The sequence below is a fragment of the Notamacropus eugenii genome, chromosome 1 (genome assembly GCF_028372415.1).
Source record: "Notamacropus eugenii isolate mMacEug1 chromosome 1, mMacEug1.pri_v2, whole genome shotgun sequence".
NCBI classification, from domain to species: domain Eukaryota; kingdom Metazoa; phylum Chordata; class Mammalia; order Diprotodontia; family Macropodidae; genus Notamacropus; species Notamacropus eugenii.
Window position 1 is genome coordinate 62,775,290 of NC_092872.1, and position 72,089 is coordinate 62,847,378.

The 72,089-nt window shown below is 37.6% G+C and overlaps 5 protein-coding genes and 1 pseudogene across 5 annotated transcripts; all 6 read left to right on the forward strand.

Annotated features, from left to right (window-relative positions):
• Positions 1 to 418: 418 nt before the first annotated feature.
• Positions 419 to 1,127, forward strand: LOC140503235 (olfactory receptor 13D1-like; annotated as a pseudogene).
• An 18,021-nt stretch (positions 1,128 to 19,148) lies between these two features.
• On the forward strand, positions 19,149 to 20,093 carry LOC140523125 (olfactory receptor 13C9-like). Its single transcript, XM_072638169.1, has one exon. The coding sequence runs from the start codon at positions 19,149 to 19,151 to the stop codon at positions 20,091 to 20,093; it is 945 nt and encodes a 314-aa protein (XP_072494270.1).
• Positions 20,094 to 26,804: 6,711 nt separating this feature from the next.
• LOC140523135 (olfactory receptor 13C9-like) lies at positions 26,805 to 27,749 on the forward strand. Its single transcript, XM_072638170.1, has one exon. It carries the CDS (start codon positions 26,805 to 26,807, stop codon positions 27,747 to 27,749), a length of 945 nt encoding a protein of 314 aa, XP_072494271.1.
• A 7,466-nt stretch (positions 27,750 to 35,215) lies between these two features.
• LOC140523146 (olfactory receptor 13C2-like) lies at positions 35,216 to 36,160 on the forward strand. Its single transcript, XM_072638176.1, has one exon. The coding sequence runs from the start codon at positions 35,216 to 35,218 to the stop codon at positions 36,158 to 36,160; it is 945 nt and encodes a 314-aa protein (XP_072494277.1).
• Positions 36,161 to 43,716: 7,556 nt separating this feature from the next.
• Positions 43,717 to 44,676, forward strand: LOC140523157 (olfactory receptor 13C3). Its single transcript, XM_072638180.1, has one exon. The coding sequence runs from the start codon at positions 43,723 to 43,725 to the stop codon at positions 44,674 to 44,676; it is 954 nt and encodes a 317-aa protein (XP_072494281.1). The 5' UTR covers positions 43,717 to 43,722.
• Positions 44,677 to 66,347: 21,671 nt separating this feature from the next.
• On the forward strand, positions 66,348 to 67,310 carry LOC140523168 (olfactory receptor 13C7-like). The gene has a single exon (XM_072638181.1). The coding sequence runs from the start codon at positions 66,348 to 66,350 to the stop codon at positions 67,308 to 67,310; it is 963 nt and encodes a 320-aa protein (XP_072494282.1).
• Positions 67,311 to 72,089: the final 4,779 nt, after the last annotated feature.

Here is a 72,089-nt window from a genome sequence, read left to right on the forward strand (position 1 = left end):
TTTGGAAGTAAGGCAACATCCGGCAAAACACAGGAATCATCTTGAGGGTGAAATTGTAGCCTAGAACATATCTTCAAATTTCTGATAAAAATTATTTGTAGAACTTTAAATGAAGATATGAAATGCAACCCGAAGGTTCATCCCTGTTTTACACAGCTGCTTAATAGAGCAAGGAGCTTTGAGTATTTGGATTTACCCTGTGCTTCTCAAAGTAACTAATACTAAAAAATAAAAGAGAAAAGAGAATGAATGGGAAAATCAGACAGTTGTGCTGGAATTCATTCAGCTGGGCCTTTCTAAACATCATAATGTTGAGATTGTTCTCTTTGTGTTATGCCTGGGGATATATTTGATCATTTTGCTGGGGAACTCCTCTCTCATTATATTCAGTATTCTGGATTCCAACCTTCACACCCCCATGTATTTCTTCATTAGTAACCTCTCCTTCATGGACATCTTTGGTACATCCTCTTCTGTTCCCCTAATATTGGTCATTTCCTATCAGTCAAGAAAACCATCTCTTTCCTAGGATGTGCATCACAAATGTATCTAACTCTTGCCCTAGGAAAACCAAAGTGTGTTCTGCTGGCCATGATGGCCTATGACTGGTATGTAGTCATATGTAATCCCCTGAGATATACAATCATCATGAATATGAGAGTCTGTATACTGTTGGCAGCCATGAACTGGATAGCTGGGAGTATAACTTCATTTTTGCAAACAATCCCCACATTCAGACTTTCCTTCTGTGGAAATACAATCAATGATCTTTTTTTTTTTTTTTTGTGAAATCCTGGCTGTCCTGAAACTGACCTGTGTGGACATTTCCCTCAATGCTTTTGTCCTGATGGTAGTACTTGTGTTTTCATCTCATATATGTTTATCCTTGCCACCATTCTGAGAGTCAACTCAGCTGAAGGAAGAAAGCCTTCTCCACCTGTTCAGCCCATCTGGCTGTGGTCATCAGATTCTATGTCACCATTCTCTTCATGTACTCAAAACCCAAGGCAAAGGACCCAGATTCAGACAAATTGATTGCCTTATTCTATGGTGCTAAATCCCATTATCTGCAGTCTGAGGAACAAGGAGGTGAAGGCATCAGTGAAAAAGGAGGTGTTCTCCAATAGAACATGAAGCATGTACCATTGTTTTCATTATAGACGCTAAATACAAGGAAATTGCAAAATACGTATTTGGGCATCAGTGACGTAATTACCTAGTAACCTTCATTTTGTCCACCTGTGAACTCAAAAATTTGGTTTTTAAAATATTTTTACTTTGAACTCTGTGATCTTCAGTTCACAGGTGTAGATTGTATATTTCCACATAAATGGAGTTGCACAATGAGCTAGAAATCTGCTTCTTGGTGTGTGTTTGTGTGTGTGTACACAGATATGCATATGTATGGAAGTGCATATATACACGTATATATGTGTATGTGTGTGTATCTATGTGTGTAATGTTCAATCATATCTGACTCTTCATGATCCCGTTTGGTTTTCTTGGCAAAGATACAGGAGTAGTTTGCATTTTCTTCTCCAGCTCAATTTGCAGATGAGGAAACTGAGGCAAACAGGTTTAAATGACTTGCCCAAGGGAACACAGCTAGAAAGTATCTGAGGGCCAGATCTGAACTCACAAACATGAGTCTTTGTGATTGCAGGTCCAGGGCTCTGTCTCCTGCCCCACCTAACTGCCCCACATATGTAAGTACAGATACTGATATAGATATAAATATGTGTGTATAGATACACAAAATATACATACATATATACATACTTATCAGGGGTCCCACTATACCAATATGTTGTTTTAGTCTCACAAATATTTGAAGAGTTGTGATAGAAAAGAGAATCAAGAATAGTTTTGCTTGGCCCCAAGGGCAGAAACAAGAAGGCAGAGGTAGCCAAGACATAAACTGTCACTCAGTATAAGGAAAAATTCCCTCATTACTGGAGCTATCCAAAAATCAATAGGCTGAACTGGGAGGTAATGAGTTCTTCTTCTTTACATGCCTTTTAGCACCAGATGAACACTTTTGGGGGAGGTTGTAGAGAATTTTGGTGAGGCAAAGACAAGTTAGATGACAGTTAAAAGAACTTCTAATTTGTAGATTTTGTGGTTTTCTTATACACAGGGATGTGCTGGTAAATGTTTATCAACAAACTCAAAAATAATGGTAAACACAACAAACATTTAGGTTTAATCTATATTACTAACCTTTGATCATCACTTTCTTAAGCCTAGACAACTAACAAAACTACAAACTAACCCCTGATTTGTAGTATTTTTCTGATTTCCCAGGTGTAAATGCTCACACTAAAAATGTTACTATCAAGTCTTGTAAGCACACCCCTGCTTATACTTTACATGCCCACTTCCTCTTCTGGTCAGATATGACCTCAGTGGTATCCTTTATATCAAATTTTTCATGTAAGTCGTCATATACTTCAACTGCTTATGAACATCATGCTCAATTTTCATTGACCCTTGGGCCATTTATAACTTGATTCTTCCAAGAGTGTGGTGCTCCAGAAATTGCACAGGGCCAGTGTCACTAATTTTGCCTTTGAACATCAAGTACTTAAAGATACATATCACACATGTCTGCAAAGAAAGGCAGGAGCTTATGGGTCCCTTATCTTTTCTACCTGAAAACTGGTTAAACTTGTGTCCACTATCTGCCATCAAGTTTTATATTCTTATCCCAGCACTTCTGCCCACAGGTTGTGAGCTTCTATAATTTAAGACCATCTCCTCCAGACAAATGGAGTCACAGAATCATAGAAATTAAGGGTGAGAAATGACCTGAGTAATCATATAATCCAAAACTTATCTTAAAAAAATTCCCACAAAAACATTCTGTACCTGAGAAGTAGTCATCTGCAAAATGATTTTGAGAGAATTTCTTTCACAGTAGCTTTAGATTATAAGACGCTACTGAGACCTTTTCAAAAACATACTGTACTTGAGAAGTAGGTATTCATCAAGGGGCTGCTAGGGCGCACAAAGGATAGAACATCGGATCTGAAGTCAGGAAGACACATCTTCCTGATTTCAAAACTAACCTCAGACACTTACTAGCTGTGTCACCCTGAGCAAGTCACTTAACCTGTTTGCCTCAGTTTCCTCATCTATAAAATGAGCTGGAGGAGGAAATGTCAAACCATTCCAGTGTTTTTGCCTTGAAATCCTCAAATGGAGTCATAAAGAGTCTAGAACAACTCAGCCCCAGCAATAGTCATCTATCTTCTACTTAAGACCTACAATAAGAAGGAAAACACTGCCTCTTCTACCTCTTGAGTTAGTCAATTCCACTTCTTTACATCTCATTAATTCTTGAAAGGGATGCACCCTGCCACCACAACCACTCTATCTCTCTTCACAGCTTGGCCCTAGCCTATCCTTCCAGTCTCACTGAACATGATTCCCCTCCTGCACTCTGCAGTTCAGCTAAGCTGATCTTCTCTCTTCTCTTCCCATACAACTCTCCATCCCCAAATCTTTGCTCGGGCAGTTGTACACAACTGAAATGAACTTCTTCATTATTTCCACTTCTGAGTCCCTTTCTTCTTTTAAGATACAGCCAAAGTACCAACTTCTACATGAGTCCTTTCCTGAGTCCTCTCAATTACTAGTATCTTCCTTCCCAAAATATCTTGTTTTTAACTGCTTTGTATATACATGTATTTACACACTTTATATTTCTCTTTTACATATTTATATATACATTTGCTTTCTTCTCCATTTGGATGCCTGCCTTGCAAATAGATACTCTTCTTTTGACAAAGGCGTATAACAAAAGCTTTTTGAATGATCAAGTCTACTTGATGATCTGTTAATGTGAGTCCCACAGAGCTCATCTATCATTAAATACTAATAGCCTTGGAGCATATGGGACATTACTATTAGGCAATAAAAGAAGTATCTTTGGAAGAAAAACATGTTAAAGGAGATCTTCTTTATTTCCAGTTTCTCCAGTATTATTACCACCACCACCACCTGTATGTTTGATTTCCAACAACCCAGACCAAAGGCATAATTTGAAATTAAGCAAGAAGGAAAATATTCTCCATAGGCTTACAGGAAACATTTTAAAGAATGAAGGTATTGAGCATTCCCCTATAAACCTACACCTCAGAAGATCTCCCTATACCTATAACTACTCTAAGATAACTTCAATTCAAAAATTCTTCATCCATCCTGCAGTCTTCCATTTAAAGATCACTTTATTATCTCATCTGGTACACTGAAAAGAGCACAGAACTTAGAATCACAGTACCAGAGTTTAAAATTCAGATGTACTTACTATCTATGTTACCTTGGAGAAGTCACTCAACGCTTCTGGGCCTCAATTGTTTTTCCCAATTCATTTATTTATTTTTAGTTTTCAACATTCATCTCCAAAAAATTTTGAGGTCCAAATTTTCTCCCTATCTTTCCCCTCCCCCACCCCAAAAGGCTATGCATTCTGATTACTCCTTCCCCCAATATACCCTCCCTTCTATCACACCCCTCCCTTCCCTTATGCCATCTTCTCTCTTTTCTTGTAGGGCAAGATAGATTTTTATACCTCATTACCTGTATTTCTTATTTCTCAGTAACATGCAAAAACTTCCCAACATACATTTCTAAAATTTTGAGTTCCAGCTTCTCTCCTTTCCTCCCTCCTCACCGATCCCCATTAAGAAGACAGGCAATTCAGTATAGGCTATATATGTGTAGTTTTGTTAAAGACTTCCATAATAGTCATGTTGTAAAAGACTGCCTATATTTCCCTCCATCCTATCCTGCCCCTCCATTTATTCTATTCTCTCTTTTGACCTCATTCCTCCCCAAAAGTGTTTACTTCTAATTAACCCCCTCTTCTCATTTGCCCTCCCTTCTATCGTTCCCCCGCACCCCACTTATCTCCTTCTCCCCTACTTTCCTGTAGTGTAATATAGATTTTCATTCCAAATTGAGTGTGCATGTTATTCCCTCCTTAAGCCAAATGGGATGCGACTAAGCTTCACTTTTTCCCTCTCACTTTCCCTTTTTTCCCTCCATTGAAAAAGCTTTTTCTTGTCTTTTTTGATGAGAGATAATTTGCCCCATTCCATTCCTCCCTATCTCCTACCAATATATTCCTCTCTCTCCCCTTTATTTTACTTATTTATATATCATTTCTTTCTATTCAACTCACCCTGTGCTCTCTGTGTATATGTGCGTGTGTGTGTAATCCCTCCAACTACCCAAATACTGAGAAAAGTTTCAAGAATTACAAATATTATCTTTCCATGTAAGAATGTAAACATTTCAGTTTTAGTAAGTCCCTTATGATTTCTCTTTCCTGCTTACCTTTTCATGCTTCCCTTTACCCTTCTGTTTGAAAGTCAGATTTTCTATTCAGCTCTACTCTTTTGATCAAGAATGCTTGAAAGTCCTCTATTTCATTGAATTACCATATTTTCCCTTAAAGTATTATGCACAGTTTTACTGGGTAGGTGATTCTTCTTTTTAATCCTAGTTCCTTCGACATATGGAATATCATAGTCCAAGTCCTTTGATCCCTTCATGTAGAAGCTGCCAGATAATGGGTTATCCTGATTGTATTTCCACAATACTCAAATTGTTTCTTTCTGGCTGCTTGCAATATTTTCTCCTTGACCTGGGAACTCTGGAATTTGACTACAATATTCCTAGCTTTTCTTTTCAGATCTCTTTCAAGAGGTGGTTGATGAATTCTTTTCATATTTATTTTACCCTCTGGTTCCAGAATATCAGGGCAGTTTTCCTTCGTAATTTCATGAAAGATTCTGTCTAGGCTCTTTTCTTAGCATGATTTTCAGGTAGTCCCATACTTTTTAAATTTTCTCTCCTGTATCTATTTTCCAGGTCAGATGTTTTTCCAATGAGGTATTACACATTGTCTTCCATTTCTTTTCATTCTTTTGGTATTATTTTGTAATTTCTTGGTTTCTCATAAAGTCATTAGCTTCCGTCTGCTCCATTCTAATTTTTAAAAAACTATTGTCTTTTGTGATTTTGGATCTCCTTTTCCATTTGGCTAATTCTACTCTTTAAAGCATCCTTCTTCTCATTGGCCTTTTGGGTCATTTTCTGCCATTTGAGTTAGTCTGTTTTTAAAGGTGTTAATTTCTTCAGCATTGTTTTGGGTCTCCTTTAGCAAGCTGTTGACTTGCTTTTAATGAGTTTCCTGCGTTGCTCTCATTTCTCTTCCCAATTATTCCTCCACCTCTCTTACTTGATGTTCAAAATGCTTTTTGAACTCTTCCATGGCCTGTGACCATTGCAAATTTATTTTGGAAGTTTTGCATGCAGAAGCCTTGACTTTTAGGTCTTCCTCTGAAGACCTAAATTGTTCCTCCTCATCTGAAACGATGGAAGAAAATACCTGCTCACCAAGAAAGTAACTATCTATTGTCTTATTCTTTTTTCCCTTTTTTGAGCATTTTTCCAGTCAGTAACTTGACTTTTGAGTTCTTTTTCAAGGGGAGAGTATTCTCTGGGGACCTGTAAGTTCTCAGTTATTCCATGGTGGCACAATCAAGGGAGAGGAATTTATTCCTCTCCTGGCCTATGCTCTGGTCTATGAGCAGGATTCCCTCTCCAGAGCCTCCACGAGCTCCACCATGCCAGCCAGCACTCCTCCTTATGCCAAGGCCCCCACTCAGGGTTGAGATTCAGATCAGCTACTCAATTCACCCAGGGGCTTCAGGCCAGGGTGCCAACAATGGAAGCTGTTGCTGGGTGGAGCCAGGGCTAGACTGCTCAGTTCCTGTCTCGCGCAAGTGAAAGAGCTTTCTCACTGACCTTTGAAGCTGTCTTTGGCATTTGTGATTTGAGGAATCTGAGACCCACGGCTGCTGCTGGTGGCCTGGCACCTTGAAGCCTGCTCCAGCCCTATCCTTTCCACAGTGCTCTGCTCTGTGCCTATGCTGGGCTGTGCTGCCTCAGTTTTTTGATCTGCAAGAGGAATGTGTTGGACTAGATGGCCTTCAAAGTACCTTCCAGTTTTACATCCATGATCCTATGTTATTTTTTTTTTTACGTTGGATGTGAATCTTTGATACTCAGTGGCCCCATCTAAGAATAATAAGAGATTTCTTATGAATATGCTCATATACTGAAGGTTCTTATAAAGCCCAGAAACATTTTATTACCTTCTCATCTTACTCATTCAGATGAATAGGGTATAGACTCTTATGAAATAGCAGAAACTAAGAATTAAGTTCATAATATTGCAAGGTATATGCTCATCATTGATGGATATGAAAAATTTGGAATTTTGACAAATTTGAGACCATGTCATGCATGTTCTGGTGAAAGGAAATGAGAATCTTTAGCTTGAAGAATGAAATTAGAGGGACATGACAGCTACCAACTCTTGGAAGAGCCATCATGGTAAAGTGGTATTAGGCTCATTCTGATTGTCCCATGGGTTCAATATAAAGAAAAACGTCCCAACAATTAGTGCAATCAAAAAAAAAAAAAGTAAAGGACTATTTTTGAGGTAATGAGTTATCCCTCACTAGAGGTATTCAAGCAAAAACTGTATGGTCACTTTTCACTACTACTAGAGGGAGAAATTCTCTTCAAGTATGATTTGAACTGGGGAGTCTTTGAGTTCCTTGGAGTTCTGAGATTTGGGGATCCCAAGGAAAACAAAAAACAAATAAGTCTCCACCTTCAGGTTTACAATATAACAAACCAGTAGAGCATTTTGTCCAGGGATGTCTACATATATGACAAGGTTGATACATGCATTGTCAGAGCTAGTAAAGTATTTGAGAGGCTCCAAAAGAAAGTGGGAGAGAAGAAGTATTAGGCTGCCTACCAAACTGAAGTTCTACACAGACATTATGCAGATTTCATTATTATATGCCTGTGAAACCTGGACAGTCTACCAGTGCCATGCCAGAAAACTTGACTACCTCTATTTGAATTCTCTTCAGAAGATTCTGAACACCTGGCAAGATTAAATAGCAATCGGGGCAGAGCCAAGATGGTGGAGTAGAAAGATGCACATACACATAGCTCCGAACCCACAACCCATGGAACATCTGCAAAAAAGTAACTCACGGCTAATTCTCCACCCAGAGGCCACAGAACATTGGAGCAAGGGAGATTTCTGTTCCAGAGAGACCAGCAAACCTCTCGCAAAAGGTCCTTCGTGCCGCGGACTGGGTGCTGGGACTGGGAGCTGAGTACAGCCCTGCCGCGGCTGCGGCACCGAGAGGAAAAGATCCGAGCAGGCTTCAGTGACGGAATCTCCAGCGGCCACGCGGGTCCCTCCACCCACAGGTGATGGGGGTTGGTGAGAGGGTCTCTTTGACAGGTCAAGAGGGGAGTGGGGTGCCCCCATAACTCAGGCCCCCTCGGGAGGCAACAGCAGAGACAGGAGCAGACTGGGGCTCCCCAAGCAGGCAGGAGCCCGGATCCATTGTTGAAGGTCTCTGCATAAACCCGCTGAGGGAAATGAGCCCGTGAGGTGGCCCTGCCCCGACCTGAGCACCTGAATTTAATCTCACACTGAATAGCAGCCCTGCCCCCGCCAAAAGCCCTGAGTCTGGCAAGCAGCATCTGAATCTCAAACCCCAAGCACTGGCTGGGAGGATCCGGAGGCGAAGTGGGTGTGAAGAGAATATTCAGAAGTCAGATCACTGGCTGGGAAAATGCCCAGAAAAGGGAAAAGAAATAAGACTATAAAAGGTTACTTTCTTGGTGAACAGGCATCTCCTCCCTTCCCTTCTGATGAGGAAGAACAATGCTTACCATCAGGCAAAGACACAGAAGTCAAGGCCTCTATATCCTAGCCCACTCAGTGGACTCAGGCCATAGAAGAGCTCATAGAAAATCAAGTTAGAGACGTGGAAGAAAAGCTGGGAAGAGAAATGAGAGACATGCAGTCAAAGCATGAACAGCAGATCAGCTCGCTGCTAAAGGAGACCCAAAAAAATGCTGAAGAAAATAACACCTTGAAAAATAGGCTAACTCAGTTGGCAAAAGAGGTTCAAGAAGCCAATGAGGAGAAGAATGCTTTCAAAAGCAGAATTAGCCAAATGGAAAAGGAGATTCAAAAGCTCACTGAAGAAAATAATTCTTTCAAAATTAGAATGGAACAGATGGAGGCTAATGACTTTATGAGAAACCAAGAAATCACAAAACAAAACCAAAAGAATGAAAAAATGGAAGATAATGTGAAATAGCTCATTGGAAGATTAAATAGCAATCACTGAGGTCCTCTCTAGAGCTGAACTGCCAAGCATTACAACTCTACTACAGACAGCACAATTCTTAGTGATTAACCTTGTAACCTTAATGCCAAACATACATCTACCTAAAAGACTATTTTATGGAGAACTCACACAAGGCAAGAACTCACACAGAGGTCAGAAGAAGCAGTACAAGGGCACTCTTAAGACCTCTCTGAAAAACTTTAGTATCACTTGTGAGTCATGGAAGACACTGGCACAGGACCTGTCAGCATGGCATGCTTGCATCAAAGAAAGCACTGCACTCTACAAGCAAAGCAAAAGCACAGTAGCACAAAGGAAATGAGATGCACAAATCTAGAGATATCTCTATCCCAAATGTTCAAATGGACTATTTGTGCCCAAACTATTGTAGTACCTTCTGAGATCCTATTGGACTGATCAGCCACAGTTGAACACACTATACCGTGACCCCAACATCATGATATCATTGGTCTTCTTTGTGTAGGAAGGAAGAACAATGACAATACATGTAAACAGTAACTTCAAATAATTGTGAAAAGTTTTCCAGGTAGAAGGACTTACTTAAATGAAAAAGTAAAACTAATTGGTAATTACAAGGATCAATTTCCATGTAAATGGTTCTTGCGCTACAATTTTTAAAATTATTTTCAATCAAGCATGTTAAATAGGTAGGAATTCCCATAATCTTGTTTATAGTACTAATTCATTTAATAAGCTTTTGGATAATACTGTGGAATTAATCTTCATTTCACCCCAACTGATAGTTTAAGAGCAATGAGACAGGGAAAATGATATTCACTGCTAGCACTACAAGACAGCCCATGTTTTCGCGTTTTTTGTTGTTGTTTCATGAGTCATTCCAGAATAATGTCATATCTTTTTCCTACAATAAGTTTAGGTTACTACTCAGAGGAAATACCACAGATATTCCGTACAAGGATTTCAGCAAATCATCTGACAGAATCTCAAAAAATATTTTGTGGAAGCAAGATGGAAAGAAATGGATTGGTTCGTACAATACTTAGGTGCACTGAGAAACAGTTGAATGACCACATCCAAAGAGTGTGGATTAATGGATAAATAGCAAAATGGAGGGAAGTACCTAGTGGAGGGCTATATAGTTCTATGCTTGGTCCTATTTTGTTCAACATTTTGTCAGTGATTACACAAAGGCATACATGACACATTTTCACATTTATAATAACATAAACCTGGAGATAATAGTCAATACATTGGGTAAGACTATCAGAATTGTCTTTTAAATCTCAACAGGATAGAATTTTTCAGCTCCCAAATGAGTTTCAAATTTAGCATACCTCTACTAAGTACCCTAGGAACTACACTAGGTATTGAGAATACAAAACCAAAAAATTAATACCTATCCTCATGGAATGAACAGTTAACTGAACAGTTACAATATGTATGCAGTAAAGGCAAAGTAATTCCAGGAGAGAGACAGAACTAATAACTAGGGACCCAGAAAAGTCTACTAGTAGGTAAAGACACATGAGCTGAGCCTTGACAGGAACAGGATTTCTAAGAGACAAGTTTAAGGAGGGATTCTTTCAGGCACAAGGCATATCTTATTGCAAAAGCATGGAGGAATGAGATAGAATGTTGGTTTTAGGCAGTAGTTTAGTGGGAACATAAGTGAGAGCAATAAGAATAAACAATATGAAATAAGTTTGAAAAGATAAGCAGACTCAAGTTTGAAAAGGGTTTTAAATGAGATCGTATTGTACTTTGAGGGTTGTACACAGGGTAAATTGTACAACATGGAGACCTTCCGAAGCAGGGAGACTAATTAGAAAGGCATTGGTCCAGGTGAGAGATAATAAGAGCCTGAACTAAGGTAGCAGCCATCTGAGATAAAAGAAGGGTAGACCTGAGAATGATATTGTGCTCATAAAGTCATTAAGACAAATGATTGAATATGAAAGGTGAGAATAAGGGAATAGTGAAGTATGACAGCTGGGTTGCATAGTGGATAGAGCACCAGGCCTGGAGTCAAAAAGACTCATCTTCCTGAGTTCAAATGTAGCCTCAGACAGCTGTGTGACCCTGGGCAACTCACTTAACCCTGCTTGCCTCACTTTCCTCATCTGTAAAATGAACTAGAGAATGAAATGGCAAACTACTCCAGTATCTTTGCCAAGAAAACCCCAAAGGGAGTCACAAAGAGCCATGCATGACTGAACTGAAAAACCACAACTCCAAGGTTGCAAACCTGAGTGACTAGAAGTATGAGGGCATCTTCAACAAAAACAGGGTTTTACTCAAGAAGACCTTTCATCTCATGGATGTGATTGCTCCATCTCATGATCATGATTGCAACCCATTCAAGCTTGCCTATCTTGCATGACTCTTGCCCTTGGCCTTCCATAAGTTTATCACAGAAGGAGTCCACCCAAAGAGCTAGAAGCCTTCCATCTTTTCGTTGTATACTCCACTGATATCGCCAATACAATGAAAAGTTGGAAGACTTGGCCTTGGAATTTCAAGAACACCAGTGGAGGAGACAAACAGACCATTGGCTTCCCTTCCCATCACACAATGTGACTAGTCCATGAGAACAATAATACTAATAATTGATATTTATTTAGTGCTTTTAAGTTTGCTTTACACTCACTCCCTTATTAGAATCTCATAGCAAGTCTTTGAAATAGGTACTCCTGGCGTTTCTTTATTGAGTTAAGTACTTGTTCACAGCTGTATAACTAGTAAGTGACAAAGACGGGGCTTGAATTCACATCTTCTCAAAATAAATCCCATTCTCTGCATTGTACCATACAGTCTCTCTTGAAATTCTCCTCTCAAGATTCAGCTTAGATTGTGTCCTGAACTTCTGACCTTCAACAATTAAAAAAACTAAGCATTTCCATTTCTTTCTTAAGATTTCATCACCTCAAACATCAATTTTCCCATGGGATTAACTAAAGGCCTTCCCTGTATTCCAGAGGTAAACACAATGTTCTTTTTTCTAAACATCCATTATCTCCTATTTTGAACACATTCTGTATCTATTAATTTTTTCCTGAGTAGGCTAGGAGAAAACCCTCAGAAGAGTTTAGTAGAGAATACTCCTGCACTGGTAAGAAATTTCTCTCTATATATTCTCCAAGGGAAGAGGTTTGTTTGTGTGTATGCGTGGTTAAATTTTTTTGGTCCATGAAATTCTATATTAATTAAAGTTTATTACTAAGTTCCATATAATTGGATATTGGGGATATGATCCCTTAAGCATTCTTTTGCATTTCTTCACTTCTGAACACTCACACTTCACAACTTTAAATTGCTGCTAGGATTTTTAAAAAGTCTCTTAAAGAGACAAGAGATTTAAATTATCTGCTGGCCCTAGTGCCTGATCTTTTAGAAATTCTCTTTTCACGTAAATTACAATTGGAGGTTGTGGACCAACTAGAATTCCCATCATGTGGTTTGCATATGAGACAATTCGATACCTAAGAACTTAGTTTTGGAAATTCACAAAATCTCAGAACATCAGAGCTGGAAGAAGATCAAATATCTAATCCAAGCCTCTTGTTGGGAAATAGTCTCAAACAGGGCAAATGAGTACATTAAGGTGACATGAGCATTCAGTGGTGGAGCCAGGAGCCAGGTCTCCTGACTCTCAGCTGCCTCTTAAGCTGAACCTTTTAACTCATTAAAAGGCACTAGATTTTATTTCATCATTGCTAGGTAAGTACCAGAAAATTTCTTTTCCAATATCTCTCTTTATTAAGGGAATTTGTTCTGTGAAGTTTGGATTCAGTCCAAGAGCCACATCTGAGGACCTAGAGGGCCACTTGTGGCCCTGAGGCTGTAGGTTCCCCACCTCTGCAACAGAATGACCAGGAAAGAAACCATTTAATTCTGATCTAAAAGAAATATGTACAAATAAATTAAAATTGCGATTCAATGTTTTGTAAATTAAAGTTCAGTGTTGATGGTTTCATTCTAGCATTATTAGCATTTTATGAATTTTATATGTTATGTATTTGTTTCAACTGGAGCTACTCTCTAGTGACATCTCAGTGATCTCCTTGCTTCTTAATGGTTACTGGTGTTGCTCACCAAAGTTGCTGAGGCTAGAACATGACATTGGAGGTTAATTATAAAATCTCAGATTGAAAGGCATTTCATCAGTTTACCTAGTCCAATCCTTTCTGAAGGCATACGTCTTCTATACAACATCCTCAAAAAATTACTATCTAGCCTTTGAATGGATATTTCCAAAGACAGGATGCTCACTGCTTCACCAGGCAGCCATTGGCAGCCAGTGTTTCCATCCAAGGAACATCCTAATTAAATCTGGAAAGTGTCATGGCACAGGGCAATAAATTATTTGGCCACAGAAGTTATTGTGGGGCATCAGGTGCTATAGTGGGTTATTCATCTATATTGGTGGAAAGAGTGTTCACACTAATGAAATCAAAGATATTTGAACTATGTAAGGACTGAATGGATCAGGTTTAATATTTTGAGTTAGGTAAGGAGAAATCTCTAACCACATTGAGCACACATAATCTACAGCTGATTCTCAGTAGTGTAATATCTTAAGATATTAAGAAACGAGATTCTGTCAGTATATACCACCTGGTTTGACCATTGGACTTAGCTAAATTGCTCAGTTCATGCCTCCTGGGTCATCTCCAGTCATACTGATGAATATCAGGTCACTGGATTCAGATGGCTCTGGAGGAGAAGTGAGGCTGGTGACCTGCACAGCCCTCCCTCACTCAAAACAAAGTCAAGTGCAAGTCATGTCATCATACCTCTGATGGCATGGTCTTCTTCAGCAACAAAAGACAAACACAATAATTTTAAATGTAGGTATAAAACAGCAATGGTATTACAGTGAAATTTCATGATTTTATGAATATTTGGTTATTATTTATTAATGAAAGGTGATATGATACAGTGTAAAATGCTCAGTTTTGGAAAGTTATCAGTTCAAGTTCTATCTCTTACATATTTTAGCAGTGTAACTGTAGGCAGGTCACATCATTATCAACATCATCAGCATTGTTTCTATTAGTATTATCACTATTTAGAAAAAATACCTTTCATTTTTGAGAAAATATGGGACCAAAGGGCAACGTTTACAAAAAGAAGGGTTTCATTTTCAATGTAAGAGTGGAACGCTCTGACTTTTGTATTGGTGAGTCATTCTCTAAGTGTCCTTCAGGTAACTATAAGTTATAGTCCAGTGGCTGATCTGTTTTAATGGAAGGATTTTCTACATCAGAGTTCCCTACACCATTGAAATCACAAATATGAGACCACCTTACACACACACACACACACACACACACACACACACACACACACACAGACATACACACACTGTTATAAAACTCTAGAGCTGCCATGTACAGAGCATTTGGATTTATTTTCCAAATGGAAAATCTTTAATGCTACAAAAATTTAAATTGTGCTTTAATTATATATTAATGATGGAAATTATTTAGTTTTAATAAAAGGATTATAAAGCAAAGTTGCATACTCCACAGAAGAAAATCTTATGAGCTAGGATACATGAGTAGTGACCAGTATTGTCAGAATCATTCACTGAGTCATTGTGCCTAAGTCACTAAAACAAGAAACATTCCACAGGATCACAGGATCTAGAGATGAAAGGACCATAGATTTAGAACTAAATGTGATCTGGGAGGTCATCTAGTCCAACCCCCTCATTTTACAGATGAGGAAACTGAGGTCCAGGAGATTAAGTGTCTGAATCAAGATTATACAGGTAGTAAGTAGGAGAGCTAGAATGGCAACTCAGGTTCTTTGACTTCAAATCCATTGTGCTTTTCACAGCACCATGATTCCTCCCTTCCCTTAGCTTCAAGCTGATAGATATTGACTTTTTCATTATCTGAGCTTCTTCAGCTCCAAAACCCGCCCTCCTTTCCATAATGTCAAGAGATCTGAAGCAGAGGTGTCCAATACACAACCTACAGGCTGAGTGAGGCTCACAGCGCTCCAGATTGTGACCTGAACCAAGTTAAAAATGTTCTTCAGATATATGTAACAAAATGAACAAAAATATAATAGAATAAAGATAATATTAATATATTGCTTTTTAAGTCAATATACCCACAGGCTATGTACACTTTAGTGGCTCCCATTTCTATTTGAGTTTGACACCACTGTCTTCAAATTCAGTCCCCTTGTGTTACAGATGAATATTGGGCTTCTCTATCTCAAGCTTTTCAAGCTGTGAACGTTGACTTTTCCCTTGACCTGAGTTAAATAGCCTCCTGCTACCACTGCAATTCCATTTATACTTCTCAATGGCTGTCGCTGCTCTCATTACTCACAAAAGGTCTTAAAGCCTGACGTTGACCCTCAGTGTTGAAAAGTAACACAGCGGTCAGCTAGCCAAGCTCTTATACAAAAAATCATGAAACCTTTTTTACAACAGCCTCAATAAGTGATTGGCCAAGCTCTTCCTGAAAAACTCCCGAGAAAACCATTCATAAATCCGTAAGGCAAGCCATTTTATTTTCTTAAAACTTTAATTAATAGAAGGTCTTTCTTAAATTGAACTGAAACTCTCCTTTTTTAAAAAAAAATCCTACCTTTGATCCAAAATCTTCCCTCTAGAGTCATTTAAGAGTTTTATCCATCTTCTGTAATAATAATGGTAAAAATAGCTAGCATTTATATAATATATTAAGGTTTGTGCAGCACTTTATGTAATTACTTTACTTACTACTATTAGCCCCATTTTATATATGTGAAAACTGGGGCAGAGAGATGTTAAGTGTCTTGCCTAGTATCACACAGCTAGGTCTGAGATAGCACTTAAACTCAAGTCTTCCTGACTCCAGGTTCAGCAATCTATTCACTCAAATACTTAACGATAACTATCATCCTCCCTCTCCCAACACATACCCCTAAATTCTTTTCTTCTTCACATTGTACATTCCTTTCACCTCATTCAGAATTTTTAGTGCATAAATCTTTCAAGTGTCATGATAATCCAAAGCATTCCCCTGCTTTGATGGAAAGAAAGAAGAGGAAGGAAGGAAAGAAGGGAGGGAGGGAGAGAGAAAAAGGAGGGAGGAAGGAAGGAAAGACAGAAGGAAGGAAGAAACTGAAGAAGGGCTGCTAAACCTCTGTTCACACTTTCTCAGATACAAAATAGCGCTTTGGCCCTGGGCAGATCACAGAATTTCTCTTTACCTCAATTTCCTCATCTGGAAAATGAAGAATGTTGGACCCAATGACCTTTAAGATACTTTCTCAATCTAAATCTATGATCCCATGGATGGTAATACAGAGCAGGAGCACTAGCCAAAATATGTATTCAGGCAGAAACTTTTCTACATTGATGAACACAAGAGAAAAATCACACCTGATTCTAACCTTGGTTTTATTCCCCTTACCTGACCTAGAAAGCTCCCCTTTAACTTACCCTGAATCCTTTTCTTAGAGTTCTCTCTCTCCTCTAAAAGGTAAAGGACTCAGATTTGAGGTTTCATTGTATTCATTCATTTTTTTGGATGTTCCATCCATAAACTAAATGATTTCTAAGGTTCCTTCCAGTTCTGAATGTAACATTGCTCATTTTTACATACCAGTAAACTGATTCCCACAGGACAGGTAATTGGTGCAGTAGATAAAGTAGATGTAGTAAATTGTAGATAAGCCTGGAGTCAGGGAGACTCATTGTACTGAGTTCAAATCTAGCTTCTGACACTTACTAGCTGTGTGATCCTGGAAAAGTCACTTAACCTTGTTTGTCTCACTTCTTCTTCTGTAAAAATGAGCTGGCAAAGGAAGTGGCAAGTCACTCTAGTATCTTTGCCAAAAAAAAACCCAAATGAGGTCACAGAGTCAGACACTACTGAAAAATAACTGATGACTCCCAGAGAAGCAGAGTGATAATATTCAAGGTCTTATACCTAACAACCACACCAACAACAACAACCCTATGAGGGAGGTGATTTTGTTATCCCCTTTTTATAACTGAGTGAGTGAAAAAAGCATGTATTAAATTCTTACTATGTTTGAAGCACAAATAAAAATAAAATGTTTCATGATAAATACTTCAATAAAGAGTCTAACTCAAACTTATCTCCAATTTCACACAGTAACAACAGGAAAGAGGAAAGCCAGATGAACAATATGGCTATCATGAACCCACACAGAATTGCCAAGTCCTGTGGAGAAAATTAGTTCTTCCTTGTCAGAAAAAAAAGGAGGTAAGTAACTTTATTTGTTTTCTTATCAACCTAAGTTTCCTGACTATTTCCTTATTTTATTTCTTAAAAACAAGTGATTGATAGATTGTGAGTCCTTCAATAAATATTTATATTGTTCTATACTGATTCATATTCTCTCCGACCCCAATTCATTGTTTCATGGATTGATTCTAAACCATTTAAATGGTCTAGAGACAGACAGACACACAGACAGACAGACAAAGAGACAGGTAGAGAGAGAGAGAGAGAGATAGGAAAAAGAGAGAAAGAGAGAGAAAGAAAGGAAGGAGGAAAGAAGAAAGGAAGAAAGGAAGGAAGGAAGGAAGGAAGGAAGGAAGGAAGGAAGGAAGGAAGGAAGGAAGGAAGGAAGGAAGGAAGGAAGGAAGGAAAGGAAGGAAGGAAGGAAGGAAGGAAGGAAGGAAGGAAGGAAGGAAGGAAGGAAGGAAGGAAGGAAGGAGGGAAAGAAGGAAAGGCAAAGGAAGAGTTCTTGATGTGGAAACAGTGACCTTGGTTTTTTTAATATTTTGATAACTATGTTTCAGTATAATTAGCTTCTTTTGTAATCCTATGAATTTTAATTTATTATTTTAAAAGCATTATTCTGAGAACAGGTCTTTAGGCTTCACCAGACTGCCAAAGGACTCCATGACAGAGAAAAAGTTGAGAATTTCCTAGAGAAAAGAATAACTTAGGTCCTATCCAGCTTTGATTATATTATATGAATCTGTAAGAGATAACCAGAAATATCAGAAAAGCAAACTAATTTTCTTTGGCATATGTGAAAATGGAATAAAAAAGTTTATTGAGTATTATTTAATAATACTTACTTTCATTAATACAGCTACCATCTTAGATTTCCTAGAAAGAAACAACAATTTAAAAGACATTTAGAAGCATACACATGCAAACTTTTTTTTAAATTTCACATTGATTGAATTTCTTCTGAACACCCTTGCTTCTATGTAAAGTGAGTCTAACTTGTAACACACCCGAGTGGGTTTAGTTGGAGGTATCTCTCCAAAAATAGCTTATTCTAAAAGCAATCTTACAGAGGTAAGATTCCTAACTCCATACATAACTCTGAATTATAAAACAATAGTACTTAAAGTTTTGCAAAGTTTTCTACATATGTATGTTTTTCTCTCTGTGTGCGATTACTTTTGACTTTGATTAAACATAGAAATCAAGTTACTGAGATTCTAAATTCATCTAAGATTGGTTTTAGCAATTATTTCTGCTATTGATAGGCTAGAATATGGACATTAGAGTCAGTGACTTCATATGAATAGTTTTCTGGAGAAAGAATACATAATTTTGAAGGAAACAATGACTTCATCTGGATGGCATATGGAGAAAAGACTATAGAATTTTGAATGGAAACAAAGTTTTATAAAATGCTTTACATGTCATCTCATTTGACCCTCACAATAGCTCTATGAGATGAATGCTATTATTATCCCCATTTTATAGATGAGGAATTTGAGGGAGGCAGACGTGAAATGACTTTCCCAGGGTTACAAAGAGTCTGAAACAGGATTTAAACTCAGGTCCCCTGACCCGAAGAACAGAATTCTATCCAATAACGTAACTCATGAATAGCCTTAGAGTAAGACTCAAATACTTGTTGAAATGCTAATGGTACTTTGTTTTATATTTCCCTCTCACTTTTTGCAGCTAAACAGAGAAAGAAATGGAAAGGACGAATAAGACACTTCTAAGTGAATTCATTCTTCTGGGACTTTCAAAATACCCCAAACTGGAGATTTTCTTTTTTATGTTATGCATGGTAATATATATAGTCATCCTATTTGGAAACACTGTCATTATCATACTGAGCATTCTAGATTCCCATCTGCATACCCCCATGTACTTCTTCCTCAGTAACCTCTCCTTCTTAGACATCTGTTACACATCTTCATTTGTGCCCAAAATGCTGGTGAACTTCTTGTCAACCCGAAAATCGTTGTCCTTCTCAGGATGCGTAGCCCAGATGTCAGTCTCCTTTGCCATGGGAACTACAGAGTGTGTCCTATTGGCTGTGATGGCTTATGACCGCTATGTAGCCATCTGTAACCCTCTAAGGTATCCCATTGTCATGAATAGGACCGTTTATGTGAACCTGGCAGCTTTGTCCTGGCTAATAGGTGTTCTTAACTCTCTGTTTCACACCGTTCTTACTTTGCAGTTGCCTTTTTGTGGGAAAAATGTCATTGACCATTTCACATGTGAAATCTTGGCTGTCATGCACCTAGCCTGTGCCGACATCTCCCTAAATGAACTCATCATGCTGGTAGCAACTATAATCCTCACCTTGGCTCCTCTTTTATTAATTGTTATTTCTTATGTCTTCATCCTCTCCACCATTTTAAAGATCCGCTCTGCTGAGGGGAGAAGCAAAGCCTTTTCTACCTGTTCAGCCCATCTCACCGTGGTTATCATCTTCTATGGGACTATCCTCTTCATGTATATGAAGCCCAAGTCCAAAGCCTCTCTTACCACAGATAAGCTCATTGCCTTGTTTTACGGGATTTTTACCCCCATGCTCAATCCCATCATCTACAGTCTGAGGAACAAGGATGTGAATGCTGCAGTGAAAAGAGTGCTGAGCAGAAATCTGTCCATAGGGAAATTGTGAAAGATTTGGTTTGGCTCCATGATGCAGGTTCACTTCTTAGGGCAACAACTTACTTGAACACTTCGAATTTCTCATTTTGGGGTAAATTCTCCTACAAGGAAGGTCACGATCCTTCTCTCCCTCTCTCATTCTTCTCTTCCACAATTCTGGTCTAGGTTTCCTGATAAATTCTCAGCAGATGTTCTATCCAATCCACTTGAGGCCTTATTCTATTTTTTAAAGTGACACAAAAATACCAGTGTATAACATGGATTGTCCATCTATTGTTTCATTCTCACTATGGATCCCTCCTGTCTCCTTTTCTGATTCTATATATTTGTGAACGTCTCTAATACCTTTTTTTGCATTTAAGCCTTTGTTGGTAACATGTTGTAGCCTCTTTATTCATCTTTTCATCACCTTTTGGAGTAGTTGGAGAGGCGTTTTGGCCACAGCAATTCAGCAAAACAATGACAACTACATGATCTTTAAAACATATTTGCATTTACAGAATTTTTCATAAGAGAATATGAGACTGTTATTTATATTCAGTGTCCAGATGCTTCCCTCTGATCTCCTTTTTGAGCAGAATAAAAGTGGGTTGGTTGGTTTATTGGTTGGTTGTAGTCCATTCTTCAAGAGGTCCAAAATGACAACACTATGCTACAGTGAAGTTTCAGTGTGTCCAACTGCGGCTGACCAGACCTATATGAGCTCAGAATGCTCTACCACAGGTCTGACACAAACAGTCCGTGTGAACATTTGGGGGAAATACTCTAAGTTTGTGCATCCTGTGTTTCCTTTGAGCTGTTTCAGTTCTTTTTCTTCACAGAACACAGCACCTTCTCTGATGTGGGCATGCCATGTTGAGCAGCCCTGTGTTAGTGTCTTCTATGTCACGCAATCAATTCCAGAGTTCTTAAGAGAGACCTTGAGAATGTCCTTGATTGCTTCTTCTGACCACCATGTCAACACATGCCCTGTGTGAGTTCTCTGTAAAATAGTCTTTCTGACAAGCATAAGTTTTGCATTTGAAAAACATGGCCAGCCCATCAGAGATGCACTTTCTGTAGAAGAGTTTGAATAAAAGTATATTCTAGTCAAATGACATAATATTTGTGACGTGCATAGAGCAATACTTGGGAGGAGCCTAATAAATGCTCATTCCTTTGTGTGTTTGAGGTTCTAAAGCAAGTCAATAGCATTTACTGAGTATTTTCTAGTTGAAGAGAGGCAGGATAGCACAGTGGATTATATATGTGTGAGTATGCACATATACATATATTACATATGTAATTATATAGTTACATATATAATTATATACATATATTGCATATACAATTAGATAGCTATATAGTCAGATCCATATATGTATAATTAGATACAAATATAAGAAATATATTGCATGTTACAAATATAATTAAATAGAAGTAATTGGAATCTGGAAAGCTTGACATTAAATAATATCTCTTTCATTTACTAGTTCTGTGACCAGGGGCAAGTTGCTTAACATCCCTAAAACTCAGCCAACTCTCTTAGAATTACCTACTAACTTGGAGATGGGTTACAATCTACAACAAAGCTTCTCCAATGAAATGCTAATATACTCTAATATACTCTTACCCTCCATGCCCTTCCTTACAGGTGATCTAAGGGATGGAAAGGAAAAGAACTCAGTACAAAAAATATGGTGGGAGTTTTGATTGCAAGCAATCTGAGTAGACAGGGGAAGAAGAAACTATAAAGTGAATGATGGTAATAGCATTTTTATGCCATTGTAAGGTTTACAAAGCACTTTACACAGATCTCATTTGATCCTCATGGCAACCCTGGGACCTGGTTGTTATTATATTATCTGAATTTTATTGCTGTTTAGTCTATTAGTCATGTCCAACTCTTTGTGACCCCATTTGGGGTTGTCTTGGCAGAGACATTGAAGGGATTCCTTTCTCCAGCTGATTTGACAGAGGAAGAAACTGAGACAAACACAGTTAAGTGACTTGTCCAGGGTCACACAGCTAGTAAGTGTCTGAGACCTGATTGGAACTCAGGTCCTTCCAACTACAGGATCTGCATTTTATCTCCTGTGTCACCTAGCTGCCCCATTTGATAGATTTGGAAACTGAGGCAGACAGAAGTTAAATGACTTACCCAGAGTTGCACAACAAGTAAATTTCTAAAGCCACATTTGAATTCAGGTTTTCCTAACTCCAGAACCAGTGGCCTATCCACTGTACCACCAAGCTGCCTCTTGATCTCATGTAGGCAGTAGTTGCTACCTTGGTGCCAATCCAGTATCCATTTCTAATCTACTCCATCCCTGCTTCTTCCAGTCTGTTCTGAGTCCATGAATGGCTCCTCTAAGTGGCCTCAATCTTAACCCCAACCTTGCTCCACAGGCAGGGCACCAGATCCTGGGCCACACACCCTAGTCCCAGATACCCAGCAGAAAGAGTTTAACATGGAATCCCCAAACCAGCATCTCTTTCCTTTCCAAGATTCAGGCCCACAAAAAGTTCTGGGAAGAAGTGTCTCAAAGGTCAAAGAAAGCATTTCTGGATTTATGGACCTCAATAGTGTTTCTGAAAACTGAATCATCTACCTTTTGTGTTTATATTTCTCCTTTATAAGCGAATTAGCAGGGAGAAGGGGATTCCAAACAAAAATGTTTAACAGAAGCTCATACAAAATTAGAGCTGGAAACTATCTAAGTCTCTTCTTTAATTCACAACAGAAGCAATTTTTCACTGAAAACACTAATTATTAAAAAAAATAATTTACTCTGAGTCAATTTGCTCATTACTTCTTTCTACCACATAGTTTTATGGTATTTACTTTAGGAAGATCTGAATTCACATCTTGTCTCTATCACTTACTAGCTATATAGCCATAAACAAGTCACTTAATCTCAATTACTTTCTGTCCTGGGCACAAACTTTGAGAGTATTCCCCTCCCAGGCTGTTTCTCTTGGGAAGGCAAAGTAGGCTATCTTTTGTCTCAATTCTAACCTAGCTTTTAATATTGATTGGGTATTGCCTCTGACAGACTGAGACCAGGCAAAGACCTTAGCTCAAAAATGTCAAGTTCTCCCACTGCATCCTAGGTCATTGTCACTTCATCTGACTTCATTCTTGCTGTTGGATTCCAATCACTGGAGGAAAGAGTGAGGCTGATGACTCTGCCCAGTCCTGCCTCACTGAAATCAAATTCACTGGTAAGTCAAGACATAACACTCCTGACGTCATTGGTCCTCTTCAAGAACTGAGGTCAAACAACAAAAATATGCATTTCTACCTGTGTATCTTCTGATGCATAGAGAGGCACTGAGACAGACAGAGGACTAGGTAGATAAGTGGAGATAGATGGATATTTAAAAGCTCTGTCTTAATCGTCCAATTTGCCTGACCCACAGTCTTAAATTGGTCAACTATTCTTCAAAATTTCCCTTCCCTAAAACTCTATTAGCAAGAGATGTTTCCTTGTTCCTTTGGCTTACTCTTCAATTAGAGTGCACTAACATTTTGTTTCTAATTGCTCTGTGGGCCTTTGTCCCTGAAGCATCCCAAAGTTTCTACATTTGGCACTTTTCACTTTTCGTCTTTAAATTGCTTTGGGATTAGCCTTGATTGCGTTGGGTAATGGTTGCTTTGCAGATATTTATGGTGATCCTTCTATGAGACTCTGGCAGTTTACGAAATGTATGCAGACTACCTTAATGTCAGAAATTGCTTGGTGATGGTTTGGAAGAAGTAAGGGAATCTATTTGAAGAGGTGGAAATAATTTTTCTAACCTCCAGGTAAACCTTAGCTATATTGAGCAGATGCCACCTTGGAATTTTTCAATTTCTGATGATACTACACTAGAATTTGGTTATATAGATTATGAATAGCATGAGTTATTAGATTCCAATCTATAACTACTTTTAGACATGAATACTTCACCCTAGTAACTCATTGTTTGGTAACTTTACTGAATTGTAGCTATTTCCTATCCTGAGGGATTTCTTTAAAACAGCTTATATCAGGAATTTGTTTTTGTTCCACACAATATGTAATCTCATGCTAAACTCAAGAACTTATAATGATTACTATTATCATTATACATACAAATCATTATAATAACATTGTATATACTATACATATATTATTATATGATGGCATGTTATAAACAAATAATATAAATATATAACATAATAAAGTAATGCTACAATATAAAACTATATTAACCATTATTATTATTAAGTGACTTTCCTATTCACACAGCTAGTAAGTTTCTAAGGCAGAATTTGAACTCAGATCTTTCTGTCTCCAAGTTCAGTGTTGCATCCACTATATCACACAGCTGAAGAAACCTAGTAAATTTAGAAGTTACAGATATTCTTCAATTGAAGTACTAAGCTGTAGGAAAACAAATGTTTAATAAATATCTACTATGTAAAAAGCTTTGGGCAGCAATGTGACACAGTGGATAGAGTGCTGTGCTTACAGAGAGGAAGATTCATCTTCTTGAGTTCTGACACTTCCTAGCTGTGTGACCTTGGAAAAGTTGCTTTACCTTGTTTGTCTCACTTCTTCTTCTGTAAAAATGAGCTGACAAAGGAAGTGGCAAGTCACTCTAGTATCTTTGCCAAGAAAACCCCAAATGAAGTCACAGAGTCAGACACTACTGAAAAATAACTGATGACTCCCAGAGAAGCAAAGTGACAATATTCAAGGTCTTATATCTAACAACCACAACAACAACAATAACCCTATGAGGGAGGTGATATTGTTATCCCCATTTGATAACTGAGTGAGTGAAAACAGCATGTATTAAGTTCTTACTATGTATGAACACAAATAAAAATAAAATGTTTCATGATTAATACTTTAATAAAGAATCTAAGTCAAAGTTATCTCCAATTTCACACAGTAACAATAGGTAAGAGGAAAACCAGATGAACAATATGGCTATCATGAACCCACACAGAATTGCCAAGTCCTGTGAAGAAAATTAGTTCTCTCTTCTCAGAAAAAAAATGAAGGTAAGTAACTTTGTTTCCTTATCAACCTAAGCTTCCTGACTATTCCCTTATTTTATTTCTTAGAAATAAGTGATTGATAGATTGTGAGTTCTTCAATATATATTTATATTGTTCTATACTCACTTATATTCTCTCCGATCCCCATTCATTGTTGCATGGATTGATTCTAAACCATCTAAATGGTCTAGAGACAGACAGACACACAGACAGACAAACAGAGAGACAGATAGATAGATGATAGATACATAGATAGACAGACAGACAGATAGATAGATAGATAGGAAAAAGAGAAAGAAAGAGAGAGAAAAAAGGAAGGAGGAAGGAAGGAAGAAAAGAAGGGAGGAGGGAAGGAAGGAAGAAAAGAAGGGAGGAAGGAAGGAAGGAAGGAAGGAAGGAAGGAAGGAAGGAAGGAAGGAAGGAAGGAAGGAAGGAAAAAAGGAAGGAAGGAAGGAAGGAAAAAAGGAAGGAAGGAAGGAAAAAAGGAAGGAAGGAAAGAAAGATAGAAGAGGGGTTCTTAACATGGGAAGAGTGAGCTTGGTTTTTTAATATTTTTATAACTATGTTTCAATATAATTACTTTCTTTTGTAATCCTATGAATTTTAATTTATTATTTTAAAGGCATTATTCTCAGAACAGGTCTTTAGGCTTCACCAGACTGCCAAAGGAATCCATGACAGAGAAAAAGTTAAGATTCTCCTAGAAAAAAATAATCACTTAGGTCCTGTTCAGTTTTGATTATATTATATGAATCTATAAGAGATAACCAGAAATATCAGAAAAGCAAACTAATTTTCTTTGGCCTATTTGAAAATGGAATAAAGAGGTTTATTGGGTTGTAATTAATAATACTTTCATTAATACTGCTAGCATCTTAGATTTCATAGGAGGAAAAAGTAATTTAGAAGGCATTTAGAAGTATACACGTGTACACTTTTTTAAAATTCCACATTAATTGAATTTATTCTGAACACCCTTCCTTCTATGTAAGGTGGATCTAACTTATACCACACCCAAGTGGGTTTGGTTAGAGGTATCTCTCCAAAAGAAAAACTTATAAAATCAATCTTACCTCTTTCCTAACTCCATATATGTCTCAGAATTATCTAACAATAGTACTTAAAGTTTTGCAAAGCATTCTACATATGTGTGCTTTTCTCTCCCTGTGAAGTTACTTTTGACTTTGATTAAACATGGAAATCAAGTTATTGAGATTCTAAATTCATCTAAGATTTGTTTTAGCAATTATTTCAGCTATTGATAGGCGAGAAAATGGACAATAGAATCAGTGACTTCATATAGATAGTTTTCTGGAGAAAAGAATACATAATTTTGAATGGAATAGTGATTTCATCTGGATAATATAATGGAGAAAAGGGTATAGAATTTTGAACAGAAACAAAGTTCTATAAAATGCTTTACATGTCATTTCATTTGACCCTCACAATAGCTCCATGAGGTAAATGCTATTATTATCCCCATTTTATAGATGAGGAATCTAATGCAGACAGAGGTTAAATGACTTTCCCAGGGTTACAAAGAGTCTGAAGCAGGATTTAAACTCAGGTCCCCTGACCAGAAGAACAGAATTCTATCCAATAGTGTAATCCATGAATAGCCTTATAGTAAGACTCAAATATTTCTTGAAATGCTAATGGTACTTTGTTCTATATTCTACTCTCAATTCTTGCAGCTGATAGGAGAAAGAAATGGAAGGGATGAACGAGACAGTTCTAACTGAATTCATTCTTCTGGGACTTTCCAAATACCCCAAACTGGAGATTTTCTTTTTTGCGTTATGCATGACAATGTATATAGTCATCTTATTTGGAAATAGTGTCATTATCATACTGAGCATTCTAGATTCTCATCTGCATACCCCCATGTACTTCTTCCTCAGTAACCTCTCCTTCTTAGACATTGGTTACACATCTTCTTATGTGCCCAAAATGCTGATGAACTTCCTGTCAACCCGAAAATCGTTGTCCTTCTCAGGATGCGTAGCCCAGATGTCAATCGCCTTTGCCATGGGAACTACAGAGTGTATCCTGTTGGCTGTGATGGCTTATGACCGCTATGTAGCCATCTGTAACCCTCTAAGGTATCCCATTGTCATGAATAGGACCGTTTATGTGAACCTGGCAGCTTTGTCCTGGCTAATAGGTGTTCTTAACTCTCTGTTTCACACCGTTCTTACTTTGCAGTTGCCTTTTTGTGGGAAAAATGTCATTGACCATTTCACATGTGAAATCTTGGCTGTCATGCACCTAGCCTGTGCCAACATCTCCCTAAATGAACTCATCATGCTGGTAGCAACTATAATCTTCACCTTGGCTCCTCTTCTATTAATTGTTATGTCTTATGTCTTCATCCTCTCCACCATTTTAAAGATCCGCTCTGCTGAGGGGAGGAGCAAAGCCTTTTCTACCTGCTCAGCCCATCTCACCGTGGTGATCATCTTCTATGGCGCTATCCTCTTCATGTATATGAAGCCCAAGTCCAAAGCCTCTCTGACCACAGATAAGCTCATTGCCATGTTTTATGGGATTTTTACCCCCATGCTCAATCCCATCATCTACAGTCTGAGGAACAAGGATGTGAATGCTGCAGTGAAAAGAGTGCTGAGCAGAAATCTGTCCATAGGGAAATTGTGAAAGATTTGGTTTGGCTCCATGCTGCAGGTCCACATCTTAGAGCAACAACTTACTTGGATACTTTGAATTCCTCATTTTGGGGTAAATTCTCCCACACGGAAGGGCACGATCCTTCTCTCCCTCTCTCATCCTTCTCTTCCACAATTCTGGTCTAGGTGTTCTGATAAATTCTCAGCAGATGTTCTATCCAATCCACCTGAGGACTTCCTCTATTTTTTAACAGTAACACAAAAATATCAGTGTATAACTTGGATTGTCCAACTATTGCTTCATTCTCACTATGGATCCCTCCTGTCTCCTTTTCTGATTCTATATATTTGTGAACGTCTCTTATACCTTTTTTTTGCATTTAAGCCTTTGTTGGTAACATGTTGTAGCCTCTTTATTCATCTTTTCATCATTTTTTGGAGTAGTTGGAGAGGTTTTTTGGCCACAGCAAATCAGTAAAACAGGAGCAACTACATGATCTTTAAAATATATTTGCATTTATGGAATTTTTCATAAGAGAATATGAGACTGTTATTAACATTCAGTGTCCACCTGCTTCCCTCTGATCTCCTTTATGAACTGAATAAAAGTTGGTTGGTTGGTTGATTGGTTGTCATCCATTCTTAAAGAGGTCCAAAATGACATCACTATGTTACAGTCAAGTTTCAATGTGTCCAGCTGTGGCTAATCAGACCAATATCAGCTCAGAATGCTCTACCACAGGTCTGGCACAAGCACTCTGTGTGAACATTTAGGGGGAATACTCTAAATTTGTGCATCCTGTCTTTCCTTTGAGCTGTTTCAATTCTGTTTTGCTCACAGAACACAGCATCTTCTCTGATATGGGCAAGCCATGTTGAGCAGCCCTGTGTCAGTGTCTACCATGTCACATAATCAATTCCAGAGTTCTTAAGAGAGACCTTGAGAGTGTCCTTCATTGCTTCTTCTGACCACCATGTCAACACTTGCCCTGTGCTAGTTCTCCAAAGAATAGACTTGTTGATAAGCATACGTTTTACATTTGAACAACATGGTCAGTCCATCAGAGATGCACTGTCTAAAGAAGAGTTTGAATAAAAGAATATTCCAGTCAAATGACATAATATTGGTAATGTGAATAGAGCAATGTTTAGGAGGAGCCTAATAAATGCTTTTTCCTTTGTGTGTTTGAGGTTCTAAAGCAATTCAATAGCATTTCCTGAGTATTTTCCAGTTGAAGTGAGAGGCAGGATAGCACAGTGGATTGTATATGTGTGTGCATGCACATATACATACATTACATACATAATTAGGTAGATACATATATAATTATATACATATAATTAGATACTTGTATTACATATGTAATTAGATGGATACATATATAATCACATACATATACATATAATTAGACACCTATATAGTAGAAAAATATATTACATATATAACCAGATAGATAGATGCAATTGGAGTCTGGAAAACTTGGCATTAAATATCTCTGCCATTTACTAGTTCTGTGACCAGGGGCAAGTTACTTAATATCCCTAAACCTCAGCCAACTCTTTGAGAACCATCCAATAAGTTGTAGAGGGGTTACAATCTACAACAATATTCCCCCAATGAACTGATAATATACCCTAATATACCCTTGCCCTCCATTCCCTTCCTTACAGTTGCTCTAAGAGATGGAAAGGAAAAGGACTCAGTGTATAAAAAAATCTGCTGGAAGTTTCAATTGCAAGCACTCTCAGTAGACAGGGGAAGAAGAAACAATAAAGTGAATAATGGTAATAGCATTTTTATACCAAGGTAAGGTTCAACAAGCACTTTACCAGATCTCATCTGATCCTCATGGCAACCCTGGGACCTAGGTGTTATTATATTATCTGAATTTTATTGCTATTTAGTCTGTTAGTCATGCCCAACTCTTTGTGAGAGTTGGGGTTGTCTTGGCAGAGATATTGGAGCAGTTTCTCTCTCCATTGAATTTACAGAGGAGGAAACTGAAGCAAACAGGGCTCAGTGACTTGTCCTGGGTCACACAGCTAGTAAATGTCTGAGACCTGATTGGAACTCAGGTCCTTCCAACTACAGGATCTGCATTTTATCTCCTGTGTCACCTAGCTGCCCCATTTGATAGATTTGGAAACTGAGACAGACAGAAGTTAAATGACTTACCCAGAGTTGCACAACAAGTAAATTTCTAAAGCCACATTTGAATTCAGGTTTTCCTAACTCCAGAACCAGTGGCTTATCCACTGTACCACCAAGCTGCCTCTTGATCTCATGTAGGCAATAGTTGCTAGCTTGGTGCCAATCCAGTACCCATTTCTAATCTACTCCATCCCTACTTCTTCCAGTCTGTTCTGAGTCCATGAATGGCTCCTCTAAGTGGCCTCAATCTTAACCCCAACCTTGCTCCACAGGCAGGGCACCAGATCCTGGGCCACACACCCTAGTCCCAGATACCCAGCAGAAAGAGTTTAACATGGAATCCCCAAACCAGCATCTCTTTCCTCTCCAATATTCAGGCCCACAAAAAGTTCTGGGCTGAAGTTTCTCAAAGGTCACAGAAAGCATTTCTGGATTTATGGGCCTCAGTCGTGCTTCTGAAAACTGAATCATCTACCTTTTGTGTTTATATTTTTCCTTTATAAATGAATTGGAAAGGAAAAGGGGATTCCAAATAAAAATGTTTAACAGAAGTTCATACAAAATTAGAGTTGGAAATTATCTAATACAACTCCCATCTTTAATGAACAACATAGACAATTTTTCACTGAAAACACTAATTACTGAAAAAAATATTTTACTTTGAGTCACTCTGTTCATTTCTTCTTTCCACCACATAGTTTTATGGTATTTACTTTAGGAAGATCTGGATTCAAAACTTGTCTTTGTCACTTCCTCGCTACATAGTCATGGACCGCTCACTTAATCTCAGTTATTTTCTGCCATACTTTGAGAGTATCCCCTCCCAGATTGTTTCTCTTGGGAAGCAAAGTAGGCTATCTTTTGTCTCGATTCTAACCTAGCCTTTAAAATTGAATGGGTATTGCCTCTGACAGACTGAGACCAGGCAAAGACCTTAGCTTAAAAAGGCCAAGCTCTCCCACTGTATCCAAGGCCATTGCCAGTTGATCTGACTTCATTCTTGCTGTTGGATTCCAATCACTGGAGGAAAGAGTGAGGCTGATGACTCTGCCCAGTCCTGCCTCACTGAAATCCAATTCACTGGTAAGTCAAGACATAACACTCCTGACGTCATTGGTCCTCTTCAAGAACTGAGGTCAAACAACAAAAATATGCATTTGTACCTGTGTGTCTTCTGTTGCATAGAGAGACACTGAGACAGATAGATGACTACTTAGGTAAGTGGAGATAGATGGATATTTAAAAGCTCTGTCTTAATCGTCCAATTTGCCTGACCCACAGTCTTAAATTGGTCAACTATTCTTCAAAATTTCCCTTCCCTAAAACTCTATTAGCAAGAGGTGTTTTCTTGTTCCTTTGGCTTACTCTTCAATTAGAATGCACTAACATTTTCTTTCTAATTGCTCTGTGGGCCATTGTCCCTGAAGCATCCCAAAGTTTCTACATTTGGCACTTTTCACTTTTCATCTTTAAATTGCTTTGGGGATTAGCCTTGATTGCGTTGGGTAATGGCTGCTTTGCAGATATTTACGGTGATCCTTCTATGAGACTCTGGCAGTTTAAGAAATATACACAGACTACCTTAATGTCAGAAATTGTTTGGTGATGTTTTGGAAGTAGTAAGGCAATCTATTTGAAGAGGTGGAAATACTTTCTCTAACCTCCAGGTAAACCTTGGATATACTGACCAGACACCACCCTGGAATTTTTCAATTTCTGATGATAACTACGCTAGAATTTGGTTATATAGATTATGAATAGCATGAGTTATTAGATTCCAATCTATAACTACTTTTAGACATGAATACATCACCCTAGTAACTCATTGTTTGGTAACTTTACTGAATTGTAGCTATTTCCTATCCTGAGGGATTTCTTTAAAACAGCTTATATCAGGAATTTGTTTTTGTTCCACACAATATGTAATCTCATGCTAAACTCAAGAACTTATAATGATTACTATTATCGTTATACATACAAATCATTATAATAACATATTGCATATATTATATATATATATATTATTATATGATAGCATGTTATAAACAAATACTATAAATATATAACATAATAAAGTAATGCTACAATATAAAACTGTAATAACCACTATTATTATTAAGTGACTTTCCCATTCACACAGCTAGTAAGTTTCTAAGGCAGAATTTGAACTCAGATCTTTCTGTCTCCAAGTTCAGTGTTGCATCCACTGTATCACACAGCTGAAGAAACCTAGTAAATTTAGAAGTTACAGATATTGTTCAATTGAAGTACTAAGCTGTAGGAAAATAAATGTTTATTAGATATCTACTATATAAAAAAGCTTTGGGCAGCAATGTGACACAGTGGATAGAGTGCTGTGCTTACAGAGAGGAAGATTCATCTTCTTGAGTTCTGACATTTATTAGCTGTGTGACCCTGACAAGTTACTTTAACTTGTTTGTCTCATTTCTTCCTCTGTAAAAATGAGTTGGTAAAGGAAGTGACAAGTCATTCTAGTATCTTTGCCAAGAAAACCCCAAATGAAGTCACAGAGTCAGACATTACTGAAAAATAACTGATGACTACCAGAGAAACAAAGTGACAATATTCAAGGTCTTATAGTTAACAACCACACCACCAACAATAACCCTATGAGGTAGGTGATATTGTTAACCCCATTTGATAATTGAGGAAGTGAGTGAAAAAAACATGTATTAAGTTCTTACTATGTATGAAGCACACATAAAAATAAAATATCTCATGCTAAATACTTTATTAAAGGGTCTTACTCAGATTTATTTCCAATTTCACACAGTATCAATAGGTAAGACGAAAACCAGATGAACAATATGGCTATCATGAACACACAGAATTGCCAAGTCCCGTGGAGAAATTTAGTTCTCGCTTGTCAGGAAAAAAAATGGAGGTAAGTAATTTTGTTTTCTTATCAACCTAAGCTTCCTGACTATTCCCTTATTTTATTTCTTAGAAATAAGTGATTGATATATTACGAGTTTTTCAATAAATATTTATATTGTTCTATACTCATTCATATTCTCTCCGATCCCTAACTCATTGTTTCATGAATGGATTCTAAACCATCTAAATGTTCTAGACACAGACAGATATATAGATAGTTAGATAGATGATAGATAGATAGAAAGAGAGAGAGAGAGAGAGGAAAAAGAAAGAGAGAGGGAGAGAATGGAAGAAAGAGAGGGGGAGGGAAAGGAAGAAAGAAAGAGGGAGAGAAAGAAAGAAAGAAAGAAAGAAGAAAGAAAGAAGAAAGAAAGAAAGAAAGAAAGAAAGAAAGAAAAGAAGGAAGGAAGGAAGGAAGGAAGGAAGGAAGGAAGGAAGGGAGGGAGGGAGGGAGGGAGCAAGGAAGGAAGGAAGGAAGGAAGGAAGGAAGGAAGGAAGAAGAAAGAAAGAAAGAAAGGAAGGAAGGAAGGAAGGAAGGAAGGAAGGAAGGAAGGGAGGGAGGGAGGGAGGGAGGAAGGAAGGAAGGAAAGGAAGGAAGGAAGGAAGGAAGGAAGGAAGGAAGGAAAGAAGGAAGGAAGGAAGGAAGGAAGAAGGAAAGAAAGAAAGAAAGAAAGAAAGAAAGAAAGAAAGAAAGAAAGAAAGAAAGAAAGAAAGAAAGAAAGAAAGAAGGAAGGAAGGAAAGGAAGGAAGGAAGGAAAGAAGGAAAGGAAGGAAGGAAAGAGAAGGAAGGAAGGAAAGAAGGAAAGGAAGAAAGAAAAAGAAAAAAGAAGGAAAGAAAGAAAAAAGAAAGAAAGGAGGAAGCAAGGAAGGAAGGAAGGAAGGAAGGAAGGAAGGAAGGAAGGAAAGGCAGAGGAGGGGTTATTGATGTGGGAACAGTGAGCTTGGATTTTTAATATTTTGATAGCTATGTTTCAGTATAATTAGTTTCTTTTGTAATCCTATGAATTTTAATTTATTATGTTAAAAGCATTATTCTGAGAACAGGTCTTTAGGCTTCACCAGACTGCCAAAGGAGTCCATCACAGAGAAAAAGTTAAGAATCCCCTAGAGAAAAGAATCACTTAGGTTCTGTCCAGCTTCAATTCTATTACATGAATCCAAAAGGGACAGACAGAAATATCAACAAAGCAAAGTGATTTTCTTTAGCATATTTGAAAATGGAACAAAAGGATTTATTCAGCTGTAATTAATAGTATTTACTTTCATTAACACTGCTAGCATCTTAGATTTTCTAGAAGAAAAAAACAATTTCAAAGATTTTTAGAAGCATACACTTGAAAACTTTTTTAAAACTCTACATTGAATGAAATTTACTCCGGACACCCTTTCTTCCGTATGAGATGGGTCTAACTGGTACCACAACCAAGTGGGTTTGGTTAAGGAAGTACTTCCCCCAAAGGGACAGTTAGGTGGTGCAGTGGACAGAACACTAGTGCAGGAATCAGGAGGACCTGAGTTCAAATCTCACCTCAGACACTTGACACTCACTAGGTATGTGACCTTGGACAAGTCACTTAACCTCAATTGCCACATCTTTGGTCATCTCCAGTCATCCTGAAGAATATCTGGTCCCTGGATGCAGAGGGCTCTGGAGAAGTGAGACTGGTGACCTGCACAGCCTTCCTCCACTCAAAAAACAAAGTTAAGTGCCAGTCATGTCAACATTTCTCCGGTGTCATGGTCTTCTTCAGCAAAGAAGGACAAACATCTATACTTTCCCCCAAAAAAAAATTATTATAAGACAATCTTATCTCTTTCCTACCTCCCTACATGTCTCTGTATTATATAACAATACTACTTAAAGTTTTGCAAAGTGTTCTATATATGTATACTTTTCTCTGTGTGTGAAATTACTTTTGACTTTGATTAAACATAGAAATCAAGTCACTGAGTTTCTAAATTCATCTAAGATTGTTTTTTAGCAATTATTTCTCCTATTGATAGGCTAGAATATGGACACTGGAATCAGTGACTTCTATGGATAGTTTTCTGGGGAAAAGAATATGTAATTTTGAATAAAATAGTGACTTGATCTGGATGGTATATGGAGAAAAGAGTATAGAATTTTGAAGGGAATCAAAGTTTTCTAAAATACTTTGCATGTCATCTCATTTGATCCTCACAATAGCTCTATGAGATAAATGCTATTATTATCCCTATTTTACAGATGAGGAATTTGAGGCAGACAGAGGTTAAATGACTTTCCCAGTGTTACAAAGAGTCTGAAGCAGGATTTAAACTCAGGTCCCTTGACTCTAAGAACAGAATTCTGTACAGTAATACAACCTTTGAATAGCCTTATAGCAAGACTCAAATATTTCTTGAAATGCTAATGGTGCTTTGTTTTATATTCTCCTCTCACTTCTTGCAGCTGAAAGGAGAAAGAAATGGAATGGATGAACAAGACAGTTCTAACTGAATTCATTCTTCTGGGACTTTCCAAATACCCCAAACTGGAGATTTTCTTTTTTGTGTTATGCATGACAATATATATAGTTATCCTATTTGGAAATAGTGTCATTATCATACTGAGCATTCTGGATTCCCATCTTCACACCCCCATGTACTTCCTCCTCAGTAACCTCTCCTTCTTAGACATCTGTTACACATCTTCATTTGTGCCCAAAATGCTGGTGAACTTCTTGTCAACCCGAAAATTGTTGTCCTTCTCAGGATGCGTAGCCCAGATGTCAGTCTCCTTTGCCATGGGAACTACAGAGTGTGTCCTGTTGGCTGTGATGGCTTATGACCGCTATGTAGCCATCTGTAACCCTCTAAGGTATCCCATTGTCATGAATAGGACCGTTTATGTGAACCTGGCAGCTTTGTCCTGGCTAATAGGTGTTCTTAACTCTCTGTTTCACACCATTCTTACTATGCAGTTGCCTTTTTGTGGGAAAAATGTCATTGACCATTTCACATGTGAAATCTTGGCTGTCATGCACCTAGCCTGTGCCGACATCTCCCTAAATGAACTCATCATATTGCTAACAACTATAATCTTCATCTTGACTCCTCTTCTGTTAATTGTTATTTCTTATGTCTTCATCCTCTCCACCATTTTAAAGATCCGCTCTGCTGAGGGGAGAAGCAAAGCCTTTTCTACCTGCTCAGCCCATCTCACCGTGGTTATCATCTTCTATGGGACTATCCTCTTCATGTATATGAAGCCCAGGTCCAAAGCCTCCCTGACCACAGATAAGCTCATTGCCTTGTTTTATGGAATTTTCACTCCCATGCTCAATCCCATCATCTACAGTCTGAGGAACAAGGATGTGAATGCTGCAGTGAAAAGAGTGCTGAGCAGAAATCTGTCCATAGGGAAATTGTGAAAGATTTGGTTTGGCTCCATGCTGCAGATCCACATCTTAGGGCAGCAACTTACTTGGATACTTTGAATTCCTCAGTTCGGGATAAATTCTCCCACACGGAAGGGCACGATTCTTCTCTCCCTCTCTCATCCTTCTCTTCCACAATTCTGGTCTAGGTGTTCTGATAAATTCTCAGCAGATGTTCTATCCAATCCACCTGAGGACTTCCTCTATTTTTTAAACAGTGACACAAAAATATCAGTGTATAACTTGGATTGTCCATCTATTGCTTCATTCTCACTATGGAACCCCCCTGTCTCCTTTTCTGATTCTATGTATTTGATAAAGTCTCTTACAAGTTTTTTTGCATTTAAGCCTTTATTGATAACATTTTGTAGCCTCTTTATTTATCTTTTCATCATCTTTTGCAATAGGTGGAGAGGTATTTTTGACACAGTAAACCAGTAAAACAGTAGCAACTACTTAATCTTTAAAACATATTTGCATTTATGAAATTTTTCATAAGAGAATATAAGACTGTTATTTACATTCAGGGTCCACATACTTCCCTCTGATTTTTTTGAGCTGAATAAAAGTTGGTTTGTTGGTTGGTTGGTTGTTTCGTTGGTTGGGTGATTGTTGTCCATTCTTAAAGAGGTCCAAAATGACATCACTATGGTACAGTCAAATTTCAGTGTGTCCACCTGTGCCTGAGCAGACCAATATCAGCTCAGAATGCTCTACCACAGGTCTGACACAAATAGTCTGTGTGAACATTTGGGAGGAATCCTCTAAATTTGTGCATCCTGTCTTTCCTTTGAGCTGTTTCAATTCTGTTTTGCTCACAGAGCACAGCATCTTCTCTGATGTGGGCATGCCATGTTGAGCAGCCCTGTGTCAGTGTCTTCCAAGTCACATAATCAATTCCAAAGTTCTTAAGAGAGACCTTGAGAGTGTCCTTGATTGCTTCTTCTGGCCACCATGTCAACACTTGCCCTGTGCGAGTTCTCCATAGAATAGTCTTTTTGACAAGCATACCTTTTGCATTTGAACAACATGGTCAGCCCATCGGAGAGGCACTCTCTGAGGAAGAGTCTGAACAAAAGCATATTCTACTCAAATGACACAATATTTGTAGTGTGCATAGAGCAATGTTTAGGGGGAACCTAATAAATGCATGTTCCTCTGTGTGTTTGAGATTCTAAAGGAACTCAATAGCATTTACTGAGTATTTTCTAGTGGAAGAGAGGCAGGAGGGCACAGTGGATTGTATGTGTGTGTATGCACATATACATGTATTACATATATAATTAGGTAGATACATATGTAATTATATACATATAATTATATACATAAAATTAGATACTTGTATTACATATATAATTAGATACATATATAATCACATACATGTACATATAATTTGATACCTATATAGTAGATAAATATATTACATATTACATATATAACCAGATAGATAGATGTAATTGGAGTCTGGAAAGCTTGGCATTAAATGTCTCTGCCATTTACTAGTTCTGTGACCAGAGGCAAGTTACTTAACATCCCCAAAACTCAACCTACTCTCTCAGAACCATCCACTAAGTTGTAGATGGGTTGCAATCTACAACAATGTTCCTCCAATGAAGTGCTAATGTAGTACTATTACTAGATAGACTCCTCTTACCCTCCATTCCTTTCCTGACAGTTGATCTAAGAGATGGAAAGGAAAAGGGCTCAGTGTATAAAAACATCTGCTGGGAATTTCAATTGTAAGCACGCTGAGTAGACAGGGGAAGAAGAAACTATAAAGTGAATAATGGTAATAGTATTTCTATACCAATGTAAGGTTCAACAAGCACTTTACACAGATGTCATTTGATCCTCACAGCAGCCCTGGGACGTAGGTATTATTATATTATCTGAATTTTATTGCTATTTAGTCTATTAGTCATGCCCAATTCTTTGCGACCCCATTTGGGGTTTTCTTGGCAGAGATATTGAAGCAGTTTCTCTTTCCATTGATTTTACAGAGGAGGAAACTGAGGCAAACAGGGCTCAGTGACTTGTCCTGGGTCACACAGCTAGTAAGTGTCTGAGACCTGATTGGAACTCAGGTCCTTCCAACTACAGGATCTGCACTTTATCCTCTGTGCCACCTAGCTGCCCCATTTGATAGATTTGGAAACTGAGGCAAACAGAAGTTAAGTGACTTACCCAGAGTTGCACAACTAGTAAATTTCTAAAGCCACATTTGAATTCAGGTTTTCCTAACTCCAGGACCCATGGTCTCTCCACTGTACCACCAAGCTGCCTCTTGATCTCACATAGGCAGGAGTTGCTAGCTTGGTGCCAATCCAGTACCCATTTCTAATCTACTCCATCCCTGCTTCTTCCAGTCTGTTCTGAGCCCATGAAAGGCTTCTCTAAGTGACCTCAATCCTTAACCCCAACCTTACTCCACAGGCAGGGCACCAGATCCTGGGCCACCCACCCTAGTCCCAGCTACCCAGCTGAAACAGTTTAACACTCAGTCCCCAAAACTAGCATGTCTTTCCTCTCCAAGATTCAGGCCCACAAAAAGTTCTGGGCTGAAGTGTCTCCAAGATCAAAGAAAGCATTTCTGGGTTTACGGGCCTCAGTAGTGCTTCTGAAAACTGAATCATCTACCTTTTGTGTTTATATTTTTCCTTTATAAATGAATTGGGAAGGAAAAGGAGATTCCAAACAAAAATGTTTAACAGAAGTTTATACAAAATTAGAATTGGAAATTATCTAATGCAACTCCCATCTTTAATGCACAACAAAGACAATTTTTCACCGAAAACATTGATTATTGAAAAAAATGTTTTACTTTGAGTCACTCTGTTCATTTCTTCTTTCCACCACATAGTTTTATGGTATTTACTTTAGGAAGATCTGGATTCAAATCTTGTCTTTGTCACTTCCTAGCTATATAGTCATGGACCAGTCATTTAATCTCAATTATTTTCTGTCATACTTTCAGAGCATTCCCCTCCCAGATTGTTTCTCTTGGGAAGGCAAAGTAGGCTATCTTTTGTCTCAATTCTAACCTAGCCTTTAATATTGATTGGGTATTGCCTCTGACAGACTGAGACCAGGCAAAGACCTTAGCTTAAAAAGGCCAAGCTCTCCTACTGCATCCAAGGCCATTGCCAGTTGATCCGACTTCATTCTTGCTGTTGGATTCCAATCACTGGAGGAAAGAGTGAGGCTGATGCTCTGCCCAGCCCTGCCTCACTGAAATCCAATTCACTGGTAAGTCAAGACCTCAGCCTCCTGACGTCATTGGTCCTCTTCAAGAACTAATGTCAAACAACAAAAATATGCATATGTACCTGTGTATCTTCTGATGCATAGAGAGACACTGAGATAGATAGAGCACTAGGTAGATAAGTGGAGATAGATGGATATTTAAAAGCTCTGTCTTAATTGTCCAATTTGCCTGACCCACAGTCTTAAAATGATCAACTCTTCTTCAAAATATCCCTTCCCTAAAACTATATTAGCAGAGATGTTTTCTTGTTCCTTTGGCTTACTCTTCAATTAGAATGCACTAACATTTTGTTTCTAATTGCTCTGTGGGCCATTGTCCCTGAAGCATCCCAAAGTTTCTACATTTGGCACTTTTCACTTTTCAACTTTAAATTGCTTTGGGGATTAGCCTTGATTGCATTGGGTAACGGCTGCTTAACAGATATTTACGGTGATCCATCTATGAGACTCTGGCAGTTTATGAAATATATGCAGACTACTTTAATATCAGAAATTGTTTGGTGACGTTTTGGAAGAAGTAAGGGAATCTATTTGAAGAGATGGAAATGATTTCTCAAACCTCCAGGTAAACCTTGGATACACTGACCAGATGCCACCCTGGAATTTTTGAGTTTCTGATGATAACTACACTAGAATTTGGTTATATAGATTATGCATAGCTTGAGTTATTAGATTCAAATCTATAACTACTTTTAGACATGAATACTTCAACTTAGTAAGTCATTGTTTGGTAAGTTTCCTGAATTGTAGCTATTTCCTATCATGAAGGATTTCTTTAAAAAAGCTTATAGCAGGAATTCATTGTTGTTCTGCACAATATTTAATCTCCTGCTAAACTCAAGAACTAATAATAATTACTATTACCATTATACATACGATAATCATTATAATAATATATTATATAAATTATACACATATTATTGTATACTAATATACTATGGACATATACATAGATATATATACATAATAAAGTAATGCTATAATATAAAAGTATAATAGCTATTATTTTTATTAAAGTGATAATACTAGCATTTATATAGCTCTCTAACATTTGCAAAGTGCTGTATTTAAGTTACCTCACAAGAATCCTTTGAGATGGTCTTATATTATCTTGATTTTACAGATGAGAAAGATGAGATTGAGAGAGAATAAGTGACTTTCCCAGAGTCACACAGCTAGTAAGTTTCTAAGGCAGAATTTGGACTCAGATCTTTCTGTCTCCAATTTCCATAATGTATCCACTGTTTCACATAACTGAAGAAACCTGGTAAATTTAGAAGTTATAAATATTTTTCAATTGAAGTACTAAGCTATAGAAAAACAATTTTTATTAAATATCTACTATGTAAAAAGCTTTGGGCAGCAATGTGACACAGTGGATAGAGTGCTGTGCCTACAGACAGGAAGACTCATTTTCTTGAGTTCAAATCTAGCTTCTGATGTTTACCAGCTGTGTGACCCTGGACAAGTCACTTAACCTTGTTTGCCTCAGTTTCCTCATCTGTAAAATGAGCTGGAGAAGGAAATAATAAACCATTCCAGTATCTTTGCCAAGAAAACCTCAAATGCAGTTGTGAAGTCAGACACAACTGAAAAATGATTGAACCACAAAAATGTAAAAGTCACTGAAGAAAAATATAAAAATAAGAAGGAAATGACTTATGAAATCAGAGTTTGCAATCTAATAAAGTGAATGATTTTTTTTATTACACAAAAACCTGCAGTATGAGGCAGAGTGTGATTTGTCCAGGCTATGATATGAAGCATTAACAACAGAATTAAGGAACTCAGAACATACTCTAAAAAGTTACCTGAAATGAGACACTCATGTTGTAGCTCTTCTAGCATCCGGCACAGGTAGGTCTCTGTGTGTAGGTGGTGTTCAGTAAGTCTCTGTTGAATTGGACTTATATCAGGAGTTATTCAACAAAAATCCAACCATTAAGTAAAAGCAAGGGTAAAGAATTGAGGCTAGAAAAAATGAAAGGTAAGAATATTAATTTTGCTCAGTCTAAAGTGGGTTCATAATATGCCTGACTTTACACATGGTGCAACTAATTCAGTTCAGACACTAAAATAAATCTAGATATGATGACAAGTCTGGATCAGATTAACTGAAAGTGAAAAATATCTCAGCATGGGAGTGAAAAGTTCTTCTGCCTAAGGATGAGTTTGGAAGGGCAAGAGCATTGACTAAAACTTTGGAAAGTTGCTTGAAGGGAAGGAAAATACGTTAGACCCCTCAATTTCTTGTGATGTTGAAAAACAGAAGAGTTAAAATCTGGAGAGGAAAATGAAGATGTGCTGCCTTTACAACAACAAGATGATGTCAATAAGAGAGGTGGCAGAAAGAGCCCTGGCTTGTGGTCTTAAAACCTGGGTTCTAGTCTTGGCCTTGCCACTAGCAATGTGACCGTTGCGCTCTCATTATGCCTCTCTAAGCCCTGGCCACTCAATTTTTTAACCTGAGGTTTTTGGGCCATATGAATTTTAAACTTTCCCTTCTTTCCCTTGCCAATCTCTGATATTCTATGATTCTACACTTGACTACCCTTTCTCAATAGGCATATATTTTGTGATTTTTAAAGGATCTGCACAGGTTCAAACCCTTTTCTTTTTGTCCCTTTGTGACCAGTAATATGGGAATCTAGGTGATGCAGTAGATAAAATGCTGGGTCTGGAATTAGGATGACTCATCTTTCTGAGCTCAAATCTGACCTCAGGTACTTACCAACTGTGTGACTCTGAATAAGTCACTTAACCCTGTTTGCCTCAGTTTCCTCATCTATATAAAATGAGCTGGAGAAGAAAATGGCAAACCACTCTAGTATCTCTACCAAGAAAACCCCAGATAGAGTCATGAAGAGTCAGACATGAATGAAACAACTAAACAATAGCCTTTCAGGGTTGTTGTATCAGGTGAGAAAAATTATAAAGTTGCTTTGCACAAGGCCTTGCACATAGTAAGTGCTTATGTACATGTTAGCTATTATTAATTTATCTTCACTTTTAATTCAACCACTTAGGTAGTCAAACAATTCCTTTCTAAAGGAATTGAAAATACCTCCTGTTTTTTATTATCATTATTATTATTAACCATTGTAACTCCTTTTGTGAGACTTCTTCACAGTTTCTGAGATATGTCCACCAGTTAATCAGAGAGATTAAATGTTCCAATTTCTGACTTTAAAATATCAATCTCATGATATTGAAGTTCTCCAGGTATTATAAAACATAAAAGTCAAGTATGTGAGGGAAGATATATATGACTGTGCTGACTTCAAAGTAATTAGAGATCACGGTGCTTTGCCCATAATAGGCATTTAATGGATTCATAGAATGTTACAACAAATAGTTCTTTAGATGCTGTTTAATCTGAACTCGTCATTTAATAAGGCAAGGATGTTGATTACAGGCAACCATTCGTAGTTTAAGCCTATCTTACCCAAATAGGGTATCAGCAGTCTCCTAGCCAAGCTCCTCAATTTCCTGCCTTGACTCACCTTCCTAAACTTAACCCCCAATTTTTCAAATTTGGTATAAAATGGTATGTCATATCCCATCCCTAGAAAGCATTTCCTCCTCACCTCTACGTTTTAGAAGGCCTGTTTTCTCACAAAGCTCAATTCATGTCACCTCCTCTTTTTAGAGCCCCTCAAAATTGGCAGTGCTCTTCCTCTTACTAGTTTTCCTTGGATTATATTTATTTGTGTATATAGTGTATCCATTCAATAGAATATGAACTTCTTGACAGCAGGTACCATCTTATTTTTGTCTTTGCATCTCCAGTAACTACAATGATATTTTAACCATAGCTGGTGCTTAGAAAACATACTTTGAATTTGTATTTTTCATACTAATTAGCTCACAAATTCACAAGGGAAGACATTTACAAAATCGCTGAAAAATCTAATTCTTGATCTTTGCCTTTCTCTTCATACTGTAAGTAGGTCTGCACAGGTGAAACAGAATTAGACATTATGGTTTGGAATACATAGCAGTCCTGAGTCCCACAACTATTGAAGACTGAATTCTGCAGCAGAGACAGGCACTTCTAGCTTCCTGAGATCATGTAGATTGATGAAGGAAAATAAAATCTTTTGGTCACTTCTGATCCTGTTTCCTTCTAAGAAAAAAAAATGCTTCATTGTGATCAGAAATGAAAATAATTTCAAACCAGACTCCATAGTGACAATCTAGTGACATGACTGTTGGAGATTGTTACAATATGTGAGTCGGGAGTAAAGGCATTTCACATTATTTCTTTCAATGAACTCTCACAAGGGGAAGAAATGGAAAGAATAAATAAAACTTTTGTGACAGAATTTCTTCTTCTGGGACTTTCTGGCTACCCAAGACTTGAGATCATTTTCTTTGTACTAATTCTAGTGATGTACTTAGTAATCCTTTTTGGCAATAGCGTCCTCATAATAGCAAGTATATTTGATTCTCACCTTCACACCCCTATGTATTTCTTCCTCAGTAACCTCTCCTTCCTGGACATCTGTTACACAACTACTTCAATACCTTCAACCTTGGTAAGCTTCTTATCTAAGAAAAAAAATATTTCCTTCACAGGATGTGCAGTACAGATGTTCCTTGGCTTTGCCATGGGATCAACTGAATGTTTACTCCTGGGCATGATGGCATTTGACCGTTACGTGGCCATCTGCAACCCTCTAAGATACCCCACTATCATGAACAAGATTGTGTATGTGTTGATGGCTTCAGTGTCCTGGTTGTCAGGCGGGATCAACTCAGTAGTACAAACAGTTCTTGCTATGAAGTTACCTTTCTGTGGAAATAATGTCATCAATCATTTCACTTGTGAGATCCTAGCAGTCTTAAAATTAGCCTGTGCTGATATATCCCTCAATGTGATTACTATGGTGGTCTCCAACATGGCCTTTCTGGTTCTACCATTGCTAGTGATTTTTTTCTCCTATATCTTTATCCTCTATACCATTTTGAGGATGAACTCAGCCAAGGGAAGGCGCAAAGCCTTCTCCACGTGCTCAGCCCATCTGACAGTGGTGATCATATTTTATGGGACCATCTTCTTCATGTATGCAAAACCCAAGTCTCAGGACCCTCTTGGAGCAGACAAGTTGCAAGCAACAGACAAACTCATTTCCATGTTTTATGGTGTGGTCACCCCTATGCTGAATCCCATCATCTATAGCCTTCGGAACAAGGATGTGAAAGCTGCTGTAAGAAATTTGCTCAGTCAAAAGTCTTCTCAGTGAAATATCTGTAGCATGGTTCCTTGTCAGGTAACTCACATTGACATTTTTTGCTATTCCCTAAGGCATATAATGTAACCCTCTGTCCTTTGTTTAGAAAAAAATACATACATATATATATATATACATATATATATGTGAGTTGAGTCTTTATGAAGAGAAAAAAAGATTTACATAGTATTCTACAATAAATGAGTGCTATGAATTTAAAACAAACATGTACTTTGAGTCTGAGACCACTCCTTATGCAACAGAGACACCACTAGCAGCAATGCAAAAGTCATGAAGAAGTTTTAGGAGGAAGCCATCATCAGAAAACTTAACTTCCATTTATCTCACCGCGTTGAGATCAGATGAAACTGGTCTAGAACTTTAAATCATTTTTACTCCCTCATAACCATCAATCTCTCTCAATTAAATTCAGGGAGTGGGGAGTAAGGATGTGAACTTCTCACATGCCCAACATAATTAAAATCACTCACATTGATGATGGGAGTACAAAAAATGCAAAAAGCTTCCTACTTACACTTTGGTTCATGTGGATCAGAAAAAGAGTAGCCTTTCTTGGCAGGTTTGTTAATTAAATGCCCCTCCTTAGGAACAAACAGGAATATTTTTAAGCTTCAAGCACAAACACAACATAAGTTTTTCACTGTACTTGGCTCAGATAGTCTTTGATGAGATTACACGTGGTAACTGGGATTGAAAAGCCAACAATTTAATAAAGCAGAAAAGTACATATTTTGTCCTATCTTCAGGGGGAAAATATAGCCCCTGAAGTAGATGATTTATTTGAGTAAACTAATTGCAAGAATTGTACCAAAAGAAACTGTCTAAAAGAATTTTTCTCCTTAAAGGGATATCCTAGGAAAATCACTGGATGTAGAGTCAAAAGACCAAGGTTTGTTGGTCACTCCAACTGTGCTCTATACTAGTTATATTACTTTGGGTGGATCATTTTACACAATACGGCTGCATTTTCTTTATCTGTAAAATGAGAGAATTGAAATAATTCTGTCTATGGTGCATTTCTACTCAAAAGTTCTGTGATACTACTCTATCCTTAATTTTTAAAAAAAACTTACTTTTCCATTTACTTTCTTTCTTCTTCTTACCTTAGTGCTTCAAGAAAAACCTGTGATTTCATCAATGTGGGTTACTCAGATTAAACTCCTCCACATATTCATGGATGGTTTTTTGAGCTGATGGGCAAAAATTCTTTAACTGGCTCGAAACAATGAATTCAATTCAGCAAACATTTATTAAGCTCCCACTATAAGAAGGCAGCATGATGTGATGCAGAGAGCCTCCGAGTCAGGATTCAAGTTTTGCATCTGACATATACTCATTGGGTGATCCTGGGCAAGTCATTTAGACTCTCCCTAAGACTATGAATTGCAACTTGATTGCTGCGCTGTCTTGATAGGGAGATTTCTTCACCGGGACCTCTATATATGGGGATTTCATCTCTATATCGATAAAATCACAGATGATTTTTTAAGGTATTGGTCAGTGCACTAAATTCTGAGAATACAAGTGAATGCAGGAATGAAACAGTCCCTGATTTCAAGGTATTATCTTTCTGCCAGAGTTTATATTCATCTGCTGTTCAGTCTTTCATTGACAAGCCTCACCAATTTTAGCGCATCTGGTCCTCGGATGACAAACACAGTCGACTATGGGACTTGGACTTGAAGCCTTTCAGCTTTGTAGATCCTGTCATAGCTTCTGTTCTATACACATTAACTTTAAAGATCACAATCACCTCCAAACTACGAGTCTTTGAAGAATAGCAAGATTTTGTCCTTTAGCTAAAATGTTCTCATAAAATACCTATGTGTGATTTATTTGTAATCACAATCTTCAGTCAGAAATTTAATCAAATTTAAAAAAAAAAAAACAGAGGACGGCTAATGTCAGAATGGACAAAGTCTACCTTTTAACTTTTTCAGAAGAATTTTGACTATTCAGATACTATCATGGAACTTTCCCTCTTTCTGATTGAAAGCAGTTTAATTCATTTCCTTAGCTGTCTTTTAAATTTGGAGTTCATCATTCCATACTGTCCTACCACTCCTAAGTGACACATTATCTCATTTGATTTTTGTAACTGTCTTATAAAGTGGGCAAGACAGGTATTATTATCCCCATTTTATAGATTACATTACATTTTCTAGATTACAGGTTACATTATCTCTTTTACAGAAAAGGAAATCAAGAATAATTAGGGTTAAATTACAGATTATCTTTCTGTCCCCATTTTACAGATAAAAAAGTAGGGAATAATTAAGATCAAATAACAGATTACATTTTTATCTCCATTTTCTGGATAAGAAAATTGAGAATAATTAGGATTGCAATCTGCTAGCTGTGGGCCCTTACTTGGGCTGGTAAGTGTTTTACTGACCTCTTCAGGAAAAAGATGTATTCAGGATTCATTTCTAAGATCAATCTACTTTATGAACACTTTCTCCATCATTCTCTTAAGTCTAGACAATCAACAAGGCATCAAATAAGTCAAATCCTGATCTGAATCATTTGCCAATTTCTAAGGTAGAAATTCTCACACTGAAAATTGTCATCTCTCTCTAGCCTTTTTGATCTGACTCCAGTACACTTTTGACAATAGCTGCTGATAATTAAGAATAATTAACAGGCCCAGAGATATTATAAATTTTTAGAGCTAGAAGAGACCTTAATGGGCCAGTCCAATTTGCTTATTTTAAAGATGAGAAAACGGAGGTGCAGAGAGTGTAAGTCCATCGATGGTTCATGAAAAATAATAGAGCAGAGATTCATTCCTAGGTCCTGTGACCCCACAGTTAGCATTCTTTCTGCTGAGCCACAGTGCCTCACCAGCCCTAGTGGGACCAGAGTTCAGATGTAATATTTAACATATGCCTGAAGTGAAAAGGGAAGCTAGGTGGCACAGTGTATAGACTGCTGGCCCTGGAGTCAGAAAGACTCCTCTTCCTGAGTTCAACTATGGTCTCAGACACTGACTACTGTGTGACCCTAGGTAAGTCACTTGCCTCAGTTCCTTCACCTGTAAAATGAACTGGAAAAGGAAATGGCAAAATACTCCAGTATGTCTGCCAAGAAAACTCCAAATGGGGTCACAAAGAATAAAACATGACTAAAAAAACTGAATAACAACTGGGGTAAAAAGACATAATTCAAAAGAATAGAGAAAATGGTGGTCAAAGCCAGGAGTTTACAGAGGCAACTAACTCAGAAGGTCCTTCAGGGAGTAAACTGTATGCAAGAAGTCCAAAGTCTGAGGTGAATCTGCCTGGAAAAAAGTCAGGGAAACATCATGGAGGGGAAGCTCCGAGGAGTGAGAGTTTGCCTCACAGACTAAGACGATATCCTTTTATAGAAGTGGTGTGTTTGTCATAGCCCTTCCTTTGTCAGCCTCACCCACACAGCTGTATCTTGTCCTCTTGAAGCTGTGCAACTAGGAAATAAAAAGGAGAGCCAGGAATTTCTGAATCCTGTTTCATTGATATATCCATCTCACCATGGTAAGTGCTCTCCAGCAGCATCGTTTCCTCCCCTCACAAATCAAACATACCTCAGAAAGGATGGGAAAAAATGGAATATCATGAGAAAGTAGCAGCCACAACATTCTACAGCATTTGACTTCTCTTGTACCCTCTCTCTGTCTGTGATGGGTCACTCTGGGAGCAAAAGGTGGCCTTTCTCATCTGGTCTAGTCATATGTTGGCCAGCTAAATCACTCAAAATAAATATGCTACTAGAATAAATGGGCCTCAGGGTATGAGAGACCTGAACAAAAATGATGACAATGGTGATTTTTAATAATAGATAGCATTGAAGTAGCACTTCAAAGTTTGCAAAGCACCCTATATTTCAATCAACATTTATTAAGCATCTGCTATGTGCCAGGAAGAACAACTAAGTGACACAATGGATAAAGCATTGGGCGTGAAGTCAAGAAGACCTAAGTTCAAATGCAATCTCAGATGCTAGAAGATCGCTTAACTGTCTTTGCCTCAGTTCCTCAGCAATAAAAAGAGCTGGAGAAAAGAAATAGCAACTCATTCCAGTATCTTTGCTGAGAAAACCCCAACTAGGGTCACAGAGAGTCAGACACAAGGGAAAAAACAAAAATGTGGCAAGCCTGTGCATACACACAAATACATACACATATGTATATGCATTTTTGTGTGCATGTATATATGCTTGTAGAAATGTTTATGTAGAAATACATGTTTATATAATTTCATTTCATCCTAACTATAATCCTTTGAGGTAGGTGTTATTATTAGCCCCATTTAATAGATAAATAAAGTAAGGATAAGGGAGGTTGTCACTTGACTTACACAGGGTCACATAACTAATAAGTGTCTAAGGTAGTGTTTGAACTCAGATGTTACTGACTTCAAGTCCAATTTTCTATCTAACAATCACCTAGTTGTCTCTGATGATTGGCAACCAGGGGGAAGGAGGCAGTTGGATATGGTAGCCAGAGTCAGGATACTTAGATTAAGGTCCAAACTCTCTCACTAGTGGGGAGACTATTTAAAGTCTCTGACTCTCAGTTTCCTCATCTATAAAATGGATGTAATAATACTTGTACAGTCTGCCTCACAGTGTTGTTGTGAGGAAAGTTGCTTGGAAATACTATGGCTATATGGAAAAGTGAACTTCTGGTGTTATGGCAGAAATGGTGACCAGAAGGAGGTGGGCAAATGCAAAAGACCTCATAAAGGACTCTCAGACAGGACTTGATTGACTAGATGTGGTAACATAATAGTAGGGGTAGAAGGCAGATTGTAAACTAAAGGGCAAGTTATTGGTGTTATAGAGACCAATGGATCATAGATTTAGAGATAAAAGAGAAATTGGAGGTTGGTTATCAATTCCAACTCCTTCATTTTACAGATGAAAAACCTTGGGCCTGGAGAGAATTGCCCTCTATCACACTATAGTTGGTCAGTGGCAAAGCCAGGGTTTAATGGCAGATCCTCTGGATTCATATGTAGGCCTCTAGTCAGGCATTTTGTACAGATAACTCTTCAGAGAACTTTGAAGGTGAAAATAAGAAGAAGCATAGAAAAAGAAGAAATAGAACAAGTTGGGTGGGGAAAGATTAAATGTGTAATTAAAGGGGATACTTGAGCCTAGAGGAATAAGAGATAGGGTCAAGAGGACACGTGTTGACAGCAAAGATGGTAACAACTTTGAAAGGCTTTAGAATTATGATTAATGCAAGAATAAACCATGAGTCCAGAGGCCTAAAAATGAATCATGCCATATTACCTCCTGCCAGAAAAGGGATTCATTTAAAATCCAGACTGTGATATATGTTGTTGGACATGACCAGTGTGAGAATTTCTTGGACTAGGCTATGTAAGTTTGTTGTTAGGTATTTTTCCATTTTATTATCCATTGGGGTAGGGGCAGTGAAAGAGATAATAACTGCTTGTAAATAAATAAATTAACACTTTAAAAAAGAACAGAGGTGTTGTTAACCTTGGTGGTAACATATACAAGATCCTGGAGGAAGCCTACTGAGTATGGGAAGCAGGAACTCTGGAAAGAATCACACTTGTAAGAAAGAACAAAAGAATGGCTAAAGATACAGGGTGATTTTCTGTTGATGAGGAGGGTGTGGAAGCAGAGATATTTGAGAAAAAGAGGTAAAAATTCTAGGGAGTTTTCTTGAGGTGTGTGACCTTATTAAAGGAGAAGGACAGAGCATTTTGTGAGACAGAAGGGATGTGCTGGAACGATAGGAGAGGACAGAAAGAATTTAGAATACCTGCGATGGCGAATGCAATAGAAAATCAACAAAAGATGGATCAAAGCACTCCATAAAGGTTCAATTGAAGTTAGATGGGATGAATTTGACGTGGACACAAACAATAAACTTATACGGTATTCTCCAATAACTCAGGAGCAAGGTTGGACAATGGAGATTCTCAAGTTCAATTCAGATGTCTTGATCAACAGTAAACCTATCATTAACCTAGTATTTTCTGCTTCCAGAGCACGAAATTTGAAGTCCAATGGCATGAGTTTAAATTGCAGTTCTATTACTAACTGTTGAGGGAAAAATCAACACTGATTAAGCACTTACTATGTACCAACCACTGCACTAGGCACTCAGGAAACAAAAATAAGGACTATTCAGTCAATAAACATTTATTAAGTACCTGCTATGTGCCAGATACTATGCTAAGCATGAGAGATTCAAAAAGACAAAAGAAAATCCCTTGACCACAAGGAACTGACAATCCAATGGAAAAGACAAGCAAGCAAGTATGTAAAAATAGTCTACATACAGGAAGAGGCAAAGGACAGTTGCTTGCCTGCAAGGACCTGACAATCCAATGGAAAAGACAAAAAAATGGAAAAGCCAACAAAGATGTAAAAATAGTCTTTATATGGGGTAAATAAGAAATAATTAATAGAGGAGAAGCACTGGAATGAAGAGGGATTGGGAAAGGCTTCCTCTAGAAAAACAGATTTAGCTTGACCTTAAATGAAACAATGAGGAACATTGCAAGAGCATTCTAGGTATAGCAGACAGCCAGAGAAAATTCTTTAAGGTGAGACATGGAATACCTTGTTCTTCAAACAGGAAGGAGACCAGTATTACTGGACTGAAGAGTGGATAGGGTGTGAGGTATAAGAGTGGAATGATAGGAAGGCACTAGAATAAAACAATCCCTACTGCGAAGGAGCTTACATTCTACTGGGAGATATCATAAGGAGATGTATAAGAATAAATAAATGCAAAATAAATATAAGATAGGTAAGTCATTAGGGAAGGAGAGGAGTAACATTTGGAAGGACTGGGCAAAGCTTCATATGACAGATGGTGCTTGAGCAGCATCTTGAAGGAGGAGAGGAATTCTACAAAGTAGATGTGAGACTGTTCTTCTAGGCATGGGGGCAGGATGGAGGGAGTGGGCAACCCAATGGAAAGCAGGAAAATAGGAGATTGGAAAGCCATGTGGGAATAACAGAGCAGGTCACTTAATCTCTCAGGTTCCTCATGTGTAAAATTAAGGGACTGGACTAGCTCACCCTTCCAGCTCCAAACTGATGATCCTAACTGTGTCTTTGAGCAAGTTTTTGACACTCAGTTTCCTCTTCCAGAAAAAATGGGAGAATCACAAGACATGCATACCTCCATCCGAAGGTTTTGTACTATGTAAACCTCAAAACTCTATAAAAAGGGAAGAGGGTTTTATTACTACTATTTTTTCTACTAGATTTTTGCCACTTAGAATAAAGACTACCACTCTTGTACAAACTAACTACTCACTTGCAGCACCTAAAAACCTCCAACAGGTACCCAAATCAAGAAATCCATGATTATTTCCTTTCCTTTCTCTTCATTATTCCTGGTCTCAGTTCCTCCCACAAGAATACAGAGCCACATTCTAACACTAATTCTGTAGGAAGGAACTTAATTTCACAGGGCATCATTAAAAAAACAGCACCCTATTATACACCACGATAGAAGTGAAAATAGGTAACAGTGGGATTGTTAAGCTTTTTCACAGGAAAACTTTCATCCTCAACAAGTTTCTTGGGGAGTGATGGAGGGTATCTCCAGAGTCCAAGGACCTGGGATCGAATCTCATCTCTGATGCTTACTACCTCTGTGACCTGGAGCAAATCCCCACACTTCTCTTGACATCATTTTCCTTACTTTTAAAATGAAGGTGGGTTAGATGGCCTCTGACGTCTCTTCCAACTCTATATTTGTGATGCTGTGTTCCAATTATCTTCTATTTGTTAGCCGCCATTTAAGGAAGGGAAAAAAGCAGGTTAAGTTGTTACCTAGGAAAACATGTTAGTTAGGTCTACAAGCACTTATTAAGTGGTTATGAGGTGCCAGGCCAGGTGTTAAGCACCAGGGAAACAAATAAAAACAAAAATTATCCCTGTCCTCAAGAAACTTGTATTCTAATAAGGGAGACTTTAATTTTATATAACTAAGTATGTGTAACATTGTACATTATACTGGTATATGTAATTGGTATATATAATATATTCTAATATATATAATATTAGACATATATCTAATATTATATATCTCTAACATATATATTATATTATAGTTATATTATATATGATTATATAATTGTTATATTATATATTACATATAATACATAATAATACAATATTATTATGTTGTATATTGAATACTATACATCTAATACTGATAATATATTCTAATATGTAATATTGCACATAATATCTAATATAATATAATAGTCTATATAATATACTATATAACTTGGTACAAATATACATTTGTGTATATGTATAATACAAGTTGTTGTTTGTCCTTCGTTCTTGAAGAGGAACATGACATCAGGAAGATGAGGCCATGACATATAGGTGAACAGAATTTAAGTGACAAAGGGCTATACAAGATCACCAGCCTCATTTTCTCCTCTGGAGCCAACTGGTCCCAGCAGCAGGATATAGATCAGGATGACTGGAGATGGTCCCCTGTATATATACATATACACACGTGTATGTATATATGTTTTTTCTTGACAGAAAGAGATTAAAAATAGCCGAAAGTGATTTCAGATAAAGATACTGGAAAAGACCTCCTGCAGAAGGTGGAATCTGAGTTGAGTCTTGAAATAAATCAGGAAAACTCAAAGACAAAAGTGAGAGGACAATATATGCTATGCATGGAGATTAGCCATACAGAGGCACAAAGAAGGAAGATGAAGTATCATGTTCCAGGCACAGCAAGTAGGCCAGAGTACTTGAATCATAGAGTACATGGGAGGGAGTAAAGTTGGAAATAGCAATGTTATGAAGAACTTTAAATGACAAACATAGAGAAGTTTAATTCTGGAAGCAATAGGGAGTCATGAGAGTTCATTGAACAGAAGTGAAGGTAAGGCTGGTCCAGGAGAAAATATTGCAAGCAGCTAGAAAGAAACAATTCAAGTATTGTGGAAATACAATCAGGATAACACAGGATCTAGCAGCTTCTACATTAAGGGATCGAAGGGCATGGAATAGGATATTCCAGAAGTCAAAGGAACTAGGACTAAAACCAAGAATCACCTACCCAGCAAAACTAAGTACAATACTTCAGGGGAAAAAATGGTCTTTCAATGAAATAGAGGACTTTCAAGAATTCTTGATAAAAACACCAGAGCTGAAAAGAAAATTTGACTTTCAAACACAAGAATGAAGAGAAGCATGAAAAGGTAAACAGCAAAGAAGAGTCATAAGGGACTTACTAAAGTTGAACTGTTTACATTCCTACATGGAAAGACAATATCTGTAACTCTTGAAACTTTTCAGTATCTGGGTAGTGGGTGGGATTACACACACACACACACACACACACACACACAGAGAGAGAGAGAGAGAGAGAGAGAGAGAGAGAGAGAGAGAGAGAGAGAGAGAGAGAGAGAGAGAGAGAGGACAGAGTGAATTGAATAGGATGGGATCATATCTTTAAAAAATGAAATTAAGCAGTGAAAGAGAAATATATTGGGAGGAGAAAGGGAGAAATAGAATGGGGCAAATTATCTCTCATAAAAGAGGCGAGCAAAAGACTTTTTAGTGGAGGGAAAAAGAGGGGAGGTGAGAGAAAAACATGAAGTTTACTCTCATCACATTCCGCTAAAAGAAGGAATAAAATACACACTCATTTTGGTATGAAAACCTATCTTACAATACAGGAAAGTGGGGGAGAAGGGGATAAGCAGGGTGGGGGGGATGATGGAAGGGAGAACAATGGGAGGAGGGAGCAATTTGAAGTCAACACTCTTGGGGAGGGACAGGATCAAAAGAGAGAATAGAAGCAATGGGGGGCAGGATAGGATGGAGGGAGATATAGTTAGTCTTACACAATACAGCTACTATAGAAGTCATTTGCAAAACTACATAGATATGGCCTATATTGAATTGCTTGCCTTCCAAAGGGAAGGGGTGGGGAGGGAGGGAAGAAGAGAAATTGGAACTCAAAGTTTTAGGAACAACTGTCGAGTTCTGTTCTTGCTACTAGGAAATAAGAAATACAGGTAAAGGGGCATAGAAAGTTATCTGGCCCTACAGGACAAAAGAGAAGATAGGGACAGGGGAAGGGAGGGATGATAGAAGAGAGGGCAGATTGGTGATAGGGGCAATTAGAATGCTCGGTGATTTGGGGTGGGGGGAAGGGACAAATGGGGAGAAAATTTGGAGCCCAAAATTTTGTGAAAATGAATGTTAAACGTTAAATAAATAAATTTTTAAAAAAAGAAGAAGAAGTTAGGGGAAGGAATGACATGGTCAGATCCACCATTTAGAAAATTCACCTCCTCAGATGAGATGGGTTGGAATGGGAAAATGCTTGGGGCAGGTTAGAAAACTATTGCAATAGTCCATGTGATAAATAATTGAGATTCTGAACTACAGTGGTGACCATGTGAATAAAAAGAAGTGAATACACAGGAGAGATATTATGAAGGTAGAGAAGACAAAATATGTCAACAGATTAGATAATGTGAGGTGAATGAAGATGATATCAAGTTTGCCGGCCTGGGTGACTTCAAAGTTGGGTTCAAAATGAGAGGCAAGTTCCCCAATTGATAAATGGTCAAAGGATATGAACAGGCAATTTTCAGAGGAAGAAATTAAAAATATCTATAACCATATGAAAAAATGCTCTAAATCACTTTTGATTAGACAGATGCAAATCAAAGCAACTCTGAGGTACCACATCACACCTATAAGATTGACAAACATGACAGAACAAGAAAATGATAAATGTTGGAGAGGATGTGGGAGAGTTGGAACACTAATTCATTGTTGGTGGAGCTGTGAGCTCATCCAACCATTCTGGAGAACGGTTTGGAACTATGCCCAAAGGGCTACAAAAATGTGCATACCTTTTGACCCAGCAATATCGCTACTAGGACTGTATCCCCAAGAGATCATAAAAATGGGAAAGGGTCCCACATGTACAAAAATATTTATAGCAGCACTCTTTGTAGTTGCCAAAAACTGGACGTCAAGGGGATACCCATCAATTGGGGAATGGCTGAATAAATGATGGTATATGAATGCAATGGAGTACTATTGCGCCATAAGAAATGATGAACAAGAAGACTTCAGGGAGGCCTGGAAGGACTTATATGATCTGATGCTGAGAGAAAGAAGCAGAACCAGGAGAACTTTGTGCACAGCAACGACCGCAGTGTGCAAGATTTTTTTCTGGTAGACTTGGAACTTCATAATAATGCAAAAAAAATCCCAGCGGTTTTCTAAGGCAAAATGACTTCCACACTCAGAGAGAGAACTATGGAATTCATTCTCAGAATGTAGTAGATCATGTTTGTGTGTGTGTGTGTGTGTGTGTGTGTGTATTATGTTTTGATTTGTTATATGATTTCTTCCATTTATTTTAGTTCGTCTACATAGCATGACTATAGTGAAAATGTATTCAATAGGAAAGTATGTGTAGATCCTATGTAGAATTGTATGTCGTCTTGGGGAGGGAGGGAGGTGGGGGGATAGGTGGGGTTAAAATCTAAATTTTATGGTAGTGATTGTAGAACATTAAAAAAATCAATTAAATTAAATTTCAAAAAAGATAAAATAAGAGGGAAGTTCATAATAGGGGAGAAATGAGGAGAGGGGTAGAGGTATAACAACTTCTCTTTTAAAAAATACTGCTTTTGAGATGTCTGTGGGACAAATACAATGTCCAAAAGACCATCAGTGATGCATGATCACTTTATGGAAGGGAGAAAATTCTTTCTTCACTAGTTACTTCTATCCAGTAGCAATATACAAAGCCATTTCAGAGAATGGGTTAGAGGAAGTAAAAACCTATTCCTCTCATGTATATTGAAGTATCATTCCTATAGATGCAAGTAAGGTAAACAAGAGACTTCTGTCCTGGGATTTGCTCAGAACATCAAGATCCTTATTAGTCAAAACCAACATTTATTAAAATCATTTTCCTCAAACAGACAGGCTTTTATTGTGATTTATTAGTATAGTTCCCCATTACAATTTCCTCTAAAGTGCACACATCCATGACCATGCATGACATAGCATATCCTCTTTCTACTCTCTAACTAATCCCACAGCTTCTGTTTGCCAAATAAACTTCCCATTCTCTATGTTCCTATATGGATGAGCATAGAGTCACCTTCTTGGTAGGTGAGTACCCTTGCCTGTTCAGTTATGGAGGAGACTCTGAAGCAAGTCTGGGAACATAGCTATACCATTGGTCCAATCTTATCTCCCAACCAACGAGAGCAAGCAGACTCAGACCTTTCCAGTTGTCAGTGCTGCCCAGGGGGACACAGATACACTACTCACCTGCAAGCACAGGCCAGGTAACTAAGTCCTTGTCCAGAGACCTCTGCCAACCCTGGACTTGCTACAATACCACCTATCACCAACCAGCTATCCTGAGTCAGGAGAAACAATTAAGAATATCTATGGTCCTTAACCTCTCACTCTTGCCTAGCAACAATATCCCTTCATGACTGTAACCATTATAATTCATCTCCCTCCCACTACAACACCTTCCCAGTGAACTACTGCTAGTAAATTCTCAACACGTGCTACTCTCCTGCATTACTCAACCACTAATTATGTAGGAACAAATTCCAATTCCCACTTCCATCCTCATGTCCAGCCTCCTCATCCATACTTGACCCATGTCCCACCCCAACTTTTCCTACATTTCCACTGTGGCCTTTGGAATTTCTATTCCATAATGAACAAATTTGTCCATTCTTGATCTTTTCCTCCCATACTCTTTCCATATATTTCCTACCTCTTCCCCCAAAGAACACTTCATTCCTGATATTCTTCTATAGTTCTGGCTCTACTTTCTTTCACCCCACCACCACCATCACACACACTAGCATTGGAAGGAGAATTGTAATAATACAGCTTATTCTGTCTTTTTCATAATGTTCAGAATTCTTTGACTCTCCATTTGTTGCCATCATTGAACAATCTCTCCTCCTTTGAAGTTCATTGTATTGAAATTTTCTACCATATTCAAATTATGGTAGATGTTATGTACCAGTCTCCAGGTGATTCTTTTTCCTTTTTCATGGAGTTCAGTACCTACTTCATTGTCTTCCCCTTGTCCTCAACTCCTACCCTTATACTAGAAGATTTCAACATCGTCCCTCAACCTTCCTTCAAATTCAAACCTTCTAATTCCTCAATCTCCCTTAAATCCCATAATTTTATGCCTTCACTCCACCTCAGAAATACACAGAGATGGATGGTTATACCTTGTATTGCACCATTATTCACAAGTATTCTATTTCCTTAATAAAAAAAATTTTAACTCCAACATTCCTTATTTTGGCCATAAAGTCTTACCATTCCATTTCTCCTTGTACCTTATCCCAAATCTATTGTTTTCCCTAATCACAACCTTCAGTCTCTCCTCCCCTTCAATCATTTCTCAGGCCATTGTCCCTGCTCTGACTTTTCTCTCTTCCCAGTATTGATGCTATAGTTAATAATTCAACTCCACACTATCCTCTCCTCTTAAATCCTTTGCCCTTTTGTGCTAGACCCATTCATTCATTGCCAAATCCCAGGCCTATATTACTTCTACCATCTGGCTTCTATGCTTCTCTTTATTTGGAGCTAGGAGATGGGAAATACAAATCAAGCAGGCAGCTTTAGGTTGTATTCTCACCAGAGTTTTCATCGAAGTTTACTTCCCCAATTCTGGTACATGTTAGAACATGACATGTGAGCCTCTGAAGTAGCATAAGCTATGACATCTATCCCACATACACATGTCACACAATGATGGCCCAAGAGATAAATAATAGATTATGTCTCTATTGTGCCCTAAGTTTTGCAATATGGTATAGTGAATAAGAGGCAGCTCGATGGGCTCAGTAGATAAAGCACTGGACTTGGAGTCAGGAAGACCTGAGTTCAAATGTAGGCTCAGATATATGCTAGTTTTATGACCCTGGGCAAGTCACTTAACCCCATTTGTCTCAGTTTCTCATCTATAAAATGATCCAGAGAAGGAAATGACAAACCACTCCAGTGTCTTTCCCAAGAAAACCCCATGTGGAATCACAAAGAGTTGGACACAACTAAATGACACAAGTGAGCAACCCAATGAACTAAGCATCACCATAGTGAATAGAGAGTTGAACATATAATAAAGAAGACCTAAGTTCAAATCTAGCTTTAGACACTTACCAGCTATGTGACCCTGAGTGTCATTTAACCATTGCCTTCCTCAGTTTCCTCAGTCTATAAAATGGGAATAGTAATAGCACCTACCTCTCAGGGTTGCTTAGGTGATAAAATGAGAAGACAATATTTATAGAGTGCCTTGCAAACCTTAAAGTTGTATATAAATGCTAGCTATTATTAATGTTAGTTATAATACTACATATAGTAAGTGCTAAATAAATGTTAGCTGTTGCTATTAATATGATAGCTAATATCATATTTATATATGCTGATATTACTAATATGTGATAATATTATAATATACTATTGCATTAATACTATAACCAACATTATCATTAATAATAAGTAACATCAATATATCACCTACTATGTGCCAGGTATTACACAAAGTGCTTTACAAATATTATCTCATTTGATCCTCATTATAACTCTGCAAATTAGGTGCTATTGTTATCCTACTTCATCTGTAAACAGATGAAGAAACTGAGGCAAATATACTAAGTGATTTACCCACAGTCACACAGCTAATAAATGTCTGATATCAGATTTTAACTCAAGTCTTCTTGTCTCAAGACCCAAGGCCCTATCCACTGTACCACATAGCTGCCCTCCTGGCCTCCTAGACCTAAATAATAACCCTGTAAAACCCATCAGATTTTACTGGTTTGGGGTACCCCATTCCATATTCCATCCAAGGTCCTTGAAACAAGATGAGCCCAAATCCACCCAGTGCACCTAAAGCATTCATACCATCTTCCTTGACTCCCTTTCATAATATAATTGTTTCTTCAATAAGACTGGCTTGATTTTCTTTCTTGTGTGCTGCATATATTCCTTGTACCGGACTTTGGAATCCTGAGTCTTCCTAAGAAAAATTGTTAAGTGCCTCTGCATAGAGCCGTCTTCCTCCAACCATCACCCAAGCTCCTAGCATATCCTCCAGCAAATTGCCAAAAAAATGGACAGCGACAGAAATAGTCTGCGTTGTAAAGGCTGTGGAAAGACAGGTATATTAAAAAACTATTTTTGATCTGTGAATTGATCCAATCATTCTGAAAAAAATGCAATAGTGCTTCTAAATTAGCAACTACTATGCCCATAGCTTTTGACATAGGGATTCCACCACCTAAGGAAGTTAATGATAAAAAGGAAGATCACAGATATATCAATATATTTTAGCAACACCTTCTGTAATAGCAAAGAACTGGAGGAGAGGGGGAGGAAGTAAACAGCCATTGATTGGGGAGTGACTAAATAAATTATAGTGCATGAAAGTAATAAATAGAATGTTACTATGCCAGAAGAAACACTGAATAGAATACAGAAGATAGGAGAAGACTTAAACTGATGCAAAACGAAATAATAAGAAACAGAGAAACAATATGTACAATGCTATGAAAAAGTAAATGGAAAGAATAATTAAAAGAAAAAAACATGATGCTGTGTGATTATAATTTCTGGCCAGTCTTGGCCACAAAGAAGACAAAATTTACTCCTTCTCTTCTCTGAAAAGTGGGAGGACTATGGATGTTGAAGATCACATATACTATCAGACTTGGTTAATATGTTGGCTAATTTTACTGACTTGCTTTTTTATTTTTTGTTACAAAAGGTGGCTGTATAAGTAAGGATTAGGGGAGGGATATATTTTGAAATGGAGGCAACACAACACAAAAGCTGTTAATAAAAATCTTTTCTAAAAATCTTAGGGATAGGCAACTTAGTAGATCCCAATCTTTGTATGAGCCATTATAGTAGTTTTCTATAGTTTATTTTTTTAAATGAGTGTAATTTTAGACATGTTCAGAGTCGTCTTTCCCCTTCAAGCTATCCCTTCCTCTTTCTGACTTCCTTATCTTAGTCAACAGAGCTATTATTCTCCCAATCATGCAGACATTTTACCACAGAATCATATTTTATTCCTCCATTTCCCTTATGTCAGATCTATTAAATTGCCAATATGTTGATTCTGTTTGCACAATACAGTTATATCTGTTTCTTTCTATCAACTCCCATTACTTCCACTTTAGTTCAGACTCTCTTCATCTTTTATTCAATTGCAGTCACCTCCTAGTAGTCTCCCCCACCTCTAGCCTTTGATTTGCCCTAGATCACCCTACATACTACTACCAAACTAATTTCCTTAATACCTGATCATCTCACTTCTATCCAAGAACCTATTAGTGTTCTCAGATGTCTGCCAGAAGAAAGTCCAAACTCCTTGACATTCAAAACTTCCTGTGACCTAAATTATACCTTATGACTAGAATTGATCTTTCCCTCATTTCATCTCCTCTCATAGTATTTTGTACTCTTCTTAAATGCCTATCATTTTTGAATTTGTGATATAAATGAGTATGTCTATGTATGTGCATGCCTTTGTACTTGTGTGATTTTCCCTATAAACTGTAAACTTCTTAAGGATAGAGATTAGAGATTATTTATGTTGGCATCTCACCTAGTGCATAGCACAGGGTAGCATACGGTTGGTACTTTAATGTGTGTTTTTGGAAGGAAGGAAGGGAAGGAAGGAAGAAAGGAAGAAAAGAGGGAGAGGGTAAAAAAAAGAAGGAAGGGAAGGGGAGAAAGGAGAGGGGAAAGGAAGGGAGGGAAGAGAAAGGGAGGGGAGGGAAGGGGAGGAGAGGAAACAGAGGAATTCATCAATGAATGAAGTGGAGTATTTATATCCTAGGAAGTAGTAGACTCAGTTCATTCTATGCCAGTCAAGGCACATTTGGATTATTGTGTTCAGGTCAGAGCAGCAAAGTTTAAAGGAATTATCAACTACAAGTTATCTAGAGGAGTCGAAGCAAAATATTGCGGGGCTTCTAAACAAGACATTTGAGAATTGAGTCAACAATCCTAAATAAATCCTAAAGATTCCCTCTTAAAAGTATCAGTGTCTTCAGAATGTAAGAGACTCTTCTGCTGCCCTGAAGTAAGCATACATAGAGACATGAGCAACATAGAGATAATGTCTTATCAAAGAGGCGTGCATCAGGGATATTTGCTTCCTCTATCTGGACCGCCCACAGACTTTATATGAAAGCTAGATTTCAGTTACCTCGGGAAGATGTAAGGAACATAAGAGGAATAAATCTTGGAAGAGAATTTTGGCCATAGGATATATAGTTCATAGGAAGGGGACCCACACTAGGACTTTGGTCCTAAAGCCAGTGAACATTACATAATACTTTCACTACTGAAGGATTACATAGACAAATTGGTCTCTAAGTTAGACTTCAATTAGAGTAGAATAGCAACTTCCTTCTAATTGGGTCTGTGGGACATTGTCCCTAAAGCATCACAAAGTTTCCAGGTTTCCCCATTTCACTTTCTATGAACTTTAAATTGCTTCAGGGATTCGAACTTTCCCTTACAACAAAGAGGGATTTAAATTGCCTTTGATTTCAAAAGCTGATCCTTTGGAGTATGCGACTGGAACTTGGAGAGGACTGAAATGCTGTAGAGAACTGGACTTTTGTTTCCTGGAAATTGGCTCAGTTCTAATAGAGTTCTGCATCAGTGGATAGCTCTGTTATGCGCCGGTGCATTCTACTGCACTGGTACTTCTTTATTTCATTCACTTACAGGGAATGAAGACAGAAAATTCATAAATCTGAGTATTCTAAAATCTCAAATGGCTTCCCATATAGACAAATTTTCAACTGTTTAGATGAATATTCTATCAGTGAATCTTGAAAAATACCAAAAATATTTATGCACATTATGCAGATCAGTGTTCTATAAGCTGGCAAAAACAGTTTGCTGGCACACAATTTTAGAGTCAACCGGAAGTAAAAAAAGAAATTTGCTTCTGATCAAGAAGGAAGCTATTTCTTAGAGGATAAAGAGGCAAATGTACCTCCTTGCTATAATGAATCTTCCATATTTGGAAACAGAGATTTCTGAACTTACGCACTCAAAGGGAGACTGTACGTAGCTAAAGATATGTAAGTCAGATGATCTCAGATATCAAATCTCCTTCTGATACAATGTTTAAGGAGGAACATTAACTCTTTCTGGTCACTATAGTTACCTGGTTAGTGTGAAAAGGATTTTGTTGAAGTAAGTCAACCACAGTTCTCTGGAATGGTATGGCTCCATTTTTCCACAGACATTAGTGAGGTGTTGGGTTACAAGCCTTTGGAAAACAGGCCAATTTAGCTTTCACATGTACAAAATGAAGTGATAAAAATCGATGCTATTTGTCTTATGGGGAAAGATTTCCACTTTAGATAAAAACTAAAGCGTTACATAGTACTTCATGGATTTTAAAGTGTATGGACACAAATCATCTGATTTGAGTATTACAATGAGTCAATTATTTCATAATTTCTGTTTTACATATAAACATGTATGAACCTGAGATTTAAAGAAGCTCTTACCCCAGGTCACACAGATTGTACTTGGGAAAATCTGAATTCTTGACTCAGGTCTTTCTCCAAATCCATCCTTTTTTCCACCACCAATCCTGCAGGGACAGGCATGCCACTTAATATTCTGTTTTCCTGCCTAAGAAATTGTTTCTGTGACTCCTCAAATAATGGGAACCTCATTGGTGACGTGATCTCTTGTTAGGAGCCGTGTTCTGTCCTGTTATCAATATTTGGGAAACACTGTTATCTGAATGTAAAAAATAGTCAGCCACAGTTGTTTGTTCTTTATATATTTTATTATTATAAATCATAGGAAAAAATTAGAGTTTTTGAGATCGAATTCAACTTGATTTAAAAGCCCAAGGAAGTTGATTTGATTTGCCCAAGGCTACACAGCTAATAAGCAGATGAACCAGGTCTTGGACCCAAGTCCTCTCTGAATCTAATTTGGGTTCTCTCTATCAGAATTTCCATCTATCCTGATTTGTTTAGTCTAAGCTTTATTAGTCAAATTGCCATCAAAATTATGATCAAATTGAAATTAAAAATGTCCGTGTGACATTTCAACTCAGCAATGGTATGGGAGTTTTAAACTAGCTCTAACCACACCTCTTTTTTTTAATTAACAGAAATCTGTTTTCTCTCCTTCCCACTCCCTAACTCATTGAAAAAGAAAAGAAAAAACAAATTCTTTGTAACAAATAGACTTAGTCAAGAAAAACAAATTCCTCCAGTGGCTACATTAAACAATATATATGTCTCATTCTTCACCCAAAATCCATGTTATGAATGTCATGTTTCATCATTGGTCTTCTAGAATCATGAATGGTCATTTTATTCATCATAGCTCTTCAAGGTAATTCATTTTTATATTGTTATTATATAAATTGTTCTCCCGGTTCGGCTCATTTAATTTCATTTTCTTTGGTTTATAAAAGTCCTTGTAATTTTTCATTGTTATAATATTGACATTATAGTATAAATTGTTCTTCTGATTCTGTTGACTTCACTCTGCATCAGTTTATATAATTTTTCATATCACTTTGAAATAATCTCTTTCTTTATTTCTTAAAGAATTGGTGTGCCATGATATCCTTACACCACAGCTTATTCAGTTGTTCCTCATTTTATTGATATTCTCTTAATTTCTAGTTTTATTGCCCTTACATAAAAGGGACTATCATAAATATTTTTATTCATAACACACCTTTCGATATTTCTTTTATCTTTTGGAGGTATAGGCCTAGTGGTTATATAGCTGAGTCAAAGAACATGCACTGTTTAGTAATTTTTCTGTATTTTTCTTTCCAGAATAGTTGTACCCATTCATAATTCCACCAAAAATGCATTCAATGTGCCTGTTCTCCAATAGCCCCTCTGACATTTATCATTTTTCATTTTTGTTATCTTTGCCACTAATGGGTGTGAGATAGAATCTCAGAAATGCTGTAATTTTAATTTTTCTAATTGATAGTGATTTGAAGCATTTTTTTTCATAAGGTCATAGCCTAGATTTCACTCTTAGAAGCTGCTTGCTCATGTTCTTAGACTATGTATCCATTAGGAAATGGTTCTCATTCTTATGAATTTGAATTCATTCCTTATCTATCTTGGAAATGAGACGACGGGGGTCGGTCCTAGGCGCCTGGGCGGATAGGGGCCTCCCCGGGAGTGGCAGCCCACCAATCCGAGGGAGACACGGCTCCCATAGAGGAGTTGTGAGCCCACGAGATTGGTCGGGTGGGCTGGATCCAATCGGGTGGTAGGCCTCGCCCTCAGGGCGGGTTAGGATGGCAGCCCGGAAGAACCTCCCTATATAAGACAACGCCCTGAACTGCTCGGGGGACTCCTCCATGCAATAAAGCTATGAACCTCCTGCGCATTGCCTGATTATTGCCTGCCGCCGTGTCCCCCGGGGTAGGTCCGGAGACGTCCGAAGCGGTGCCCACCGAAGGGAGATTCTCACTCGAAGGTCCCGGGGACAGACCCGGGACAATGAGACATTTATAAGAGAAACTTGCCACAAAGTTTTTTTCCCCAGGTAATTGCTTCCTTTTTGATCTTGACTTTATTAGATTTGTTTGTGCAAAAACACACTTTTAAATTTCATGTAATCAAAATAATGAATTTTGTTTCTGTAGTTCTCTCTGTTCTTTTTTTGGTCATGAACTTTTCTCATAGATGTCATAGGTAATGTTTTCTACTTTTCTCTAATTTGTTTATGATATGACCTCTTATATCTAGGTCATATCCCACTTGGTGTTTATCTTTGTATAAGATATAATCTAAATCTAATTTATTTCATGCTGTTATCCAGTTTTCCCAGTTTTTTTTGTCAAATAGCTAGTTTTTATCCCAGTGTCTTATCTTCATGTTTATCAAACACTATGGTATTAGATATATATTTTTCTGCTTGATAAATCTCTTCCACTAATCTGTTCCACTGATTGATGTTTCAATTTTTTTAACCAGTGACAAATTGTTTTAACAATTACTACTTTATAATATAGTTTGAGATCTGACACAGGTAGCCACCCTTTAATACTAGTTCTTTTCATTATATTCTTGAGATTCCTGATCTTTTTTCCACCCATGTGGATTTTGTCATTTTTTTTTCCATTTCTCCTGTTTGATTGATATGGCATTGAATAAGGAATTTTTTTCACTTTTTAAAAATATCATTCCAAATTGCCTCCCAGAATGATTGGTCAAATTCAACCTTCCACCATTTGTACCCTCAAACAACAAATGCTCCCATCTTTCATCATCTTTGACAATTTGCTGGATGTAAGGTGAAACCTCAAAGCTGTTTTGGCTTACATTTCTTCTACAATTAATGATTTGGTAAAATCTTCCGTATTGTTAATAGTTTGTAATTATTCTTTTGATAACTATTTACTCATATCTTTTGACAATACACTATAGATTGTCTCTTGATCTTATGCATTTTAATAAATTCCCATATTCACACACAGGATTATAATTTACTTGATGTATCTTCAGAGAGACATACTTACTAACACCTATGGAATAAAACCATCTATTCTCTGTTTGCCTCAGACTCCCTGAAACTGAAAGACAACTTCAAAAATGAATGAGACCAATCAAACCACTGTGAAAGAATTCATCCTGCTGGGCCTTTCTGGACACCCAAAGCTGGAGACCATTTTGTTTGTATTGATCCTGTGGACGTACCTGGTAATCTTGCTGGGAAATGGAGTCCTCATCACAGTAACCATTTATGACTCCCACCTACACACTCCCATGTACTTTTTTCTCAGTAATCTCTCTTTCTTGGATATCTGCTACACAACCTCCTCTGTACCACTAATTCTAGACAGCTTCCTCACTCCTAGGAAAACTATTTCCTTCTCCAGCTGTGCAATACAGATGTTTCTTTCTTTTGCCACGGGAGCAACTGAGTGTATGCTCCTTAGTATGATGGCATTTGACCGCTATGTGGCCATCTGCAACCCCCTGAGATACTCTGTCATCATGAGTAAGACTGCATATGTGTCAATGGCAACTTTGTCTTGGACAGCAGGGGCTGTGGATTCCATAGTACAAACATCCCTTGCAGTCCAGTTACCATTTTGTGGAGCTAATATCATTGATCATTTTGTCTGTGAGATTCTGGCTGTCCTGAAATTGGCCTGTGGAGATATTACCATTAATGTGCTTAGTATGATGGGATCAAACCTTATTTTTCTAGTTACTCCTCTGATATCAATTTCCATTTCTTATATTTTCATCCTTGCCACCATTCTAAGGATTCCTTCAGCAGAGGGGAGACGTAAAGCCTTTTCAACCTGCTCAGCCCACCTGACTGTGGTGACTATCTTCTATGGAACAATCTTTTTCATGTATGCAAAACCTAAAGCCAAAGATTCAGTTAATGCAGACAAACAAGATATTACAGACAAACTCATTTCTCTGTTCTATGGTGTGGTAACACCCATGCTCAATCCCATCATTTATAGCCTGAGGAACAAGGATGTAAAGACAGCTGTAAAGAATATGTTGACTCAAAAATGCTTCCCTGAGAAAATGTGAAAGACAATCTATTCACTGATGACTTTTACCTGAGAAGACACATTTGCTGAATACATTTAAATGCATTTTTTTTGTTTTTCCTAAATAACCCCCTCAGAACCCCTTCTCCACCATGAACCCCAGAGAGCAATGTCATATATCAAAGAATATTTCAAGAGAAAAAATGGAAAAAGAGGAAGAGAAAAATAATTACCAAAAATCATCAGTACAATGAAAAATATCTGAAAACATATGCAATGCTCTACACTCATGGACCTCCTACCTCTGCCATCTCCTGGGGGTAAAATGTCTTTTCTTTAGCGCATATCTGTTCTTTGTAATTTTGCAACATTCACTTTGTGGGGGTTTTTAGCACAAATGAACCTTATACTTTTTTAAAGACTTGTTCTGCATCTAGTGAGATAACTATGTGATTTCAGATGTTTTTATTTTATTTCCTAATGCTGGACTATCTTGGAATCCCTGGTATAAATATAACTTGGCTTTTGTGGATGATTTCCTGAATGAATTGCTAAAGTCTATTTGACAGGATTTTATTTAAAATCTTTAAATCTGTGTTCATTAATTATATTGGTGTATAATTCTCCTTTGCTCTATCATTCTCTGGTATCTGGACTATATATGTCTCAAAAATTGGTTTGATGTAATAGTCTCAATGATTGAAAATGTTTTGTGTAGTATTTGTATTAATTTGTCTTTAAAGGTTTCATAAAATTCTCCTATAATTCCATCAGAGCCAGGAAACTTTCCCCATCCCTACCCCAAACTACCCTTCCCACACACACACATGCACGCACGCACGCACGCACGCATGCACACGCACATGCACTTTGGTCATTTTTTTCTGCAATATCAACAGCTTGACTTCAATTAAAAACTTCGATTGATAGAAAACTTCCCTTTTGAATATCTATTACTAATCCAAAACATGCCTTTCTGTACTTTTTAACTCCTGATCCTCTAGGGTCAAGCAAAGTAAAGTTAATCATTCATCTATATGTGGTTCCTTCAAAATTCTAAAATGGAAATCACTACAAGATGGATGGGATAGATGTCTTTAAAAAATTTAATTTTGATGATGGAAATGGAAACTATTAAAAAATGGATTAAAAAAGAATAAGCTACCTAAAGAGACCAAAGTGTACATTGACAGAATATTCATTACCAAATTACACTTTAATAAAATACATACATAAGTAGAAAGCAAAATGTGATAGTCCTTTCTAAAGAAATTGTCCAAATACTGACAGTTACCAACTTGTTGGAACGAAGATGAAAATCAATAACATGTAAGAAGAAATAATGACATGAGAAAATGCATACATGAATAGAAAGCAAATTTGGGAATCCTTTCTAAATCGATTATCCACATAGAATCCATCATCAACTTGGTATAATAAAGATCAACATCAAGAACAGAGTAGAAGAAATAATTACATGAGATGTCGTTAAATTTAAAAAACTCTAATATGATCGAATGAAGAAAATATAGATGCTGAAAAAGTTAATACAGAATTTGCTTGTGTATCAGCACTAACTGTGTTATGATTACTTGCTATAGAAGTTGAGCTGATGTAAATCAATTGCCATGATGAACAAAGAGTAAAATAACATAGAAACAGCTTCAGCCAGAAAATACTCAGCTGCCTCACCAAGCAGAGAGCCCCACAGAATATTGTTCTCTCTCCCCTTTTTCCTTATACATTGTAATGTAGCTAGGTCACTTCTTCCCAAGTTTTTCACCAAAGGATGGTCCATCTATTGATAAAAAAACCATCGATTATTTTTCCCATTGAAATTATAAATATTTACAGAATCAACATTAACATAAATAAATCACCAATGGTTAGTCTCATAGGGATGACATATATCAGATGTGTAAGGTCTACATGTATACTAACATAGATCAATTGTTGCATTTAATACATATGAGGACAACATCTTGGAGCTAAAAGGTCATTATGTGTTTTTATAAGAAAATAACTCCATAAAGAAACTGCCAATTCATTATATATGGCAATGGAAGTGGGATAACAGGAGGGTCTCCTATCATGAATTGTATAAATTGTCCAAAGGGGACTAGAAATTTTATAGGAGTTAGTCTACAATCCCAGGAGAGCAGAGAGTGGGATTGGGGATACAGATAACACTCTTTTAAATTTAATCTGTATGATTAACATTTTCCCATCATTTTCTTAAGTCTAGAAATCAAACAGAATAATAAATAAATCTATGATATGTAGCATTTGCCAAATTCTAAGATGTAAATGCTCACACTGAAAATTTTATAATTTGTTCAAATGAGCCAGTACAAGCTGACTGCAGCACACCCCTGGAAAAGTGACACATAGGTGAATATGATAGCAATGGAAAAAGGTAGTGCCTCTGAGAGTAATGCCATGGTGGGAGACTCTGCAAATCCTAGACTGATGTGACATGGACTGGTGGAGGACAATGAGGCATGGCAGTGATAGGCTAGAGAACTTCTCTAGAAGTTGTCTAGCAAGCATGTCCTCCTCACCCCCAACCCAAGACAAAGCCTTGGGGGAATCTGCTGTCTGGGGGCTTGATATAAGCATTAGATAAGCCCTATAAGCCACATTGTGTATCCCTGGAATCCTGAGAGGTCTTAGAATAATAGTCACCTTGCTTGGGAGTTTGATCTGCTAGTGCCAATGTGGGTGAGGAAAGCAACTTGAGAAGGTATATATGGACCACATAGAAAAGGAAGCTGAGACCCACAGACATCTAAATGATCATTCAATGCTCACACAAGTTGTGAGAAATAGCACCAGGATTTGATTCAAAGTCCTTTGATTCTTCTGGCAATCTGAATTGAGTGGCTTGCCCAGTCACACAACTAGTAAGTACCTAAGGCTGGATTTGAACTCAGGTCCTCCTGACTTCAGGGCCAGTGCTCTATCCAATGAGCCATCTAGCTGCCCCCATCTGATTCGTCCAACTTTTAATCCAATACTCTGTCACATCATGTTGCCCTTCTTGTTACCAGTAGAGGAGAATTCCAGAGAGCACAATGGAAAAGGAAGGCAGAGAATGAGTGATGAAGGGGGGGGCCTAGGACTGAGTACATTATTGGGAGGGGAGAAACAGCTGTCATTGTTTACCACAGCCACAGTAGATCCTTCCTGACCCTCAACCCCAGTTCATACTGATCCAGGAGTACCAAAGTCAGGGAGAATTAGCCAAAGTCAGAAGTTGGGTCAAGGAGAGGGTTAGTTGATCAGGGCATCTGATGACCACAGGGCCCAAATGAGGGAGTGGACCAGTCTAATATTTGATCTCCCAGGAGAAAATGCTCCCATCCCTGTGTCAGAATCATCACCTAAGACAAAGTCCTAATGTGCTACCTCTGGCTCTCTTCCAGAGGTTAGGGAACAGAACTTCCATTTTGAAATGAATCCATAGACACAAAAATATTTTCTTATTATGTAAGTTCAACTTCAATTAAAACAAAGTAGTAACTTTGCCCTAATTGGCTCTGGGGGATTCTCTACTTTTCCCTTTCTATAAACTTTAAATTGCCTCAGGGATTAGAACTTTCCATTAAAGCAAAAAGGAATTTAAATTACCTTTGGTTCCAATAGTTGATCTTTTGGAGAGTGGATCTGGAACTTGAAATGGACGGAAATACTGTAAAGAACAGGAACTGAAAATTTTGTTTCTCTAGGAAATTAGCTCAGTTCTAATACAGATCCATATTGATCAAGAGCTCTATTATGTACCTGGCACCCACATGTTGCCACATGATATTTCTTTATTTCATTGACTAAAAGAAATTGAAGACAGAAAATTCATGATGCTGAAAATATGAAAATTTCTCATGACTTCTTCTGCAGCCACTTTTTCAACTTTCTAATAAATATTCTCTCAGTGAAATCTGACAAAAAATAACTGTCTCATGTGTTTTCCATGCTGTATTGATCATCGCTCCATATGCTGGGGAAAAGATTTTTCTGACTCACAGTACCAGAGCCACTGGAAGTCTGGCAGAAATTTCTTTCTGAGCAAGAACACTATTTCTCAGACATGGAGGTAAACATCCCGGTTACTCAGTTTTAAATATTTAGAAATAGAGCTTTCGGAGCTTATGCACTCAGAGGTAGGATATACAGTATTTGTATTCTGTGGGTCAGAATATTCCTGGTGTCAAGTCTCTTTCTACTAGGTATTTTTAAGAGTGCATTTAATATTTATGGTCACAACAATTAGCTACAGTGAATTAGTGGAAAGCTCACAATTATCAATAATGGTACCTTGTTTCACAAATGTTAGTGATTTTTATTGCTCAGTTACTTCAGGAATACGTAACTCTTTGTGATACCATTTGGGGTTTTCTTGGCAAAGATACCAGAGTGGTTTTCCCCTTCCTTCTCCAGCTCATTTTATATATGAGAAAATCGTGGCAAAGTTAACTGACTTGCACAGGGTCACATAGCTGGTAAGTGTCTGAGGCTGGATTTGAGCTTAGGTCTTCCAGACTCCAGGTCTAGCACTCTATCCACTGTGCCAGCTACCTGCCCAATATTACTAATATTCGGAGTTTCTCTCCTTTGGAAAATCTACTAATATAGCTTCCAAATCTACTTCAATTTTGCATAGAAGAAGCTAGTAAAAACAGGCATTACTTATGAAGACTAATCTCGGGATAGATTCATATTCAATACATAAACTAAAGGCAAATTCACTTGTACTTACATAGCGTGGTATGACTTACGAAGTATGTGCAATAATGATCTCCTTTGAACCTTACAACAAGTT

What these genes read in the sequence shown, in the direction of transcription:
- LOC140523125 (XM_072638169.1), top strand. Translation starts at nt 19,149, where the DNA reads ATGGAAAGGACGAATAAGACACTTCTAAGTGAATTCATTCTTCTGGGA.
- LOC140523135 (XM_072638170.1), top strand. Translation starts at nt 26,805, where the DNA reads ATGGAAGGGATGAACGAGACAGTTCTAACTGAATTCATTCTTCTGGGA.
- LOC140523146 (XM_072638176.1), top strand. Translation starts at nt 35,216, where the DNA reads ATGGAATGGATGAACAAGACAGTTCTAACTGAATTCATTCTTCTGGGA.
- LOC140523157 (XM_072638180.1), top strand. Translation starts at nt 43,723, where the DNA reads ATGGAAAGAATAAATAAAACTTTTGTGACAGAATTTCTTCTTCTGGGA.
- LOC140523168 (XM_072638181.1), top strand. Translation starts at nt 66,348, where the DNA reads ATGAATGAGACCAATCAAACCACTGTGAAAGAATTCATCCTGCTGGGC.